At 38.5% G+C, this 60,948-nt stretch overlaps 1 protein-coding gene across 4 annotated transcripts; it reads right to left on the bottom strand.

Moving 5' to 3' along the window:
- Positions 1-629: 629 nt before the first annotated feature.
- On the bottom strand, positions 630-39,535 carry trdn (triadin). 4 transcript variants are annotated; one of them, XM_088934969.1, is made up of 7 exons: positions 39,094-39,505; positions 21,549-21,761; positions 17,314-17,355; positions 11,380-11,433; positions 8,923-9,060; positions 5,225-5,254; positions 630-736 (listed from the first exon to the last, which is right to left on the bottom strand). In XM_088934969.1, the coding sequence occupies exons 1-7, from the start codon at positions 39,113-39,115 to the stop codon at positions 702-704; spliced, it is 534 nt and encodes a 177-aa protein (XP_088791095.1). In that variant the 5' UTR covers positions 39,116-39,505; the 3' UTR covers positions 630-701. The 4 variants fall into 4 exon arrangements, with proteins under 4 accessions (XP_088791095.1, XP_088791103.1, XP_088791121.1 ...); XM_088934977.1 differs by lacking the exon at positions 17,314-17,355 and having other exon boundaries at positions 39,094-39,256; XM_088934995.1 differs by lacking the exons at positions 11,380-11,433; positions 17,314-17,355 and having other exon boundaries at positions 645-736; positions 39,094-39,535.
- Between the last annotated feature and the right edge of the window lie 21,413 nt (positions 39,536-60,948).

Below are 60,948 nucleotides of genomic sequence, written 5' to 3'. Positions count from 1 at the left end.
TGTGGTCTCATTGAGTCATTCACTGCTTTGGGGTAGATTTTTTCCTACACACAGTTCATGCACTTAAATTTAGAGATCTTGGGCCTTGATCCACTGGTCGTAAGAATCAAACTTTGGTTCTGGGGTATGATTTATAACCTAAGGTATGTGTAACAGAATTTGTTACAAGAAGAATTTTTAAAGTTACACATTTCTTTTCATGATATTTTCTAATTTGCACAGACCACCTTCATTGCTGGTTTTTGGTTTCTTGAAAAAAAATGTAGTATAAGTGCAAGGAATTAAATTCCATTAATTTGTCAATGATGAAAGTACATAACTTATAGCAACTTATACTGCCAACGTGAACAGTTTAGTTATTGTGTTTTTATACAGTACAATTAGCTTTGAATAAATATATATATTAAAATATATATATTATATATTATAGTTTTCTTGTTATACAATAACGGTGATGGCAGAATTTCAAGCAAATCAACAAATAAATGTTAATATATCATGGCATTAATTTAACTGAAGTATGTCATTATTTTTAATTCTTAATAAATATACTGTACCACTATTTAATTCTTTGACACAGATTGAAGAAAACACTTGCATGCAAATAATGCTTAAATCTGTTGTCAATGAAAGAACATTACCAATCATCCTTTACAAGTATCAGTGATAAGGGTATTTCATGAAAGTTAAAACACTGTACTTCACCCACCTTTTCTTTTCAATGGATGAACTTCACCTATGATTTAAAAAAAAATTATAGAAATTATTATCGGTAATAAGCCAAGCACTATTGATGTAAGAAAAACACTTAGCAAAACTGTTACACCTGATCACCCCACATTCCAGAACATTTACATTCAAAGAAACAAAGTGCTTTTAATAACAAAAACCTACATTAAATGGAAATTATCAAACATTGTAAAACACAAAACAACCATAAGAAAATTGTCTTTTAATATTGAGTTGTTTACAACATACTGAATCTTCTGTTAATATTAACTGTTGACACTGCGCAGGTGCCATATACAGTATAATAAATCAAAACACAATGTTTAATTTAGAATAAGAGTTTATGTGAAGGGCCTACTGCCCAAAACATTTAATTGTATTATTAATATAAATTTTACTTAATATTAAACATTAACATCACATTGTCTTTATAATAATCAATCCCTTTCTTGCCAGAACTAAGACATTAAGGTCTGTCTAAGGTGTCATTTTTAAAAACAAAATGTCTATTTGTCCTGTTTCCCAGAAAGGGAAAATACCATGCCAAAGAAGAAGGACAATATTCCTCTGGAAATATTGAAGATTTCACACTTTAAATATACTGTAATTTGTTAAAGTACCATTAATTACTCTTATAAAAAACAAAAACATTTACAAAGCAGAATTAAACTATTCTGTTAAAAGCATCAAGCCAAGCCTAGTTTGAGACAAAACGTTAAAAGATAAAAAAGAAAGCACACCCAAAAATCGTGGAAATGCCGTCCAGAAAAAATGCTATATACTGTAGATAGTAGAGTCAACTGATTTCTTATGTTTGACATGGAAAGATAAAAGAAGTATGAATTACAGTCACTGTTTATATTCATCAGTTTGTTTTACCATGATTACAATTTGACTCAACAACTGAATGATAATTTTCTTTTAAAGGAAGGAGTCTTTTTGGATTTCTTATTTAAATACATTATCACTATAAGGACTGAACTCAGCTCTTGACCCCGTTCTGGATAAAGCAGTTTAGCAAATGGATGGAGAGTGTGATGCCAGGGGGCTGACCTTCACCTAAAGGGCGTGATCCAGGCAAATTCACAGTGACTGATGCGGTTTTTCCCCCGCCACTCCTGGAGTGGTGCTTTCATGCACCCACTCGTCAGGGTTGCTAAGACACAAGGAGTAATATCTTGGCTGCTTTTGCTCACTCTGTCAGAGCTATTTCACTCACTAAGTTCCTCTTAGCCCTCATCTTGCAGACTTTCAGGCTCAGAGGCCTATACTCATGCTCGTGACACATAGCCCTACACGTCATCACATATCCTCACATATCCTGTTCTCATGCACACACCTCGGCCCTTCAGTAACCTCCTCCGAGGTCAGACTCGAGGACTAGTCTAATCTCTGCTGATGTTGCTTACCCTCACTTGTGGACTCAGGAGGCTCATCTCACATCTCATAACTTCCCAACACCTCCTCCCCGCATCCTTGGCCAAGTACTTGCAGCTGCCAGTGCACCTCTCTCTCATAATGGTCACCACTGCCCTTACTCACGACTCAAACTTTGTCAGAGGCCTGCAGCCAGGTAGGCACATCGCCGACTCTCTGCTTCTTACCACAGCTTTCACAGCTCACAGCTTTCTGTGCACAACTCTCTCTCTCGTGCACAGTCTGCGCTGTCTTCCCACTTACCTGCCACACTAGACACCTAAAGAGCTGTAACACTCTCTCACACCCTCCCTAGGTTGGTGCTACCAACTTGAAGTCAGACTAGAGGACAGCAGCCAGATAAACTCTACTCTGCTACCTGATAACTCATATTGCCAGGGTGAAGGACCCTCTACTCCACCCTGGAATCTTCATATACTACCTCATGATTGCTGCTGTAAACATAAAGTACACTCCCTCAGCAGACAATCGGAGACAGCCCTGATCTCTCCCACTCTAATAACAGGCCAACTTTTAAATACTCTGGAACCCCTTCGGGTCCCTCAAACTCACTCACTGCCCCTTCCGGGGGAGAAGATCTTTTACATTGTTACCATTTTCCTAAATCCCCTGTTCCCCTCTGGAACCATTGCGGGACCTCTTCCCCTTACGGGACAGTAAAGCTGCAGACTGCTAGCTCCTCTTTTAACACAACTCATATCCTGTATTCAGCTGTGAGCCTTCTACTGAGTCTGCAGCCGCTGAGCATGGGGTTGTCTGCACTCGCGCAATGTAGCCTCACTCCCTCGCAACACAGAGAGCAGCAGTGTCTCACACCCGCTGCTCACATGCAGATACAGAGTGACCTGTTTTCTCTCACTCATGGCTTCAGCCTGGCTGCCGTGCCTCAGTCGGAGTTAGGCAGACACAGCCTACAGGGACCAGCACCTCACTCATTCTGATGTGCTCACTTCTGTGAATATAAAACATGAGACCTGTTCTTGTGTCTTCTCTGCCCTGGCACTAGCCCAAGACTGACAGTCTGGATTGTTCTTCTCACAGGGTAATATTCATCCTGCTCTTATAGGTATGCCCGTAGCTGTGTCTCGTTAGTTTACAGACTTCCTTCAGCTGTGGTTGCAAAGCATTGAACATGGGTTGAGATTTTAACCACTTTTTGGTATAATCGGGAGTTGATTAGTAAAAAAAATGGAAATAGGCTTGTCTGTTGAAACATTGACAATTATTAAATCAAATTTGTTTTGAAGCATAGTGTCCCTCTAGCTGACTCTAATATTTATACGAGACAAAACATCCCCATGTATTTAAAAACAAAACTTGATTCATGTCAATTGTGTGCAATGGAATACTTATGTAATTAAAAATGCATCAGTGAAAAGTAAGAAGTACCTTCCTCGATCCCCAACCTCTCATCTTTATCCTCTTCTTCTTGTACATCCTTCTGAGACCTTTTTTCAGTTCCTACTGAACCAGTACAGTCGTCATTGTCTTCAAGCTCACTGCCATCGTAAGTACTGTCTGTTCCATTGCCTATTTGTTCTTCCCCTTCATCAACAACAATGTTTGGTTTTATAGAAACGCTATTTAGAAATGAATGCATATGTTTGCCTGGTTACGAGATCAAAGAAAACCTGAAATAAATTATCTAAAACAATCAAACATATTGCCCGGCCTTCATTTTCATTCTCTTGTGATGACAATAAATGAAGTATTACTGCATTTTCTCACTGCATCACCTATTTACCTAATTTTATTTACCTAATTTTACATTCTGCCATTACTGGATGTCACCTGTCTGCATCTTGTAATGCAAAGTGCAATATGAGCACTTTGCCAAAGGTTTTTCAATAGAAATTAAGACCTCCTAAATGACCTGAGGCCTGTTTATATCTCCATTTATCCATTACCAAGATAGATCTGATTTTGACAGTGCAATTAATATTCAATTATGAAAAAATAACATATTTAATTATATCTAATTATATTTAAATATAATCTAAATTATGCAAATAATATACACCAGGTATAGTAGGTATTAACCTTTAATATATAAAAGCAGGCTGAAATAGACTCCAGTTGAGCAATGAACAACGTTTTGTACACCTGACATTTTGAAATACGTCTTGAAACTAATGTATGTATCTCAGATTATCTTCTTTATTCTCTGATTTTGAATCAAAACATTGGTGAATCTGACATACACCTGCGTACAATTTCTTAATTTGTGCTTCAAAAATAGCACCTACTATGGATTTCACACAGTTCTTCATCATTCCAAGGAAACAAAAGGGTACATGGTAAATAATCCAGTAAAATACTGTATGTCTGTGAAAGAAGAAAATATTGAGGGCAAAACTAATGGAGATGTGCTGTGCTGTTTTGAGGATGAGTTGTTTTGAAAGACTGCGGAGATGAGTCAGTCTGTGCTGCCCAATTTAAACTGGCATCCTTTTCTTTTTCTCTGAGCACTAGAGCTCTTTGCAGCTCAGATAGGATATTAAGAAATACTAGTGGGGAAAAAAAGGTGGCAGTGGGTTATAGAAAGTCACTGATGCATTTCTGACACATGGTTGGCCTTGTGTCCAAACTTTGTTGAAACAGCCTGTGTAATGTTGCTATCACCTGAAAGTGACAATTGCTTTATTCGTGTTAGTTTACTGAAGGCAAACAGGAAGACAGCCAGCTCTTGTGCAAGATGATGCAATTACAGTGCTTATTAAAAACAACACAGCCTTAATTGATTAGTAAGACACATTAGTGTATTGTAGTTTTATTAAGGAAAGGAAAATGCAACAAAAAGTAAAGTCCTGCAAATACATATTTTAAAGTAAAATATATATTTTAATTTAAGGAAAACTTGTATTACTAGGATTTTCTAAAATTTAGAATCCTTAATTTACAAATACTGTACATATCTTTTTATGATTTGAAGCCAAGTAATGCATTTGGTCAGGACCTTTAATCCCTATATATAATTCTCTCCCTTCTAAATTAAATTAATTTCTATTTTAATCTTAAATTAGCTGACCAACAGCACAATAAAAAAGAAAAGACAAACCTTTCCTCTTCAGTGGATGTTCCGTGTCACCTAAATTATAAGAAAAACAAGTCAGTGCAAGAAAGGGACCCACAAAATAGATGTTCTGAAATATTTATAAACACATAATAAATTATATATGTGAAACAGAACAGAGAAAAAAAGACTTGTCCCTAGATAAAAGCAGTTTATTTTCCTCTGGATTCATTTAATATCCTGAATCCTGTAATTAAATGCAATATCTATCGGATTCAACTGCTGTAGCTACTATAATAGTAAAATTTAATATGAGCTTATTCATGAGGATCATTACTCTTGAAATATAGTATAGGAAATTAATGTCATCTTACTTACTAGAAGGTTCTCTAGGAAAGTTATATTCAGATTCTGTGCATCAGCTAATCATTAAGAAATTTGCTGTATTTGTTGAAAGAAAGATACATGTATTTTAGTTTGAAGTACATGCCACCTGTTTTGCAAACATGCAAACAAAATAATCGTTGTGCAAACATTAATATTTCCAAAAGCATGTTAGTCTTATGTTTACGCACTTGCAGGCACTGGGTTCAGTAAATCTGTCTCATCATTTTAGTTTTTGTATTGCAAGGAGAGAGAATTACTGTAAATGTCTGATTAAAAAATATTCCTCTGTGTGTAATAGAAACTCTTCAAACAGTCATTTTAGTAATATATTTTTTCCATGGTATTTTGTGAACACTGAAAATACTAATCATTGGAGAGACATATTCCTATACTGTGGGCTGGATGCAAAGGGAATTTCTTTCAAAGATGATGAAATCAGCCAGTGGGAAAGTAAACACTAGTATGTTAAACAAACTAGAACTGAAAATAAGGTGTATAGAGACTCCTGGATGCATCTGATTGATTTCATATTACGTTTTCCCTCCCAGCTCCCTTAACACCTTAACCTGGTGTGCTTCCAATACTGCTGTAGATTGATTATAAAAAGATGTTTTTCTAAGAAAGTTGTGAATTCTTTAGGTAATTAACCAAAGCATACAGAGCACGATATTCCGACAAAGTGGAAAGAGTCTTTGAGACTCTTGGAATGTACTTTCTCTGTATATACAGTCAATTCAGGCTGATAAGTCATCTGTAGTTACACTGCTAGGGATTATTTACTCACCCCAGCTGAATAGTTTTTGAATCAGTCAGTGTGAAAGATGTGTGATACTTGCCGCAGTTTTGACAGGGAAAGAGTTCCCTTGCATCATACTTTTCAAATTGATTTCTGTTAAAATCTTATGAACAAATAATCAAAATAGGCAAAATATCTTAGTCACCAAAACACTCTGTCAGTTGTCTGTAATTTTAAAGGAGCATGAAAATCATCATTTCTAAAGTTCTGTTCAGCTGTAAACTGTGGGTTTGTGTTGCTCTTGGGTATTTTGCATTAAAAGCTATTCTACCTGTTTACAGCATAATGAAGTGTTACACACAAACTTATTAACTTATTAATTAAAATGCAAGAAGCAAAAACACTTATACTGAGGAACAAAAGAAACAATGTTATGTGTTGGATGTGTATATGAAGAAAAATACAGTATACCGATTTTGGATATTGATTAAATGTTGTGATGTCATTTTAAATTGCTCATTCATAATTAACCATGATACACTTGAGAAAGACAATTACTGTATGACCTGGTACAGTAATATATTATAGCTATCTGTCAATATTATGGTGTATTATAATCAATGATATTGTAGGTTGTGGCCTGGGAGTTTACAAATAATGGCACCTTGTCGCAACTGATTGACTGTCAGCTATCATCAGCCTTTGTTGGTTCCACTGCATTATTAACTGCAGGAGCAACACACTGCTGCACACCAACAGTTTAAGTGTGAGGAGGTAAATAATCAGTCATCGTTTCCAGGCCAGGTGAAGACACCAAGTACCTTGTTGTTCATCAACACACAAAAACAAGGTGGTCATCTCAGCAGCATCAAGTACCAAGTGCTCTTTACAGTGATAATTCAAGATTTTGTCTGGAGCGCCATGATGAATGTCAGAGAATGTGATGCAGATGTGCACAATAACACACTGATTGTTGTTGTGTATAACAGGGCTGTCAATGGGAAGGTCCCCACGTGATGCTCTGTGCAGGATTGCGTAGTTGCTACAGATCTCTGTTCATAGCAATTGTTGGCAGCCTGACTGCATGGCACTACATTATTTGATGAAGGACCAGGACCTTGCCTGCAGCCCTCCCTGTGAGAAGTTACAACATTGCACAAGACACACGTACTGTATGTCCTTTTGCTGCTTGTGTGATGACTTTCTTGCAAGACGAGAAAGTGATGGTTCTAATGTGGATATCCTACTCACTTGAACTCCACTGAACATTTACTGGATGAGCTGGAAAGACCTACAACTTGGAGACCGGTGAACAGAGGAGTGGGACAAAATCCCACCAGACAGCAGTGTTTTTGCAACCTGCTGCAAAGCATGCATCATGGATGTGCAGCTTGTATTGTTTCCACCAACAGCCACACACGCTACAACCCTGTTACTTTTAGGGTAGGCAGCCCTGTTGATTATATATCTGTTCAATAAAATGTCAGTGTGTCTACTAACAAAAATATTTTCATTTTCCTGATAATAGCTGCAAATATACTGCAAGTGATAGGATTCTTTTGGTGCACTATGTTGACAGTTTTATAAAAAATGACGACCTATACAAATATAAGGGTGGATACAATAGCAGTCCACTCCTCAGCATTAGAATGTGATGTAGGATCATTCTTGAAATAAAAATGTGATGCCACCCAATAATAATGTTGTTGATTTTTAGAAATGGAAAAAACAAGGTTTTCAAGGTTTTTTAGGATCCTTATTTTTCACAGTAAAGAATAACTTTGTATGCCACATAAGGTGGAAGATACCACCAGTTCAGTTAGTAAAGTAAAACTCTAAATAATGTACTTGTTAAATGGAGCCATTGGCTGAATTTTGGTAAAAAAAACTTTCTTCTTTTTTCATCTTTGCCTCTTTGCCTCTCAGAGACATATCTCTGTTAACCTCATTCATGGGCTTATCTAGTGCACATTTAAGCTACACCAGGACTCGTATTTTTGTGTTCCACATCACCTGGCAATAGCAGAGGAAATGGGATGTTAAAACTACATTTTAATGTTGCATGTCTGTAGTTAATGTTTGACCTCTCAGGTTCTAATACAGTATGTAGTGTTAAACTTAATTTAACTCCTGTTACAATCTTATCATTTATCTTTTTATCTTAACATTTTGGTTCTGGAAATAGGATCTTGGAAGCTGAACATATTGGCTCTGGAATTTGATTTTTGTAAAAATGCAAGTGTAAATTCAGTATTTTTCAAATACATTTATTTTAAAATAAATAAAAAGACGAATGTTTTGAACTTCATATATTTATAAAAAAAAGTTGTTACTATGGGCAGATGTATTTTTATAATACAAATACTTGGAGTCTTACGATGTTTCCTGTTCACATTACATACTGTACAGTACATGACAAATCATATACTGAATGAGCACTTTATTACAATGGTATGACTAATTTGGAATGACTGTATTTCAACATTGAAATTATTTTTTAAAAGTGGGTTGTGTTAGAACGCCACCATATTTTAGCACTACTTTATAAGTGTGTTGTTTTTTTTAAGGAATGGTTAAAAACAGCTATTAAAGAGTGGAATGCTTTTTAAAAAATGGATACCTTCTTCATCATCATCATCATCGTCTGGTGAAATCATGTCAGAAAGCATGGACACAACCCCGTGAATCCAGTCAGTGGACTCTTCCACCACTTCGTCTATGACTTTCATGGGATCGGAGCTGAACTCATGTATGCCTCCTGAGCGCATAGTTGAAAGAAAGCAGCACAATGTGAATGAGCATTTTATTGGAAGAAATATGCTTCCTTAAAAATCAGAATGATAAAACACACAAGTAGCTTCTTGCATATTGGGACAAAGAACCAATTAACAGCTTGGATTTAGTACACAGTTATCTCGATTTAAATGAATGTCACTGTGAAAAATGAAATGCATTGCATTATGCATCAGCTGCATACCCTTTAAGCATCAGGTATATAGTAAATTGTATTTATTTAATGGAATGATAAAACTGAATCGTGGCAAAACTATAGTTCCACAGTATGTGTATTAAGGCATAGGGTGTACAGTATGTGGCACAATGTGTCTACCTTTACCTGTTACGTTCTAAAAGCAAAGTGAAAAAACACGAGCATGATATATTTGGACAATCACAAAATGACTGAAGTAGTTTTAGTGATGAAGTAAGACACAAGATGTAAAAAGGGTTAACTTAAGTCAGTTCTGCCTGAAAATTAGACTTCTAAGCAACAGGGGTTTATGGCAAGAAAGGGGGTTAACTGATAAGGATTCCAGATGCGAGTTAGGAACCCTCTGGGGGCGTAATCTTAAACTGACCATTTGGCCAGGGTCTCTTAACTGGCCAAATACCATGACCCCCCCCCCTTACCATAACACTGAATGACGTCCGAAGCAGCAAGGAAGGACTATATAACCTAAAAGTTTGTACCGGCACATCGAACAATACTTCGGTTTTGATGTTTCTTGCGGGAAACAAGACTTTGGCTTTATTGTTCCTTGCATGCAATAAACTAATCTGTTTAACTTCATCTCGGGATTCAGAACCGTATTCTTTCTATTACAACAGTGATAACTGATCTAAAACAGGAAATGTAGACACCGAGAACATCACAATTTATGAAATAGTTTTACCACCTTTCTGGCTGCAGTGCTTTGCAGACAAGTAGCATCAGCAATATACTGTACACAGTTTGTACAGTTCCACCTCATTAGCAAAGCAGCATGCCATTTCAAAATACATGCAGAATCGTCATTTATGCATGTGTCAATAGTTTTCACATTCAGAATTCTGACACAATTATAAGATACTGTACACATACTTAAATATTTCCAAACCTCAAAAGTAGTGTTTTGATTCAAAGAACAATGCAGAGGAAGACATTGCCTTGTTAAAATTTGAGCTGCTGATACTCTGAGTTTTTGACCCATGTAAAGAAAACATTTGATGTCCGTTCTACGTTTGCATTTGAACTTGAAACTTGAACTTTATTGCCATATGTAACCAGTACACGTACTGGTACAATGGAATTCTTACTTAAAGAAAGTCTCTTGATTCTAAGAAGTGTAAAACATTTTTTTTTCATTCATTCATTCATTTGTTGTGTGAATTTAGCATGTCAATTAAGTTGTTCATTTTAACTGTGACCCATCTTTCCAAATGATAATTTTAAGAGTTCTTAAAAGATGACTAAGTGTTTATTTTAATTTTCACTTGACTTTTTTTTCTTAAAAACATTTGGGAATTAGCTTGGTGAATAAGGCCATCAGTCAAACAGCTTTCACAGTGTGGCAGCATCACTGTTCATTCTTGTCTTTTCAGTCCTCAGCATCTTCTTCAGCATTGTCTACTCATGTTTTAATTCGCTGTCTGCAGTTTTTCGTTATTCCTCTGTTAAGATAATCTCATATGAATTCACGTCAAGGGACTTGATATTAAAACTTCCTTATTCTGTTGACTTTCAGAAAAGTAGTTTGTATAAACACGTTTATACTTATTCAAAATTCTTCAAAACCCAAAACATCTTCCTGAAGATACTGTTATTTAAGAACAGAACAGTATTATTTTTGTTTTGAAACTTATCCACTAATTTCCCGACTATGTTGGTGATGGATAAGCTAAGGGATATACCTGAAAGCAGAGTGAAACTCAAGACTGAAGCCAGCATAAAATGATGTCAAAGATTATAAGGACTAACAAGAGCACAGGATTTGGGTTATAAGTCTGTAAATATCTGAACTATATACATGTGTATTATATACAATGTATATGTCTATTTATGTATTGTAAATTAGAGTTGTTTTTAGAAAGACTGCAAAAATATTTAAAAATGCTGTTTAGTCTTGTTAAGAAAATTCACTTTACAAAGCATAAACAGTCAAGCAAAACAGCACTGTGTTAATGAATTACAATACTTCTAGCCCTTTGCAATCTTATAAAATAAAGATATATGATTAGTTGATTATGCATCCAGACTGTATTAAGCACTGTTATGGAATCACCATCACTGCACAAGTAAATGCTCTATACGAATCCTTGCCTCTAGGGCTCTCTGCTCCCTGCAATGTTTTGCTGAAACCATGATGATGTGACCCTGTTAGAGTAAAGATATGGAAGGTAAGAATTGGGAAGGGTTTGTTTTTGGACTCTTATTCATGATAACATGCAAAACTGTAAAAAAAAAATGGCATTAGTGTACTTTAAGGCAAAGAAGTTGTATTAAGTCAGAAAATGACAAATTGTCAGAAACTGGATTAAAAGCCACTACAACTATATAAAAGTGCAATTCTAAACATTTAAACCACACTACCTAAAAGCTCTAGTGCAAAAAACAAGCAAGTCCAAATTTCTGTATATGAAAAATTCTAACATATATATATACAGTATATCTGTAGTAGTTCAGGTGGGTAGCTGCGTCAGCATGCGTAGGCTGCAAAGGAAAAAGTAATAGGTTTATTCCATGCTGAAAAGAAAAGAAAGAAAACACAACGTTTCTGTCACGATCGCAAACCCCTCCTCTTAAGGGCGCTCCAGCCCTTCCTTGTTTGTTGTTCATCTCCCGCACCTGCTCCCTGTTCCAGCCCCTTTTCAGTTCCCCCTTAAAAGCCAGACCCTGACGCCAATCCGGGCTCTGCATTGGTTTCCGCATCACGCGAGCCCGGGACTTGGATGCGCCTGGCTCCGTTATGCTTTTAGTTTATGTTTCTTGTTCCCGTTCCCGCGCCCCCTGCCTCCTGCCAGTTCTGACCCGGTTCCCGTTTTTAAATCATCTGTCTCGGATGGATCGCCTGGTTTTGGACTTTTGCCTTGTTTTTGGATTTCCCGTTAGTCTCATCCCTGGATCGTGTGCCTCGGCCACACCTCCTCCGACCACAGGCCCCCCTGTTTTCATTCCCGTATCCTGCATGACTTTTCCCCCCGTGTTTTCCCCACTCTACCCCAGATCGTGTCATCTGCACAGGGCCCGGAAAGAACGCTTTGTTACAGTTTCGGCCTAGAGCCTTCTTCAGGTGTGAGAAAGACAGGGCCATAAGCAAAGGTAATGTAGCAGGAAAACAAAAGCTACAAGCTTCCTCAAACCTGAAGAAGGCTCCACTTCCTAAATGTTGTGTTTTCTTCTCTTTTCAGCATGGAATAAACGTATTACTTGTTCCTATACAGTATATCTGTCTATTTAACCCTTATACCAGATTTTTGTTTGTAAGGATATTTTTAATGACTATAAAGATCCTAACTCTTAATTCTCCATCTTGTTCAGTTTTATATGCTAAAATGTCCATATAAGCATATATCAGATCAATATGCATTGTTTTTTTTAAGTCAAACCACATATTTTGTTACTTTAAAAACCAAAAACAATAGTTTTCCTGGTGAAGCAAGTTTATCAAAAATAAAATGAGATCAAATAAGACTGCCAAAGAAATACACAGGATTCAATTTACATAACACCAGGACATTTATTTGAAAAATGGCCGATGCTCCTATTGACCCATCAAGCAAAGTGCATTCCAAATAAAATTCAATGGCATTTGACTAAAGTCCAAAACATACTGTATTCTTTGACAGCAGTGTCAAGCATGTTGCACTAGAGTCTAGAGTACCATAGTTTCTTATCTGTAAAATACCTCATGGAAAGTCAGGCCACAGAGATGTAAAATGCACTCAGTGGTAAATGGATGAAGGTATAAGGATTAAGGTTAAAGGAAATGGAATTATAATTTAAGTTAATAAAAATTCAAAACATGACATGCGGATGCAGACAGAACATTCATGGACAACATACAAAATACATTGGAGTGCTTCCTATTCTAGACATAAAAAGTCAACTCTGGTAAGCAGTATCCATGAAATATAATACGAGAACAGGTCATCCAAGAAGCGAAATGGGGAAAAAGAATCATTCTGATTTTAAGAGCAGAGGTTTTTAAGACTGGTTTACAACTTCATTTACAACTCAATAGCAGTTAAATTAATGAGAATGCAGTATGCCTCAAAGGACTTCACAGAAACTTGACACTGAAAATGGCTTCAACCAATTGATCAACTGTTTAGAAAAACTCTTTACTTTAAAATCTAGGATAATAAATTTTAACAATTAGTATTCATTGTCCTATCTCTGGCAATCAAGGTGTACTCTAACATACTATGAACTCTGGAATAAAAGCAGTTCTTTCCTTATGCAGATACCGTACTACAATATTTTTATTACATATACAGACATGTTAATAGCATGACATACTTAAAAAAACAAATCGGGAATTTTTCTATAGATGGAGATGTTCAATGTTGATTTTTTAAGAGTCAAATTTTGATTTCAGTCTCTTCATTTCCAAGGATGGCTGAGACAATTTTGTATGTAATGGTCTGAATGGTCATTCAGAACCCTAAAACATTCTTTAAATCTCTTTCCATTGTATTTACATGAAACCTTTGCCTAAATGAAAAAGGTTCTGAATACTTTGGTATTATGCTCAACAAGTTCTTCATGCAGTTCAAAGGGTTTGAGGTAAATAGTAATATATACTGGGAGGTATTAAAATAGAACATAATTAATTGATTCCAATACACTGTCTTTAGAACTATTTGAGATGTTCTCCCCTCTTTCTTCAGATCTACAGACATGCTTTCTCTTGTACTGAACATGCAGTATGGTGGTGGAAAGGGCCAAGTATGAGTTATCAGTTCACAAAGAAGAGAAACGTGTTTCATGTTCTTCAAAAAATGCCATACACACTGGTACTGTTGCTAAGAAACCCCCTGGATGTTAAGATGGTGGCTTGTATACAGTACATACAGTAACCTTGTTCAGGAGGTAATGTAATCTCAGCTACTTAAGGCATAAGTGCAGAGAAATGAAAACAATTAAATCTATAGGAGATACAGTATAGTAGGTAAAAAAGATATTTTGTATTCTGAATGACCATGAAATGTTATTAAGTCACATGTGAGAAATGAATGAATTATAAATGTCTGTAAAGGAACACATGATCCTATACAGAAGACAGTCATTGTGTTGACTTTATTAACCAACTGTTGTACTGCAAACTGTTTAAATTACTTTGTTATTTCACTTGTATTACAAAAGTGCTCATTTAGCATTTTTAATAAAGCAATTTTATTCATAATTACATAAAACATACTTTAATATTTTGTTTAATACAAATCATTATTGTTGTTATGACAGTAGTGAGAAAACAATACACAAAAGAGATTACATGGACACTTTAAAATTAATTAGCTTTTTATAAGTGAATTTCCTACAATTGTCACATCTAGGCTGTTTATAATGATATCCACATATTAAAGTGTAACTATGGGAACAAGATAAAATTAGTTATAATTGAATTGTGTCATGTATGTTTATAGAAATATGATAACTAGAACTTAGACTTTAACGATGCAATATATTATATATATTTTCATAACTTCTTATTGATATTCTAAATTAATTAATATGACTTATTAACTATAGCATACATTTCATATTTTAAATAAAAGATACATTTGAAGTTTTCTGTTTTTTTCCAAATTGAAGGCCTTTCATTCAGAAATCAAAATCATTATTGCATTTGCAATGTTTTTTAATTTACTGTACATGATTATTATATCAAAATATCTCTTTTAACAATACAATACGCTATTGATTCACAGACATGCATAAATATAGAACAGCACAGAATCATAATTCTCCAAAATATTCAGAAATTCTGTTTTTAACTATTGTGTAAGGATAACATAAAAGTTACTTAATTTCATTAAATTCATTACACAGAATATTTCTGCAGTTATAAATTGTGCAAAGCTGATGCAAGAGAGGCCTAAAAATATAGCCCAGATTGTTGTATTTTATTATACTAAAGAAACTTTAAAATTAAATACCAACTTGGAAGTTTATGTAAAGTCTGATTATTTCAAGTGAATAAACAGTACTTGGCACTGATGACATTTTTCAGATTATGTATTATCATACAGTAAATCCAAACAGAGGAGCAGGTTCCCTGAAATTGAATTGTTGACATTAATCTGTAGGCTCTGGCTCTTCATGTCATGTCATACCCAAAGACACGTACTAGTCTCCAGCAGGAGTAAGCCAGGCTTAACTTGAAAGGGCATTTAATTAATCGTGTCATTAAAAGTGAGACCAGTAAATCCTACAAATACTGTACCTTTGATATTACATTTCTGCTAGTTAATATAAAGGTTAGCTTTTTAATAATTGCTTAATAATAATAATTTGGCTTTAATGCCCAAATGAATCCATTAGTGTATAAATAAATCTTGTCCATACAGTATATATAATCTGATAATCCACATAGTGCATATTATTTATAAAGAAAAGATCTCATATTCCTGAAGAAAGTACAGGTTTTACTACTTCTTTATGAAGTAATATTGATTATACAGGTATAAGTATTCAATGCAAACATACATACTGTAACAATAATTTAGCAATTCAGCACAGAAAATCTAAACCTTAAAACGTACCCTACACTGTAAAAGCATTTTACACCAGTTTACATATTATTTAAAATAAAGAGTTTCATCTGGGCTGTTTTCTTCTGATTCTAGTTGTAAGCCACAGCTGAAAATCACCCTCATTTCAAGGGCAGAAGCAGGGGTTAGTAACGTACAGGAATGTCACACCCGGACCGTGCTGGGGAACCCGAGTGGTCCATTTTGACTGGCTGACTCGGCAGCCTCCGGGGCCTGAGAACATGAACAACCCTGACTGGCGGAGAGTTGCTTGAGAGGCGCTGCCTCATGACTGGGAGCTGGGCCCTCAGGGGTGGTGAAGGAAGAGGAAGACTCTCCTGACTCGCGGAGGGTCACCTGAGAGGCGCTGCCTCACGACTGGGAGCTGGGCCCTCAGGGGTAGAGAAGGAAGAGAAAGACTCTCCTGACTCGCGGAGGGTCACCTGAGAGGCACTGCCTCACGACTGGACTTAGCCCTCAGGGGATAGAAAGGATGAGATGGACTCCTCCTTCACTGAGAGTCGCATGAGAGGCGCTGGCTCATGACTGGGAACAAAGAACCCCTGACTGGAGGAATCACTTTGAGAGGCGCTGCCCCAGGGGTGGAGAATGAAGACAAAGCTTCTTGAGAAGGAAGAGGAAGACTCCCCTGACTCGCAGTGAGTCACTTAAGAGAAGCTGCCTCACGACTGGGAGCCGAGCCCTCGGGGGACCGAGAGGAGGAGAATCAGTAGGGGGATCCCCCTCTGGCCTCACGCTGAGAGAACCCCCCCAGGAAGGGTCAAGGTGGCACTGCCATCATGAGGCCAGGGCAGTGAGCTTCACTGACCCCCCAGAGGGAACCGGGGTGCAAAGGCAACATGAAAGAAAGAGGAGGAGGGAGGAGGGAATTCACAACTTTACACACATGTGTTAGCGGGGTTAGGGTTTAAATGGGAAGGAGAAAACTGAATGATAGAGGAAGGGGTGTAGTGCTCACAGCTTCTCCCCTCAAATCTTCACCTGTCGGTTTACATTTGAAATATCAGATGTGCAATGGTAACTTAGATGGCTTATATCTCAGCACAGTAATTGCTCAAAAATGTGTGTTTAATGAGCTGATGAGCTGGATCTGATATTTCCACAGTATGCAATACTTCACCATTTTAAGATAAAGTACTGACTACATAAATAGATAAAGGAAACTCTTGTCTGCATTTTTAGACCTGAAAGGCTTTGCGTCTTGAATTTTTAAGAAATTCAACATTTTGAAAGTGAAATAATACTCTACATGCAAAACCTTAATTATTCATGACATGGATGAAATGTCATTGTTCAGCATACACTGATTCTGTTAGAGCTCGTAGCAGTATGAAAATCATTTTAACAAAATCACGGAAATGCAAACACATTGTACAGGTATTTAGGTTGCATGTGCTTTCATGCAGAAATTACACATAACACCTATGTGCAGGCACACATACAGTAAATCAGCACTACACTGCAGGCAGAAAGTCTTTACCAGGTGGTAAACAGGGGTCATCACAGTATTGTGTATTGGAGGCTTTTAATTGGATGGCAACAGGATGAAACATGGAATGAATGGTGAAAAAGGAGGGAAAGATATTAGCAATGAAAGAATGCGTATCCCCTAGTATGAACGTTTACTGAAAGAATATTAATGTGAATTCTGTTCTCAACTCCCAGACAAACAAAATTGTCTCATCAAATTTTAACAGATCTATTGGTGCAGGAAATACTTTCCTATTTGAGGTTCCAGTAATAGTGATAAAAATTACATTTCCATCAATCAACAAATTTCTGGGAAGTATCCTTGTGTATTATCGTGTCTTACCAAGGGTTCAAAATGTGTTTAGGCTGATTTTGAAAAAATGAAACGTTTCTTTGCTTAGCTTAAAAATTAAACTAGAACAAGCTCAAAAAGCTTGGTTCAGAACACCAAAATTAAAATAGAGAAAGATAAGTTAAAACTACACAGTTGAATAATCAATAGAATTTCTGTTTGCTCCTGAATGTTCTTCAAATAAAAACATTCTGTACTTTCAGCATGATCAGTTCATTTAAAACAGTATGATCATTACACTGTCATTACACACATTAAGCAGTTTGAACATAAAACCCCCATATTTAAAGCATTTAAATACACTTGGGAATTAATCAATATATGTATTTAAATATATCGAACACTGTATGTAATATGTATGTATATAATGTACAGTGCCTTGTAAAAGTATTCACCCCATTCCAATGATGCCCCAGTTTGTTCAATTACAAATAGTGTTTACAAATTGCATTGAATGTTTAGTCATTTTAATGTCTGAATTAAACATCTGGTGATTAAAGTTAAATGTCAGAAGAAACTGTACAGAAGAATAAAAAAACTAAACTATGTTTATTGTGTAAATATTCACTCCCAAAATCAATACTTGGCAGGAGCCCCTTACAGCTGGGGCTCTCTATGACCTTCGCACAACAGAATAACATCATTTCCTCCCACCCATCTTTGTAAACATGTGCAAACTCATTCACATTGGTAAGGACCCTTGGGTGAACAGCACTTTTTAACCCTTGCTGCAGATCAATTTTACAGTTAGTCAAAACCTTGACTTGGACATTTAGTGACATTAAACGCAATGTATAGATCATTTGCAATGCAGCAAAATGAGTCATCCCCGGAAGGAGGGAAGTCTTGCAAGGCACTTTAATATTCTGTTTAATGCATACAATCCATAAAATGTCTGTTCAGTTTTATGATACAGTTACACCTGATGCTTGCCAGGTTTTATTGTGCTGGTACAAGATTCAAAATCCAAACATTTAGACATGAAATGCTACGTAACATCTGAGTAAAACCTAAAAAGGGCAAAATCTAAAACCAAAGTTGTCCCTGGTAAACGTAAAAACAGGGACAGAAAGATCTATACTCTTTTTAAATGAGATGATAGACAGTTCATTTTCACTGATTGGCACTATATTCCTGTATTTTATGATGCTGTGCAAAAATGAAAACAAACATTATTGGTGCCCACTTTTTTTTTGCTGTCTTTAACAAAGTAATACAGGAAAACAAATAAAACCTTCCTATGTAAGAAAGATTATTATTGTTGTTGATGTTGTTGTTGTTATTATTGAGCTTACAAATTGCTGTCCAACCCCATTTGTCATTACATATCCAAAGGGAAAGGGAACTACAGAGAGAGCTCCCAGTGAAGCTATCACTTAAGGCATTTACTAATTTGTTTACATAATGCCATATGCTCCTAAACACATTATGATTGTCAATAGATTTTCTTCTTTAATAACATATTTATATGGATTGGTCTCTTTCCAAATACCTTAAGGTACGGTACATGTTTAGAGGTAAAAAGAGAAATATTGATTTATAAAAGGTCAACAGTTTATAAAAAACATCCCTGGCTGAACATCTGTTTATGATCACACTTGATTATAACCGATCATGTTGGAATGTTTTTCGCTAAACCTGATTTTTGTTTATTGCTTTCACTTCAAAAAACCTGCTTCAAAAAACACACTGAAATGATAATGTTTTTACAATAATTGACAATAACTGTTGCTTAACTCTCTATGTGGCTGTGCCATCATATCCACCAGCCCCACTTTCTAGCCATGAATTTATCAACTTTCAGGTATATATATAGAGAGATGAACTCTACACTGTCCTCCCCTGCCAGTGGTGCACATACTCTCCCTTGTCACCCCAGAACTCTCAGGGGTGCACAGACACTCCCCTGTGACCTCGAAACTCTCAGAGCTGCACACACTCTCCCATGTCACCCCAGAACTCACAGGGCTGCACACACTCTCCCTTGTCACCCCAGAACTCTCAGGGGTGCACACACTCTCCCCTGTCACCCCAGAACTCTCAGGGCTGCACACACTCTCTCCTGTCACCCCAGAACTCTCAGGGCTGCACACACTCTACCTTTTGACCCCAGAACCCTCAGGTGTGCATATACACACACTCCCATGTGACCCCAGAACCCTCAGGGGTGCATATACACACTCCCATGTGACCTCAGAGCTCTCAGTGTTGTACAGATCCTCCAGGACACAGGACATAATACATGTGCTGCATGTGGAAGTGACAATAATATTGTTCTGCCTTAGAAGACTATGCTTGGCATCAACTGCTTGTGATTTGCTCAGATGTATTTTAACAAAAGGACATGACTTTGCAATGTAAATAAAAGTAAGAAGGAAATCTTTGGCAAATTATGTTAATATACAATACGGTATATATTAATGAATATAAAAGTTTTAATTAAATTTTAGATCTTTAGGAATTCGGTCAAATAATGGCAGATGAGTTTTATTATTATTATTGTTCTTCTTATTATCTAAACTCATCTTTTTTAATTTAATGGCAGTGAAACGAATAACAATTAAAGATTGAATTGAATAATTACATCCATTGGATCTTCTGTCTTCAAACTGCAATAATTACAAAGTGTGTTTCTATTATTTACCTACCTATAGTCTTACCGTGTAATCATTTTAAAGGGCAAATAGGATGCTAATGCATAATGAAGTACACAATAAAATGTGGAGTTCACTAGATTATTGAACTATTGTGTTTACTATACATGTCAAATAATCTAGTAATTCAGAGATACTGTCCTCCTATCAAGAATACAATACTAATTATCTACAAGACAATATGGATTAGTATTCATTTTGCTACTCGAATTAACCCTCTTTATCAAGCTCTTTATCATCAAATTGCTCCATGATTGTTTCTATCAAATAAGATTTGAATGTAAATGATTGATTTTGTCACATTGCTTCGAAATAACTGAATTGTTTATAATGGAAAAGGGTAAATAAGGCAAAACAATGAGTGACTGTTCCTTCCATGTGCTGTGAAGTGTTAATCTGAGAAATGGAAATATATCATTATCTTCAGAAACACTGTATCACTGTACCACTCAGCTCCAATGGGAAATGGTAAAGTCTTGAGCAAACTTCCTCATGTATTAAGGTTAGTGTGGTGTGGGGATTATATTTTTGTTTCTTTCAAATACAGGTGAACAGAGTATTCAAATTTCAGAGCAATATCCTAGAACACGTCTAGAGGCCAACAGGATTCATTAAAACAGATACAAAGGTGAGGGAATAGTGCAGAAACTTTGTTTACCACCACTTATTTGTTCTTCATGAATCCATGACAATCCATATACACTGTTTGAAAAAATATCGCACTTAAAACCCTTGTACAGTATCTTTTCACTCTTGTGTAATGTATCTTCCACATTTCTTTTTACACAAATACCATATTCAACAAACAACAAGAACAACAATAATAATTTCAATGTATTGAATCCCATTAAGATTTAATAAATCAAGCTCTCGAACACTTTCACCAACTAAGAATTGTAACTGTTTGGAAGACCTGAAGGGTCTTAAAAATTAATTTTTACCCATGGTGTTTTTAACATGCTATCTGTTTGTCCCCAGTGATTTTAAATTACTTACTGTTACCTTTGAAAAATAACATACAAAAATAATTAAATCCATCACTGCAGACCATGAAATAAAACTTTGGTAAACTTGAAGTGTAATATACAGTGTAATATGTATCACTCTATAAATAAATATAACGGTTTTAATTACAATTTAAAATATTCACATCCATGGAGGAAAGATAACACCAGGTAATAGAAACTATTAAAAAAGAGAAAAGCAACAATTAAAAGAAAATAAGAATAATGAACTTACCAATGTATCCCCTGTAATCCACCAAGTCAAACATGACAACAGCAACAGCTGACCAGGTGACAATCAAAGCAATGACCAGAATCCACGCTGTTGGGGAGCTGAATGTCGATACCAAGTCTTCCGTCATGGACTTCCTGGGCACCTTGGCAGATGAATGTAGGACGCTTCCATTTTTATTGTCCATCACAGTGGTGGTGGTTGCAGAGGGCCGGACTGAAGTGGGATAAAATCAAGAACCGTCATGTTCCAAAAATGTACAGTATGAATGTTACAGTATTCAATATGCATATAGCCACCATATAAATAACAAAACAAAGTCCTTCATTTACAGATTATTTCATGCATACTTACAGTATCTATGCATTAAACAGAACACTATCTGTATCTATTGTAAATCAAATTATTATTTTTATTGTTGTTATTGTAACAAACTACTGTCAATTTACAGTATGTGGCCAATTTCCCTTAGAACCCAGCAAAGGATCTAAAAAACCAAACAGAAAATCATAAGCAAAAATACAAAATATAATACGGGTGTTGTTAATTTATATACTGTACTGTATATAGATATTGCTTATTCTGTATCTTATTCCAAATCTATTCTAACTTTAATGGGGCATTGGTCAGTTATAATAACTAAATTGAACATTAATAATTGTAATCAGTGAACATATTTGCTTAATTATATGGGTTTGGGAGTGATTAATGTACATGTAGATACAGTATACTTTAGAGTAGTACAATGAAAATGTATTTTGTAGGTGATATTGATTTGACCTAACAATGATGGATAATGTTGGATCATATGTGTCTACTTTTATTGTTTGTACTGTATATACAGTACAATAGACTTTGTGCTACTGCAGCATCTGCCATATCAACCATGTAACATTACGGAAATAACTGTACTGTACGAAAGGCTGTATTTATTGCTCTATATGTTAGGTATGTGTGTCTAGGGCTGGGGAGATGACTACTTTGTTAAAACAAAACATTTTTGCAGCACTTTATACATTATTAACAAAAGGGTAGAATTTGTGTACAACAGACATTTATTTCTAATATTACCAAAAAATTGTACATATGACATGCATGCATACCTTTATATTACAGAATGTTGTATTTAAAACTTTGTCAAAAGTACAATATTTAATTAATAACATACTGCAAAGATTTAGTAATAAATTAGGAAAAACCTTTAGAAAGTGTTATCAAGAGAGGTAGCATCATAACAAGTGTTTCTGAAAGGAATTTCTGTTAAATATTTGTTGAAAGCTAAAAAATACTAACTCTGATGCATGTTTGATGAGAAAAGAAACTCATGGATGCCACAGTAAGTGAGAAAAGAGAAGTGGAACCTGTCAGGAACCAAATACTTTCTTTGGTAAAAAAAAATATTGACTTTACACAGAGTGGTGAATCAAGGTCATCTGCTGAACGTTGTAACTGCAGTACTGAAAGCGCTCTGCATATTCTAAGTCTAAATTGATGAAGGATGAAATCTCAGGATGTGGATACAAGTGTATGATTACCTTTGTCTCTATTTCAAGTTGAAAGAAGAAATTCTTCCTTAACTGCTGTATGTAAAATTCTATTAGTCACCAATAGTCAGAGCTGTAAAAGTGTCGATTCCCCAACACAATGCTGCCAAATTACTTTAGTTTTAAAAATTCAAAAACTCTGGTACGCCTCCATACAATGTCTATTCAAACTATTTTAAGCTTGTGTGTTATATATACAGTACATTGAAATACAGTAAATTGCTTTTAAACTTCAGAATGTCAGGGGACTTACTTAGATGTAATATGATACAGTGAGGTGCTGTCAACACATTATCAACACTGAGAACATATTGTTGTGGGAAAAGATTGAGTTGGATTATTTTTGTAAGATAAATCAAAAAAATGGGTTGCAGAACAGATGAGCCTCCCCTCCTTCACAGCCTTTCCTTCTGAACGATCTACTCTCCACATGCCCACCTCCATGGGGTTTCATGATTAAATACAGAATGTGAAATCATTCTAATCCATTTTGATTACCCAGCGATTTAAAAATAGTGATGTTTCAATAAATACAATTCTGCACAATGTTAGTTACTTTATAGTTGACACTTCACATAGCAAAATACATAAGAATTGTTACAAATGAAGATAAACTGTTTGGCCCATCTAGTCTTTTTTGTAGGGTCTTAGCTTCAACAACATAACCAGGAGGCTTGTTTCATACTGCAAGAAGACTTTATGTAAAGAAGTGCACCAGGTTCTCCATTTTTGATGCATCTCATTTTTAATTCCTACATATGTCTTGTTTCTCGGATGATTCGAAAGAGCTCCATAGTACTGCCTCTGTTAAGGTTTTTGAATCTGGTGTCATTGTAGTTTCTTCTTTTCAAAAGTAAAATTGACAGAGGTTCAATTAACAGAGTTGATAACAGTACTTCGGGAGGAAGGTTAGATCCTAATCTTGAACACATCAGCTGGCCTATGTTCAGTATACACTGTAAGTCTCGTTCCCAGGACTGCAACACATGCCCCCTTCCCCTTTGCACACCCAAGGTCACTCCTCGCAATAGTGAGGGGTGTTGCTTTAGCTAGGCAGGCCTTGCCAAATACTTTATACGTATTTTGTCCCTCTATCACATTCATTAGGATCTAACTGAGCAATTGAATTTCATTCTGTCAGAGCAGGACATACTGCTGAGCCCAAGAATGTATCACTCTTATCGCTCTTGTCTGAATTCCAGAGCAACATTATCTTTCTTGTGTCTCAGAGACTAAAATTATACATAATATTCTAAATGAGATCTTATTAATGCATTGTACAATAAAAAGTCTCTTCAAATATACTGTATAACCTGACATTTTGTTTGCCTTTTTTTACATCCCAACTTCGACTACTGAGCTACATCTGTGTGGCAGCATAAAACATCAAGTGTTCAGTGCTTTTAAACCTGAGTTTGAAATTGACAAAATGAGTTGATTATTAATACACATCCATAGCCATTCGAAAAGACAAGATTTTAATCACGGCAAGAACTGCAAAAGATATGACCGTGCCCTGCTCAAAGATTGCTCCGCTGCTATCAGCATGAATAGAGGCAGCCTGCCTGCGAGAGATGTTCTGCTTCACTAGTCAGCAGATTGGTCCAGAGAAACAGAAGAGGCCAGCCACTGCCTGGAAGGCAGAGGGTGAGCACACCACCCCAGGAAGAAATGACCCGCACATCCACAGAACGACTGTAGATCGCTGCCTGCATGAAAATGATCCGCATGTTCAGAGGTCATACAGGGGTAACATTGACAGCTGAGGGACAAAACTGCCATTTATGGGCCAGAGGATATCTGAGGTGGCAGCAGAGAGAGCGGTAGAATGTTTTATTCACCAATCAGTGACATTTTGCCGCTGACAGACCTGAAGGGAGACGTGTGGAGACGTCATGGTGAGCATCATGCTGATCCTGGTGTTGTTCATGCCAGCTGAAGGGGTGGCGAAAGTGCGACGATGTGAGGAGAAATGTCCTTTAACATAGAAATGCCTGGGGTGCAGAAGGAGGGCTCAGAGCACAGTGAGTCATTGAGAAAGCCCTGGAGCCAACAGCTATTACGTTCCTGCAAGCCACATTGGAAGTGTCCAATGTCTTGAAGAGACAAGTGCACTGGCACCCTCCTGTCACTTTGCACTCTCAGGACACATAAGAACAGCGTTAAATACCTCCTGTCCTTGTGTTACTTTCGCACAATCTGTAATTGTATTGTAAATACAGTAGCAATCGTGTAATTTATTGTATCCTAATGTTAACCTAATCCCTATAAATGTCTGTCCTTCTACTCTTCTACCCCTCTTAAACAGATCACGGATAAAGCATTTCATTGCCAACAACACCGCTGCACGCTGTACTGTTCATGCATTGATAAATAAACCTTGATTGATTGATTGATTGGTTGGTTGATTGATTGATTTGTTGATTGATAGGTTGATTGGTTGGTTGATTGGTTGATTGATTGATTGTAGTGTCCACTCTCCAGCAGGACCATGCTGAGCTGAGGTTACAATGGCACGTGTTCAAGGAAACAATGCTGGGGTCTTCAAATGGATTTTTTCCTGACCCGTGTCCAACAGAACACCCTGCCAATGCCCTCCACAGGAGACAACTGTGACCAGCCAGCTGCAGCAGCACAGGAAGAGTGCCAGTGCACCGTTATAGTATATTCCAGTGCTTCAAGTCCAGAGGTCATACATTCCCAGTGCTAACTCTGCTTTTCTCATTTCTATAGTGTCACTTTTCCGACTGAAAATGTATCGTAATTCCTTCATCATTTTTGTTTGCATTTTCTATTACTTTATTTAAAACGTATGTATAAAATTTTTGAATTACATACATTAGCTTTGAATGCTCTGTCTCTTTCGAGCATTATGACAAAAAAGCTTCTAATGTGCTGTTTGTTCTGCTGTCATGTCTGCAATCCAACAGTAAACCACATGTCTAGGTCCTTACGACACTCATCTAATGGGTTTGAAATTATAATTACATTGATTGAAAGTGCATGGACAATCAAACACAGATTCTGTGCTTCGAGGTGCTGCCAAGACATGCCTTATGCTTAGTTCAGAGCATCTCTATCTTTTTATAAATTTGTTTGCAGCAGTTTTAGTAGATTTATTAGATGGGTATTTAAATTATACATAAATGCAAATATATTTGATGGACTTCTAATAAGATTCTGCTTCGACTTCAGAGTTTCAGAAACTCCTACACCTGTTTCTGAAATGTCAGCAACCGAAACTGGTCATTCCACAGCTGTTAATTAATCAAGACATCCCCCTGGATTGTTAATATAAACATTTGTAATGTGACATTTTCTTCACATTACAATTACAATCTTTTCATTGAACTTGAAGTGATTAAGCAGGTGTCACAAAAAACAAAAATGTGTATTTAAAATTAAATTGTATATATTTTGTATCATTAGTAGTTTAGTGGAGTGCATGGATACAGAGTAATTGCTTTGTTCAAAGTAAAAAATACTTTGTTCAGGAAAGGAATAAGCAAATAGTATGCATGATATTTGTTTTTAACTGCTGAATGTTTTATTCAAAACATTGTTTTCACTTCGCTTGCATACATCACAGGCATACTGAAGCTGTTCTAGAAATGTATAGAAGCTGAAGAACATTTAAATCAAACGGGGTCATAGTCCAGATGTCAAGAGACAGAAAGAAGGAATTTCAGTCACAGGAAGATAGTTTTCAGCTTTTAAGAGTATCGCCAGAGCTACCATAAATCTTTTTAAAGTACTGTTCCACGCAAATCTGTATTTCCAAAATCCTTTCGTCAAGTGTGAAAGGAGTCCAGTGTCTGTTGTACAGTAAAAAGCAACAGGTCAACATATTAAGGCAAATTTATATTTTTCCTTTGCCTTGTTTTACAGTCACACCTGTTATTGATGTACTGTATTTTCACATTTGAAAGGCCTCAGTACAACAGTATGAAAGATGTTATTGACTTTAGTATAATGCATATTGAACAATTTATGTTATAACAATGCATTTTCTGAATAATCTTTTTTGTTATACAGTATGTTTTACTGTGATGAGGTGTTTGAAAAAGTAAACCTATTTGGCAATATACAGTATGTGTTTTCACAGTCATAATTAATTAGAATTTAAACCTTTGTTATCATATAAGAATGCAAATTAGTTTAGTCTGATTAATTGTTTTACCTAGAGATAATATGAATAAGACAACCTACAGTACATGTTTATTAATGTAAGGTCATATGGGAAATTCACTAAAACTGACGAGTCCAAAAACCAAAGAAAGTAAGTAGCATTTCACTGCTTCAAGTCTATTTTTAATAAATGGCTTTAATTTAATTTAATTAGTTTTCCATATTGAATAACTGTTAGGGATTCGGTACGAGGGACCGAACCAGTGAGTGAACCCACTTGCAGGAGCGAACAAAGCCAAGCCGTAATCCGAAAGCAAGCCGCAATCGTAGGAACGAGCCGAGAGTCCAGGGGAAGCCAGATATCCGAAAGGGAACGAGTACCGAAGCCGAAGCGTGATCCGAAGTCGTAGTGAGTAGAGCAATCCGATAATCCAGGGGTAGCCAGTGATCCGAAACAGAGCGAAAGTAACCAAGCCAAACTGAGATCCGAAAAGCCGAAGTCCAAAGGGAAAAACCGCAAACCGAAAGCCAAGACGAACACAGAGTAGAAGTAGCGCAACCAGGAAGCTCGAACGGAAAAACCAATACTGAGCAACGAGGTAGGGAAGGACAGGTGTTTAAGTAGGATGAGACGGGGGTGTGGTGGTGAATGGGAAAACTAATAGGTGAACTGATGGATAGGGGCTACGCCTACTTCTGCCTCCTCCGTTGCCGGGAGGCAGGGATCGTAACATTACCCCCCCCTCTACGGGCGGCTCCTGACGCCCTAACGGGACGATCCGGGAAGTTAAGGTGGAAGTCTTGGATGAGGTTGGGGTCCAGAATATCCTTCTCCGAAACCCATGAGCGTTCCTCCGGACCGTAGCCTTCCCAATCGACGAGATATTGTAGGGATCCACGAGACCATTGGGAATCCAGGATTTTATTGACCGTGTAAGCAGGGAGTCCATCAATTACTCGAGGCGGTGGGGGTTTTTGTTGCGGTTTAGACAGGGTGGATCTGTGAAAGGGTTTAAGGAGGGAAACATGGAAAGTAGGGTGGATCCGAAGGGTAGGAGGCAAGGCCAGCCGGTAAGTTACTGGGGTAATCTGGGTGTGGACACGAAAAGGACCAATGTACCTGGGAGCAAGCTTGCCAGAAGGTTGCTTAAGAGGAAGGTTACGAGTAGATAACCAAACAAACTGACCACGTCGAAGTCTGGGTGGGATACGACGGCGCCGATCAGTTACCTTCTTCTGCTGAGCTGAGGTGCGAAGAAGGGTGGCTTTGGCCTTCCTCCAGAAGGTCTTCAGGTTAGAGATGTAGTCCTGAACCGAAGGTACCTCTGTGTTGGGGTGGGAGTCAGGGATCAGAGGAGGCTGATAACCTAAGGCACACTTAAAGGGAGACATGCCAGTAGATGTGGTATACAATGAGTTGTGTGCATACTCTGCCCATGGGAGCAAGGACACCCAATTATCATGGGTAGAGGAGATATAAGTCCGTAAATAGGTCAGCAGTTCCTGATTCATGCGTTCTGTCTGACCGTTGGCCTGAGGGTGGTAAGCTGAGGTAAGTGAGACTGAGGCGCCCAGTGACTTACAGAAGGCCCTCCAAAATCGGGAGACAAACTGAGGGCCCCCATCTGAAACAATATCCTTAGGGATGCCATGCAGTCGGAAGATATGCTGTACAAACAATTCTGCTAGTTCTCGAGCTGTAGGTAAAGATGGTAGGGGAATAAAATGAGCAGATTTGGAGAAACGGTCTACCACTACCATAATAGTCGTGTGTCCATGGCTGGGTGGAAGGTCAGTAACAAAATCTACTGATAGGTGGGTCCAAGGACGATCCGGGATGGGTAAGGGTTGAAGTAGGCCCGCTGCCCTCATCCGGGAAGACTTCATTTGGGAACAGATAGAGCAGGCCTGGACATACTCCTTGATATCCTTAGCCATAGTTGGCCACCAGAAGTCTCTGGAGATGAAATCCAAGGTACGGTGGACTCCAGGGTGTCCAGCGAAGCGGGAGTCATGACCCCATTGTAAAACTGCCGATCAGACGGGATGAGAGACAAATAACTTGTCCTGAGGACACTGAGGAGGTACCGTCTGCCCAACCAAGGCTCGTCGGACAATCACCTCAATGTCCCATCTTACCGCAGCCAGGAACTTACCAGACGGAATGATGGGTTCTGGAATCAATTCGGCCTCAGGGGGGTCATGGATCCGTGAGAGGGCGTCTGCTTTGACATTCTTAGAACCTGGAGTGTAGGTGATCAAGAAATTAAACCTGGAAAAAAAAAGGGACCACCTAGCCTGGCGATGACAAAGACGTTTGGCCGACTGCAGGTACTCCAGGTTTTTGTGATCTGTGTAAATCAAAAAAGGGTGATGAGCACCCTCTAACCAGTGCCTCCATTCCTCCAATGCCAGCTTAATGGCCAAGAGCTCACGGTTACCCACGTCATAGTTCATTTGGGCAGGAGATAACTTCTTAGAGAAGAAGGCACAGGGATGAAGAATCTGTTTTTCTCCATGACGTTGAGAGAGAACAGCCCCCACACCATGGCCAGAAGCATCCACTTCGACTACAAAAGGCAAAGTCGGATCAGGGTGTTTTAGGATGGGGGCTGTTGTGAACAGGTGTTTCAGACGCTGAAATGCTTCTTCGGCTTGAGGGGTCCATTTGCCTTGTCTTGGTCCTTTACGGGTCAAGGAGGTTATGGGAGTGACCACCGAGCTGAAGTTTCGAATAAACTTCCTGTAAAAATTAGCAAAGCCGAGAAATCGTTGAATGTGTTTGAGGTTCTTGGGTGTGGGCCAATCAGTAATCGCCGAGACTTTACTCGAATCCATTTCCACACCCTCTGGAGAGATGACGTAACCTAAAAAATGAATCCTCGAAGCATGGAAGGTACACTTCTCCAGTTTGACATATAGTTTATTCTTGATGAGCCGGGAGAGTACTTCTCTGACATGGAGAACATGATCCTGGAAGGAATCAGAAAAAATTAGAATGTCATCTAGATAGACCAAGACAAATCTTTGTAGGAGATCACGAAAGATGTCATTAATAAAAGACTGAAACACCGCTGGGGCATTAACCAAACCAAAGGGCATGACCAAATATTCGTAATGTCCATGGGTTGTCATGAAGGCCGTCTTCCACTCGTCCCCTTCCCGAATGCGGATTAGATTATAGGCCAATCGTAAATCCAGTTTGGTGAAGACTTTGGCTCCATGCACCGACTCAAGTGCTGCTGGAATTAGAGGCAAAGGGTACCGATTCTTGATTGTGATCTCATTGAGGCCACGATAGTCGATGCAGGGATGAAGCCCACCATCCTTCTTTTCCACAAAAAAAAAACTGGCACATGCTGGTGAAGTGGATGGACGTATAAGTCCAGCCTTCAGAGAATCCTGTATGTAGACTTTCAGGGCCTCAGACTCAGAATTGGAGAGCGGAAAAATACGACCTTTAGGAGGGATAGTACCTGGCAAAAGGTCAATGGCACAATCATAAGGTCGATGAGGTGGGAGGGCCAAGGCCTCCTGCTCATTAAAGGCTTCCTGTAGATTGGAATATTGAGGGGGTATGGTAGGAACCCCAGAAGGGGACGTCGCCGTGAGTGCAATTCGTACTGGTAGACGACAGCAATCTTTAATACATCTGGGTCCCCAAGCTAAAATTTATTTTCGGGACCAAGAAATGTTAGGGTCATGCTGTTGTAGCCAAGGAAAGCCTAGCACCAGAGGATGTGTTGGGGTCACAAGGAGATAAAACCAGATGTCTTCCACATGGGTGGCGCCAATCTGCAAGCTTATAATTTCAGTTTGCCATCTAATAAGTCCTGGAGATACGGGGGAGCCGTCGATCGATTGAACACGAAGTGGTGTAGTCACCGGGATCAAGGGTAATTTCCAAGTTCGAGCGATGGAGGCGTCAATAAAGTTTCCTGCCGCCCCTGAGTCTATAAAAGCTAGAAGAGGTCTCCTTTCATTACCCCAGAATAGTGTAGAACGAATAAAAAATCCAGAGGAAAACTGAGGGGATTGAGAAATCTCACTCACCTTAGGAACTTGAGAAGGTGAGCTGCGTCTCAAGGATGAGTATGAGGCAGAGCAGGCCGCTTTAAAGTGTCCTAATTTCCCACAGTACATGCAGCGACCCTCTCGTTGGCGCCTCTCTCGTTCTTCAGGGGTTAACTGGGTGCGGGCTACTTCCATAGGTTGATCTGAGTCGAAAGATCTGATAGGAGATAGCCGAGGAGCCTTTAATATTGGGGTCCGAGATCTTTCAGCACTCCTTTGACGAATTCTGATATCCAATTCCAGCACTTGTGAAATTACTTCCTCCAAGGTACTGCCCAATTGCGGCATATTTACCAGACGGTCCTTTATTTCTTCACTGAGTCCCTGATGGAAAAGAAAAATAAGGACCTCGTCGTTCCAGTGAGTCTCCACTGCTGCTACTTGAAAATCTATAGCATAGTCTTGTACAGACCGGCGGCCCTGGTGGATGGAGGAGAGGTGGAAGGCAGAGTCTTGACCAACTACGGGATGACAAAAAACCCCCTTAAATTTTCCTAAAAAGAGATCATAATCCTGAATTTCAGGAGCCCCGCGATCAAGCAGAGCAGTAGCCCATTCCAAAGCGCGGCCGGTTAGCAGTGAAACTATGAAGGTGATCTTGTCCTGAGGAGAAAAAAAAAAAAGTTTCCGGATGGAGCCTGAAAACCAGCTCACACTGTGCTAAGAAGCCCCGGCATTTCGTAGGGTTGCCGTCAAACCTGTCAGGTGGAGTTAGAGGAAGAGGCCGAGGGGCAGGTGTAGGAGCTGGCGGGGGCGGAGCCGAGGCGGCAGCTCCAGCGTTGCTTCCTTGATTGCCGATGGGCGGCATTGCAGACAGGTGCGCAGAGATCTGTTGGACAGAAGCCTGGAGCTGGAGTAAGGCTTGTCCGTGCTGATCCAGAGCCGAGCGAATCTCCTCTTGCTCCGCTGGGTCCATGTTAAATGGCTCAGTATTCTGTTAGGGATTCGGTACGAGGGACCGAACCAGTGAGTGAACCCACTTGCAGGAGCGAACAAAGCCAAGCCGTAATCCAAAAGCAAGCCGCAATCGTAGGAACGAGCCGAGAGTCCAGGGGAAGCCAGATATCCGAAAGGGAACGAGTACCGAAGCCGAAGCGTGATCCAAAGTCGTAGTCAGTAGAGCAATCCGATAATCCAGGGGTAGCCAGTGATCCGAAACAGAGCGAAAGTAACCAAGCCAAACCGAGATCCGAAAAGCCGAAGTCCAAAGGGAAAAACCGCAAACCGAAAGCCAAGACGAACACAGAGTAGAAGTAGCGCAACCAGGAAGCTCGAACGGAAAAACCAATACTGAGCAACGAGGTAGGGAAGGACAGGTGTTTAAGTAGGATGAGACAGGGGTGTGGTGGTGAATGGGAAAACTAATAGGTGAACTGATGGATAGGGGCTACGCCTACTTCTGCCTCCTCCGTTGCCGGGAGGCAGGGATCGTAACAATAACACCTAAAACTACTTTCTAATGTAATTGCAATTACAGATAATACTGTAAGTAGTACAGTATACCTGCTGTTACAAAATTAAACGCTTCTTAGAGTTAAAGCCTCCTAAACGTCAATAATAATATCAACAAAAAAACTGGCATATGAAACATTTTTGCTGACATATCCATAAAAGAAAAGGATATTACTGATAAGAAAACTGTACACTTCTACCAGAAAACAAGTCCAGTACTTGACTCTTTGCCTTTTCTTTTCACCTTGTCAGTATTTCTTCTCATAACAGGAAGATGCTTTGTTTCATTCTATTCTCTTTGCTCATATTATAAATCAGTTCAGGTGAACTAGGCAACTGCCTAGGGCCCTAATTCCACTAGTGGCCCCACTTAATGTGCAACACAACATATTTTTAATCCACACATTCAAATTCAAGCCATAAATTCCTACTATGACTCTTTCTGCTGCTGCTGCTTTGGATTATCCAAATGGAAACCGGTCCAAAAATGACCAATTATAATCGAGTATGTAATGTTTCTGAAGTGTTGAAAACAAGAGTGGACTAAGAGATCTGACAACAGAGGGACACGAAATCGAATCACCATAATAATGCATGATATGGATAATAAAATATCATTTATTGGGTTTGGAGCCCGTCAGATCTAGCGATCGGTAGGCATGTCACATTTTCAAGCTAGACACGTACTGTAGACACCTTGAGGTGTTTTAACTTGAAGTTAACCAATTCATGTTTCCCACAATTGTACACACGCTGTGTGGCTAAATAAGTGCCGCCTGGCTAAAATTCGTTACTGCCCGGCCCAACAAAAGTGTGAAAGCAAATGTACAGTACAAAGACTGTTCAGCCTTCATATGTAATCAGCATTTAAACACATTGGTCTCCTTGTGGCTTCTCCTGTATTTCATTAAACGGGGGTATTGTAAACCCAACCTGCAGCCCTTTGGACTGCAGTCTCTCTCCCAGTGACAGCGGCAGGAGCAGAGAGGAGCTGGTTTAAAACACGCCTGAGGTCAGCCACAACACAACAGTTTCGCAGTGGACTGGCCATCGGGAACAGCTATCGTGCAGTGGGGCGAAAACTATCATATGAAGATGTACTATAATTGGTGATTTTGCCTCCTGAAAATCTAGGTGAATGTACAGTATTTATGGAATGTTTTTTTTATAAAACTATAAAACACAGCTTTAATGATCTTACCTCCCTTGTTGTTGAGATTACATGTTTTAACTTCTTACTTAATTTCATATGTATTTCTACAATTCCTTTCTTTAAAGATTTTAGTGTAGTGGTTTGTACTGTAAGTTATGATTTGCTAGAAGTTTGAAGTAACAAGGGTCTTCTTTATTGTTATTTTATTGTTATTAATTTTCCTATTTATCATTTTCAAGGATAAAATGTTATCTTTGTAAAATGTTTCATTTCTTGTTTACAAGTTGTTTAATATGTGTTCTTCAAAGCTGGTTAAAAGTTTTCTAGTTACAGTATATAATTAATTTAATTGTTCTAAATAGTAAAATAAGATTGTGATGGGAGCTGATAATAGTAATGTCTGTGCAAATCATGATCTGGAGGGTCCCCATTCCAAGGTCTTTCCTAGAGCCCACAAAAACCTCGGACCAGCCCTGGTTGCACCTGCCAATTAGAAGACTGTGTGAGGTGTCTGATTGAGCAGCCTGAGAACATAAAAAGCCTTTGCCTCTCTAGCTGGTTGCATATCCCATTAAAAACAAATTGACATCAGTAAGCCTTTAATGCAACGTACAGTGGTTTACAAAACGTATTCACATGCTCCTGATATTTTCACATTTTATGATGCAAACATGACATTTTGTAGTAGCAATTATTATTTGTTCTATATACAACTTACTCTAATCCTTTAAAGCAACAAAGAAGTAAATAGATAATATGAAACAAAAATGATAATGTCATGATTACATAAGTGTTCAAACCCCTAGCTGTAGCAAACCTAAATTAATTCAGGAGCACAAAAGTTACCTTTACAAACCACACTATTAGTTGAGTGGTGTCTGTCTGTGTTCAATAATAGTGGTATTTAAGGAAAAATAAATCTGTTTCTGTAAGGTCCCTTAAGTCAGATAGTGAATCTCAAGGAAAGATTCAACCATGAAGACCGATGATCTTTCAAAACAGCTCAGAAATAAAGAACTATAAAGGCAAAGATCAGGAGAAGGATATAAAAACATGTTAAAGATCCTTATGGTGCAGCTGATCATTAGGCAGTGGAAGGCACTCAACACTGTCCAGATAAGGCAGCCGGGAGAGGAGGAGACTGGTGAGGGAGGCCACTGTGAGGCCAATAGCAACTTTGAAAAAAGCTACAGAGCTCATTCGCTGAGATGGGAAAAAATGTCCATGTATCTAAACTGGCCTGTACGTCAAAGGAGGAAGGCAGGAAGCCATTACTAAAAGAAATGTCTCACATCCTGCATGGAGCTTGAAACAAAGCATTTTCAGTGATACTACAAACATATACTGTAGCAAAGAGTTTTATAGTCAGACAAAACAAAACATTTTGGTCTAAATGTACAGCATTACAGTAATTCTGATCCAAATCCAACTTTGTACATCTCTTGGTCAATACCGTCCTTACTGTCAGCTTGGTGTAGGCAACCTATCAAAACATAGATGAAGCACAGTAACGGTAAATATTTGAGGGAAACCAGCTTCAGACATAAGACTGGGGAAAAAAAATCATCTTTCAGCAGAAAAGGTATCCAAAACACAAGACCACGGCTACACTGGAGTCATGTAAGAGTAAGAGAGGGAAAGTCCTAGTCCCAACCTCGCAGCCATCGTTCATCTACCTGGTCTCCTGTCCTTCCCTCAACACTCTATGGGTGACAGGGCCTTCTCTTACCCCAGAGCTCTGGAACTCTATCTCCAAGGATACCAGAGAGTCACCTTCCCAGAGTGCTTTCACATCCAGTCTCTAAACTTTCTTCAGACATTAATTAATGTCTGCCTGCCCCTTTGCATCTTCTGTTACAATATAGTCTCTAGTCTCTGTGGCGCAATCGGTTAGCGCGTTTGGCTGTTATCTAAAAGGTTGGTGGTTTAAGTCTACTGAGGGACGGGTTTCTTTCATCAATTTCCCTACGGGATTAATAAAGTATTATCTATCTAATATAAAGCCTTCTATTTCTTTGTTCTAATTTTATCTCCTGTCTTTGTTTCTGTTTCCATTTTTTTAACTTTTTTATACTTTTCTGTACAGCACTTTGAGAAGTTGCTATTAAAGGTATTATTTAAAATAAACTATTAACTCAAATTTAACTATTTCAGTTTTTCTCTTTAGTGTGGCATGTAACATTTAGTTTAACTTATCTAAGACTCTAAGAAGTCCTCAGTCAGAACATCCAGGTTTTGAAGAAGTAAAATATGCATATACATTTTTCTTAAAAGTTTTGTATGGCACTTTATATTCAAATGTGAGCTAAAATTAAGTAGTTTGTTGATAGTTTAAATGAATGATTTGTTGCTAGAATATTATGTAGAATATGTATTACAGTAAGCCAGCAGCTATATCACCCTGCAGCTCTGAGTACTGTAAGCCTGGTTAGTACCTGGATGGGAGACTCTTGGGAAGCTATGGTTGCTGCTGGAAGTGGTGTTAGTGGGACCAGCGGCGGGCTCCCACCCTGCAGTCTGTGTGGGTCCTAATGCCCCAATATAGTGGCACTGTAGTAGGCGCCGTCTTTTGGATGAGATGTTAAACCGAGGTCCCGACTCTCAGTGGTCATTAAAGATGCCCAGACATTTTCCAATAAGAGTAGAGAGGTATCCTGGTGTCCAGGCCAACTTTCCCCCCTCGGCCTTTACAGTGGCCTCCAAATTGTCCCCATGTATGATGGGCTTGCACTTGTCCTGAGATGGACTGGCGTCCTGTCCAGGGTGTACCCTGCCTTGCGCTCGTTGCTTGCTGGGTAGCCTCTGGCTTCCCGCGACACTGTATGGTATAAAGCAGTTTGGCAAATGACATTACATGTATTACAGTACATATTAGTGCAATATTAGCAGGCTATTGTATACTTCAATTGCTTTGCTGACTGAAAGAGTTGCAAATCAAAAAAATATTGTGATTGAACATTTGGTTGTGAAAGCCATGAAATACAAATGTGCTGTTTTGGTAAATCTTCCTTTGAAAACTCATAAACAATACACTTCATCTGTGTTCTGAGCAGTTAGTTTGAGGGTGTTGTCCCAAGAAACAAAACCTGGAGCTTTAAAGCTGATCTTTTATGTTGTTTGATATTGTATTTGGAAGAATAAATAAGAGTCGCATTATTTCTACACCATTTTCTTAACTAAAAATGACTGAAGTTAGACTCATGTTCCCATCCTATTATAATATCCTTCACAGTAATGAGATAAATTTAGCAGAAGTTGAAAAGGTCAGCATTTTTTTTTCTTGGTGGGAACAGACTTGAGGAAATAGATATCAGGTCACCAGTAAGATTACCCCTTGCAACTGGTGCTGTGTAAGGCTTATGCAACTAATAAACTAAGCTGAACATGCATGGATTATATTGATACTCCACAAGATGATTATTGTTCATTGTGAAGTCCCTCTCTATGTACTGTACATTTATTTATCCCCTTTTTTAAATTATTATTATGTTTCGTCTGTTATGTACAGTGCCACCTTTAATTTGGGCAACTCATTGGAACGTTTGGATTCAAAACACAACTTTCAATTAATCATCTAAAATAATTACTGGTTGGGGTTGGTTAGTTTGCACCAAACAAAAGCAAATTGACAGAAACTAACGAATATTTCACTTTCAATGTGGACTGTGAATTCTTATTGTAAGCTCAGACGCTCAGATTGAATTGTAACAAAGAGAATTAGTCTAAATACAGATTTGATACTAATGTCTGGCAACACCCCACAGAACGAGTGTCCACTTCTGTACATTAGAAACTGTCAGCTCCAGCCACCTGTTAAAGCACTTTACAGTGCTCCCTGTTGTCAGACAAGAAATTATAGATTGCATCCAACTGCTGACTAAAGGAACTCTCTGCACACAAACACCATATGCTGTTTCCACTCAATTTATTTAGTCCAGAACAATATACTTTTAACACTTCAACAGTGTTTTTGCTGAAGGAAAAGTGTGTTACATGTTCTGTCCTGCTGCAATGCATTTGGAGTCCCTCATGAAGCAGAGAAAGCATTTCTATTTAGAAATGTACAAGGATGAGCTGTGAGGTGTCTCCAAAGAAACACCTCAAATGAAAAACCAGCGAGTCTGGTAGCTAAAACATATAACAAAGTCTAGAGCAATTTCATAAAATAAATTGATGTCTGGTATGTACTGTAAATTAAAAATAAAATGAATTAGAGAAAATGAAATTGAATGACAGTCACATTGAACGCTACTAAAGTAACAGAAAAAGAGCTATTGAAAAGACAGGTTTCATCTGTCCAATGACTTTTAACTTCTTGTAACTTTGTGTGTTCCTAATTTCTGCTCATTATCCCTGAGCGTTGACAGATTAAACATTTCAAAATTAATTTGTATAGTTTAGCAAACAGTGGCATAGACTAGGCCTATTTAATCTCAATCTTACTTTAAGGACTTATTCTTTAGGTAGGTAGCACAAATGTTCCCTAAATCACAAAATAATTGCAACACTATTCTTCTAAATTCCAAGTACTTCACAACAGTGAAGAAACATAAATTATTTAAATAATTTAACAATAAAATATAGACCTTAAAATCACACTACAAATTATTCTTCAGTTTAATTATCTTTTTGTGTGGTTCTTTCAAAATATATTTTGGAGATGATTGTATGGGTCAATAATAACTTACCAAATAGCTTTATATTTTGACTTTAAAATTATGTTTTACAATCTTTCATGTCTAATTTGATTTCTGGATAGTAATTTCATATCCTTTTTAATTGGAGGCTAAAATCAGAAATTTAATTTTGGAAAAAATCTACTTCAAACTGAAAAAAAGTAATCCAAGCAACAAAATTCTAAAACCAAAGCCTCCCCTTCTGTTTGGATGTGGACGTAGAAACTAAAACTGAAGAATTTCTGTTGCGATTGTGTATTATCTTCAGCTGCTTGATTTTAGAAGGTATTCACAATGTGACTGCATTGCAAGGGGCAAATTCCTTCCCAGGCTATGTGATCTGCAATATTTTTAGAAGACTGAAGACTGAAATGATTACATTCTCCCACAATATAGCTCCAAAAAGCTTCTTATAGTTTATACTTTTTATTATTTTTACCATTTCACACAATTACATAAACTAGCAAAAGAATTGAAGCCTAAGTGACAACAATTTAGAAAAAAAAGATCTGTTACAGTACCTTCAGCAGTGATTTCAGTCATGGTGTTGTAAGGTGTTTATTTGAAGTGAATTTCCTTTGGTGGTAAAATATCTTTAGGGAGAAAAAAAATTAGGTTCCTCTTATCTATACTAATCCTCTTTGCGTCATGTAATAAGCGATGTTCTGGGCCTGCAGGAATCCGTCCACTGCAAAAGATCAGTCCTGTTTTTTTACTATAATAGACACTTGTCTCCAGTACTTGAGGTTCAATTTCTTTAAAGCAGAAATGTATCATGCAACATTCACAGCATTCTGTCTTTTAACACCTGAAATTGGGTTTGAAGTCATGTACTGTAGTTCCAAATGGGACAGCAAACCACAAAAAGAAAGCAAAAAGTCCAGGCAGTGGAAAAAGCACTTGCAGCTTGAAAATTTTGCCCAATTTGTTTGTGGCCTTTCAGGGGTAGAGGTCAGGAAGCATGAAACTAGGGCTTCAAGGTAACCTTATCCATTTCTGCTGTAGTTTATTCTTAGTGCACTTAATACCAGCTGCATTCTGTCTTGCCTTCTTTGGTAGGGGGTGTGACCTGATAAAGGGTCTCTGCTGTCACCCAGAGGGAAGATGATTGGATACTCACTTTCATTCTCTGGTAACATGTATTTCTCTTACAGAAAATGGACCCAGCTGGCTCATGACTCCATGGATATTGTTTGCAAAAGAAACAGCGCTTAATCATTTCCAATGACTTTGGTCATATTCAGCTTCTCATTTGGTATCGCATCAGTATAAGGGGTTTACATTCGTGTACAAAGCCCTTTAAAGCCATAATATGTGAAGACAACATTAATAATGTCAATAACCCAACAGTAGATAATAAGGAGAATGATTAAAGAAGTCATATACAGTATTTGCCATTCCTCTTCAATAAACATCTACTTAAGTGTTAACAACTGTTATTTTATCCATTTATAAAGCATAATTTACACACTCTATCATAAAGTGTCACTTTTCCCTAAGAGAAACTTGCTAAAAAATCACTCCATTGTGATAGATGTGAAAGGTCACATGATTTTAGATTGGGTCAGTTTCAGCTGAAACCTTAGTGTACACAAGTCTCACAGCTGTTCTTTTCAACCTTCGATTGTGGCTTCCTGATTAAATAGAAAAAATATAGAAATGTAGTCTTCATACTACAGTATACAGTACCATTAAGGAGGTACAGCATTTCAAAAGTGATTTAAAAGAAAAGAATACATTGTATATACTGTACCTTGTATGGAGGCATTACTGATGGAAATCAGCTTCCAACAGTGTGAAAGGGACTTTTAATAAAAAGAAGTTGCAAGAAGTATTTTATTTTATTTTGTAGCTGAGTTATTGTCTTGTTATTTTCTTTTAAAATTAGAATAAAACTGAGAGATAAACATGGATCTTATGCCATATGACTACACTACACTTCCCATAGTTTGCCCAAATCATAATTATCACAATGTAGGGACAAAATGGATTGACAGTTAGGAAAGTATTAAAGGTTTATTTGGTACAGCTCACCTGGCTGAGGGAATGAGGATGATGCTGGCAGGATGAGCTCATTTATACAGCTGGATGAACTGGTTAAATCAGGGTCAAGTGTCCGGATGGAGAATACCTGTTGTTTGAATGAATCCACAACCCTTATTCTGAAAAGGATAATGGATTTTATCTGAATTGATGGAGTATCTTCTGCTGACCACTCCACTCCTCAACAACATTCATGTTATCCATGAATGTCAAATGCAAAAACGTCTCTCCATAGAAGCAGATTTTGTTAACAATGGAATGCCTAGAACATAAACTTCAGATTTCTACAGTACAACATCACATTACAATGCACTTTTTTACAAGTCCAATATTGGACTTTTTTTTTAAACTGTAACACTCTAGATTTTACACTTTTACACTAAATTTTAATTTTAGTAGAAGTTTAGATAGAAGTTTACAACTTCTGAATTCCACAGTAGCTGAATCACTGTAACATATTGTTACAAATGGGGGGTTATGAAAGTGGTGAAAATAAGAGTTTGACAAAGCTGTTTAGTTAATAAGTAAAATAATTATTCATAACCCCCAACTTCTAAGTGATTTTTCCAGAATATATCCGAGCAGCTGGTATAATTAGAGGCACGCGAATTCTTTATTTTCTGGCACAGTTTTGTTGAGAGGAGTAATAACAACAGTACAGTATAGCGAACTAGTCCAGGGGAGTCCAAAGGGAAATCCAGGGCAAAGTCCAAAAGTCCAGAACCGGGTGATCCATCCAAGACAAAAACAAGACAAGGTTAAAAACCGGAATGGGATCCGGTGCAGGGATGGGGAATAAAAACGGGGTGACGGGGCCAGGCGCTCCGAGCCCCGGACTCAGCTGGGTCAGGATGCCGTGGTGAAGCCTATTCCATTGGTAGGCGGGCTTCCGGGCGTCAATCTCCCAATGCTGAGCCGAGTATAGTGAGCTTCTGGCTTAAATAGAGCGGCTGGATAGGAGACAGGTGCACATAAGAGGAGGGATTACAATCGTGACAATAATATGCAATCAGGTGCTGTCAGGATAAGAACTTTCTCAGGCTGTAAGGAACGCTGGTTCCTATGGACACATTCCATGCAAGCGTTTTTCAGTGTTTATGTCCTAGGGGTCCCTTTTGATCGTGGTTTTGAACTGGAGATGAGTATGAGTGTTTTATGCCATTCCCAGAATATACCTGTCATGAGGTCTACTGACGAGGACATCATCTTCACTTTTTTGGCACTCTAAAGCATATGTGCTGATCTCTAGGTCCTTTACAATGTCCTTATCATAAATGTATCTTCATTCATAAATGACCTTGTCAGATATTTCTATGGTTGAAGTATTCAGCCTCCCAGACTGTGAAGCACCATGAATTCCAATTAGTGCTACTTTAAACCTCTTCACCGTCTCATAAACACTGTACTACATCACACTCTCATCCATGTAAAATATTTGTAGACTTCTATTTTCTGGGCCTACTTGCATTCTTTTGTGAAGAACTGAAACCCCACTATTTGCTCAAACATACCTTCCACATCGATCCCCATTTGAGCTGGGAAACAAAGGACATCTTTTCAATCTTCTTGCAGACATCTAAAAATCAGCAGTCAGTGTTCAGATAGAAATGTACTGCTCTATGGATGACTACAAACACTAACACTGTGATCTTGAACTCAGGTCAGTCTCAGGGTGGGGCTTAGGGCACATGAACTTCCTAAATTTACTTACACATAATCCTATAGAGCACAAGCAATAAGTACTGAAGTTGGCTTAATAGGTAATATGACCGAAAAAGTTAAATTTCAAAGGATATGATGGTTCAAGTGTTGTTTTTTGCCTATGCTTAAGTGGCCCCCAATGCTGTCTACTGGTTCTTATTCTGCAGTGCAATGAGGTGGGGGTGTTTAAAGGTACTTTTGCCCTCTCACCTTAGTCATAGGTGGAACTATTATTTTATTATTAGCAACTACTAACTCATGATGGCACAGTCCTCATGTACATGAGCCTTATGGTCACACAGTCTGCGGTCAACCAAAGCAGACAACATTTAACTCATTAAAACTACGTGGGCAGGCCAGTACCAAAGTTCTCTAGTTAACACTTGTTGACTTATTCCATGCTGAAAAGAGAAGAAAGAAAACACAATGTTTTGGCTGTGGAGCCTTCTTCGGGTGTCTGTGAAGGCTCCACAGCTGAAACGTTATGTTTTCTTTTTTCTCTTTTCAGCATGGAATAAATCTATTACTTGTTCCTTTGCAACCTATGCATGCTGACACAGCTACCCACCTGAGCTAATTGTTGACTTATATTTGAAGCCGTCTGCTTGAACTAAGCCCTATTCTACCAGGTTGTAATGTTCGCCTGCCCAGTACAAAAACTACTCATCAGAAGAACTAGAGTATTTTCTCGAGTTATAAATCCTTCTGTGGTGTCTTGACATTGTGATCTCATTTTGAGACTGAGTTGAATAACTGTTTTGCAGAAACACCAAAGAGATCAGGAAAGGTGCTTGTTAACTGACCCTGCTGAATCAATAAGCAGTACGTGGTTAGGGGTACTACCTGTAGTTCAGACAAAAGATTGTGTGATTTTCAAATACATTTTGGAAGTATGTATTCACAGGATTTATGAGCCAAAACAGTTCATCTTAAAAGGATGCATTTCTATTGTTGGTAATATATAAAATACAGTATATATTTTTTGTATCTTTGGTTTTTTTATTGCACTCCTGTACTGTACATGTGTTGCATACATTTGTTTATTTTAGGACACAGTCAATTTTAAGATAATTGTTTCTGCATTGTGGGTGTATCACTCAGATATACAGACAAGCGGTGCTTCAGATGGAAAAATGTTCCCGCAGAGGAACACTGTAATGCCACACTATATCTGAATATCACCCAGCCACTGAGAATAACGGGTGTTCTGCCAGTATCAACTGCTACAGCAGAGTGATCATTTGGCATTCTCCAGAGCAAATTAAGAGCTATAAATAAAAAAGAGACTGGCAGTGCATCTCAGTAGGCGCATCTTAATAGAGACTATGATTGACACGGCTGCACTCTCATCCCGCTGCCTTGATTTTCTACTTCAGTATTATCTGAACCCTTACTGCTTGGCAGGAGACCTGACCACCCCCAAACACAAAAAAAATGGTCACGCTCGTGTTCACTCTGCTTTATTTAGTTAAATGTATAGTATGTTCACTGGAAATGACAAAAGCCAAGAATGAGGCATATCAAAAGTTTTTTTTTGAGTATTTTAAATTGCAATAACTTTGCTTAACGCTTAACCTGCTTGGCTGAGTGCTTACAGTGCCTCCTGCCTCCTGGCCAGAGGACGAGGATGCTGGGACCCCCTGCAGAGTGAGGAGTGACCAAGGGGCAGCTGCAGAGGGGGAGATGGGGTGGAGTTGGGATGCAAAAGATATATGCGAGGGAGAGAAGAGGATCACATACAGTATTTATAGTGTTTAAATTAGCAAATGACATCAGGGTTGATTACAAATTACAGACAGCTGAGGCTGATTGAACTTGGCTGCTGTCATCCCTCCCAAACATTCATTATAAACTCCATTAAATGCAAGAAACAGAGGTCAATCACTAAGTTAATTAAACAAACCAAATTTGATTTATGTGTGATTGTCTACAAAAGGTAAGGTGGAGGTACTGTAAAAGACATGTGAGCAGGAGAGGTCAATTCCACACTGAATAGTAGGAAGAGTGTAAGAGACTGATGTTCTGGCTGTGGAGCTTCTCCAGGTGTGTAAAGAAGGAATAGGAGCAGGAATAAGAGGGAGAAACAGAATGGCTGGAGGTTAAAGTAAAGAAACATCAAAGCATCAATTAGCAAATTAAAAGGATTTAACAGATTTAAGTTATTTGTTTTACGTGCTGGGAGATAGTGTGAGCTTTGGAATCTGATAGCTTAAAGTAGTTCAAGCAGGTACTGTAGCTGCATCAGCATGCATAGGCCACAAAGGAACAAGTAAAGGTTTATTCCATGCTGAAAAGAGAAGAAAAGAAACACAACATTTCTGCTATGGAGCTTCTTCAGGTGTGAAAAAAGCTATGCAGTCAAAATTCTGTTTTTTTTTTCTTCTCTTTTCAGCATGAAATAAACCTTTACTTGATCCTATGATATCTTATGTACAGGTAGGTGTCTTTTAATTCCAGTGAGAGCATCACTGAGTGACAAAAGGGGGTGTAGGGCAGTGACATGGGGGTTATGTTGACTTAACAGTTAGTATGCATGTAACATCTAGTGTTTTTGTTAGTCTTTTTTCTGTTTGTGTATCTGTCTTCTGCCTTTAACCATGGTCTCCTAGCCTTCCTGCTATGAACGGCTGGGCAGGTGTCAATCAACAAAGATCAATTGGCACGCTATTTGTCCACACGCCACTCAGTTACCGCACAGTTATTGGTGACACGTTAGACTGTCTGGAGCTGCCGAGCAGGCTGGGCCAGACCTGAGACTGAGTGGAAGTACTGTACAAAGAACACAGGAAGGAGGGACAAAGCACTGTTACACCTGTTCAACTGCACACAGGCAATTCATAAACTAGCCCCCCAATCATCAGAAGACCCCTCATTTCAGTCCTGGAGCTCGGCCCAGGAAGGGGGTTTATAAGCTTCAGCCAGGGGGGCTCAGGAGGCAGAGGATTTGGTCTCAACACTGGACATAGGAGAGGACTCGGAAATGAAAAGGAACTCAACAGAGAGCAGGGGAGGGAATAACCTGTACTTATTGTGGGGAGACATGCTAGGGAGGAGCATAATAGCACATGCTTTCCGAGACTGTCGGGATGCTTAGGACCATCACAGGACTTTGCGTAGTTTTCTTTCTTTAGTGCAGCGGATGGAGGCGTGCCAGGATTCCGGACATGAGCTGATTCTGGAGAACCGTTTTGTTTTTCTTAGTAATACTGGATTTGGGTTACTGGGTTCCTTTGTCTTTGTGTGTACAGTATGTGTGTCCCTTACGGATACTTTGCTTGTCTTGTTCTTCTCTTTAAATGGATAAAGATATGAAATGTCTAGGGATTAAACTAGTAGGTAGGAGAACATTAATATTCTCGTTCTTGATTTTAGGGGCACTGATTTTTCTGGGGGGTACAACAAGCCTGTTGCAGGGAGAAGGGTCTCAGCACTCTTAAAACTGCTAGGTGGCGGAGTTGGCTACTGCTCCTGCAAGAGTGACAAAAGGACACAGAGGGCTCAACATGATCATGAGAAGGGGAGGTAAAAAGGTGAACTATTAAATTGAAGAGGTCTTTGACATTCTGTTTTTCTTTGAAACAATTGGCCAGGCTTCTTCCTGTTTCCTGAGAAATCACAGGACACCTTTTGTAAGAAGAATTGATGCCCTCCGGATTACAATGAAGCAGCCAGGGACAACACATATCTTTGCTGCTGGAAGACTATGTGTAGGTGATTCAGAGGATTTGGCAGGAGAAGCTGTAAAGGAGATGACTGTGGAATTAGCATATTTTTTAATACAAAAATGTTTTCAGTCCTGGGAAAGGTTAGAGGGTTCGGAGATAGCAAGGTTCCTGTTGAAAGAAGCAGATGCGAAAGTTCTCTGAATAACAACTTTGGTTTTATTTGTCATTTTAGGCACTGAGAAACAGGTAAGCCTGGAATCTAGTGATCTGATGAGAATGAAAAGGAATGTGTTGTTCACCTCTTAGCTGTAAAAAAAAAATAGTCCATCCAAAAACTAGCGCAAAATATATTAAATTTAAGACAGAATCCTCTGGGATGGTGTTGTGCTGAAGGCACCTGTGGAGAAATTAAAGGTGTTTGAAAGTCGAGTGTTGGAGCAAATGCTGTAAAGGGAGCAAATGAGATTCTATTTAGAGGAAAGGACAGTGGTATGATGATCAGTTTTATTTTGTAAATAAAATAAAAGGGATAGGTTTTAGATAGACAGTCATCTCTTTCCAAATAAGCACGTTTTGGTTGTGTACAGTATCTCCCTTTCCTCACCTGTCTTTCCTTCTGCTCGGTTCTGGTTATGTGTGTCAGTTGTTCCACCAGCAGCTCAGAATAGTGGCCGACCGACACCTGTGCTGTGGCAGGCGTGGGATTCGAACAGCCTGGGTCTTGACAGTGTTAACAGAGTGATCCCTACAGAAAACCTTGAAGCAGCCTAATGCAGAGTGGTGCAGGAGAGCCAGGAGTGAAGTGCTGCTGAGGCTTTTAGTATTGTTGTATAAGAAGAGTATTTACAGAGCCAAGGCAGAGGCACTATTGCCTTAATGTTGGATTTGATTCCATGCTGGCGTGTCTGCCTAGGTTTTCGTGTCCTCCTTGTGAGGAGAAGGGTGAGAGCAAAGGAGTTAAGTTATCTCCTATTGATTCAGCTGCCCCTTTGTGAGGCCATTGACTGTATTCTGCAGTAGGAGGGCTGCTCTGGGGCTGTCTCAGAGTGTGGAGATGACTGGACCAAGGCTTGCTAACTTAAGGAAAGGGCACCACACAGGTACAGAGAAGAGGGGAGTGTTGTCTTTATTGTGCAGTTCTGGTTTCTCTGACATCCTTGTCTCTTTCAACCTCCAACTCTTAGTTGATAGATCTGTTGTGTGCCCTCTATCAATTGCTGTTGTCTCTAATTGAAGACGATACTGTACATATAGGACTTCCTCTGAGATCTCTAGAGAGGGAACCTTGTCAGAAAACAGATGATCACAGAATTGTTTTTGAGAATCACCGATGAGTTGGGTTATAATATTGATAACTGAACTTTTATCAATGAGGCAATTGATACTTTGCCTTAAGGAACCGGGTGTCAGGCTATTTGTGTGGTCGCCCCCTGTTTAGGAGCTATTTATTTTTTTGTCTATTTCTTGACAGTTGGAAAAATAACTCTGGTTACTACAATGTTTTTTGTAGGAGAGACCAGTGATAGCATAACCAATCAAATGGAAAACAATGGTGGGGTTTACACTTCATGAACTGAAAATTCATGGTAAAAATGTACACATATCATGTACATTGCAGTTGTTAAGGGAGAAGCCTTCTGTTTACACAGAGTTGCTTTAAAATGCTGGGTCAGTTGTTTGCTCATTCTAAAATTTGTTTGAAGGTAATATGTAAGGTAAAGGTGGGAATGAGCTGTAGTATCCTATTTGACTGACCTAAACTCATGTTACAACAGCTGTACCAGTGTCACGACTGTAGTCCCTCCCCCCTTAAGGGCACTCCGGCCCTTTCACTTTGGACTTGATTTTGTGCACCTGTCTCCTGTTCCCAGTCCACCTTAAAAGCCAGGCGCTAACGTTAATCCCGGCTCTGCATCTGATCTCCATATCGGGACCTGGAAACACCTGTTCCCGTTCCCATTCCGCTGGTTCCGACTCGGTTCTAGTTTTTATCTTGTCTGTTTTTGGAAGGACCTCCCGGTTTTGGACTTTGGCTTTTGTGTTTGGATTTCCCCTTTGGATTTCTACTGGATTGTTTGCCCCGGACTCACCCCCCTGATCACCAGCGCACCAAGGACACGCCCCCCTGTTTTGATCCCCATTTCCTGCATGGCTTTTCCCCCAGTGTTTCCTCACTATTTCGGATGGTGCCATCTGCATAGGGTCTGGAAAGAACGGTTCGTTACAACCAGGGGACAAATCTGAGAAAGAAAAACATGATGTAAAAGCAGATCCAATCTCTTATTTAAAATGAGCACAAATTTGTATTTATTGTGCATAGAGCTATGTGTATGTTGTTATAGTTGACTCCCCGAGATGCACTGCCCAGAAGAGCAGAGCTACAGGAGCAGCTGATTTTATTCTTAAATCATCAGAATCACCACAACTGAACACAGGTGGAGGCTAATTGGCTTGCTGTGTGATTTGGAAAACAATTCATCACCACTTTACATCTGCTTTTACTAAAGGGTGTAAACTGTATCCTTACCCAAACCTTTTTTCTAGGTTTTTATTTTTGTTATTAATTTTCAGAATGTTTGAGCATTTTGTTTTACATACATAACTTCTGAATTAATGTGTCTTGCTTTCAGACTGTTAAGCCGCAAAATGTGTTACTTTGGAAGGGACATGTATACTTCCCATAAGCACTGTACATATGACCAGAAACTTGTGTACAATTTTTAAGTATCTAATATGGAAAACAGAATGTTGTGAGGAAGGGAACATTATATTTACTTAGTGCTACATTATTCCACATTATTATGTGACTATATTTGTGTTTTACACTTTGAGTTTTGTATAATGATAAATTCATGTTGTTTAGGAATGTAAGCAGACTACTTAAATATCATGTGAAGGAACAGGTTCATCTGAAGAAGGCTCCACAGCCAAAACATTGTGTTCCTTTTCTTTACTTTTCAGCAAGGAATGGACCTTTACCTGGTCCTGTGCAGCCAATGCATTCTGATACAGCTGGTACTCAAATGCAGTTAATTACTGTGACAGGAATGAAGCACTCCTGATGATAATGTCAGTCACAGGTTATATAATATCCCTTCCAGTATGTTAATATTAATTAGGTAACGTACATTCAGCGAACGAAATGACTTGAACATACAGTATAAAACTCATCAAGCTCAAGGCTTTGTATATTTGACAGCCATTCCAAGTCCCATATTCTTTGTATATTTTTTACTGTTAAGTCCTTAAGAAACAGTATTTTAGTACACCATTTTTGAAGGGAGTTCATAGTTCCCTCAAAATCTTCAAATGGGGTATGAACAAATTCTCATTCCTACATCAGTGCACAGCTAAAGCTCATGCAAAATCTCCAGAATGACATTCACTGCAGCAGTGCAGGACAGTGCAACGGTTCTATATCTTTTGATTGTACACCACACTTAACTATTGTTCTTGATATACAATACTTTATTTGCATTTACATTAGCATATAAAAACTTGCATTGAAGTTGCGAGTAGCTGTAGTTATTAAATGTTTCCTTAATTTTGTTGTTTACCTTTAATATTAGATTTGAGTTCATGCTGGAATGTGCTCAGATCAGAAAGGACTATGCAGCTTTGTTAGCTTACCAAAGGCTTAACAAACCTTTTGTTAGCTCAACACAGTTTAACAAAGGTACACCTTGTTAGTTTACCTATATGCCCACACCCTATATTAACACTCTAGTATACACCTCAAAATTAAATTATTGAATTGGCCTGAATTGACTGTGAATTTCATAGTATCCTTATTTTCTACTTTAGTATTTTATGTATTTTAAAGAAGGACCTTAGTGGATACCTTATTCAAATTGAATCTCAAAGATGTAAATTTGAAATCCACCACTTTGTCCTCTTGTAAGTGTAATTTCAACTTGTTAAAAATGTAACTAATGCTGCCATACTCTTATGTGAGTTTTCTTTTTACCATATACTGTACATTCCAACTAAAAGCATGACATTTTAAGTGTTTATAATATGACTAAAGTACCAACAGAAAATCTTTTTTAAGGCAGGATTTCTCTTTGTAAGGGCTATAATGGCTAAATAGATATACTGTATGTACTGTAGACTAGTGCTGGTAGATTCCCAGCCAGAAAACATTCTAGAACTAGAACTCAAGAACAAAAGGATCAGCTGACATCATTGACCTGAAGAGAGTCTAAATCACAGGCATTATAAAGCCAAAAAGACACTTCCACTAAGCTGAGTAACATATTTCATTCTGATGCTCTGCACAAGCTTCTTAGTTGTGCTTGTGTTCCATTAATTATGATTCTGCCTCTTTCTACAGCATGTCCCCTTTCATTTATTTTCAAAGCAGACAGTTCAAAAGAGCCAGAAAGGGTACAGAAATGAAAATGCAGCTGACTGTGATTCTGCCTCTCTGGTACATTTGAATGAGAACTAAAAAGGTCCCTAAAGGGAAGAAACACCATATTAAATGATAAGTATACCATATTGTATGTTTATAAAAAAAATAGGACAGATGTTAAGTGCAACAGATTCAATATGTAACATGCACTGTTTTAATTATAATATACTTTTTCTATCCATCCATTTTCTACTGCTTTATCCAATTTATAGTTGTGGGAGAGTCAGAGTCTAATCCAGCAAACAACTGGTGCAAGGCAGGGTGTACCCTGGACAGGACCCCAGTCCATCACAGGACACACACAGACCCAAACACAGACGTGCACCGCTTACACCAGGGCCACATTTCCTAGGAGCCAATTAACCTAAGAATACTGTATCTCTGGGCTGTGGAAGGACACCGGACCACCCAGAGGATATCCATGCCAACATGGGAAGAACATACAAACTCCATGCAGATAACACTCCAGGAACTGAACCCATGGCCCGAGGCCTGTGAGACCGCAATGCTAACCACCGCTTATTTTTTCCCTTAAACAAATACCAATGAGTGAAAGTACATTTGCATCTGAGTCAATTCATTCCAAAAAGTTAATACATTCTGTTCAAAATTAAAACTTGTTGTATACACAGAAAAAAGTTGTACTGTGTATTTCAGCTTTGCTCCGCTTACTAAAGCACAGTTTTGGACCCTCTCAAAGAAAAGACAGGGCAATGAAGAAATAACAAAGAAAGTCACACATTTACAAAGCTGAGTTTATGTGAAAGTGTACTGTATATATTAAATCCATTTTCACATCTTGAACAAAGTAATATATTAAACATGGGTATTACAATTAACCACTGAGCCAAATTAAAAGCCACATATTAACATGTACAGTATGTAAATGTAGTCACCACACTACCTATTTATTTATCCATTTATTTATGTATTACATAGTGTTTAGTGATTTAATGTCCCTTTTTATTTATGTGACTTTTATATTTTGCTTGTGTGTTTTGTACTTTTATGGGAGAAGCCAAAGACAGATTTCCACCGTAGAGGACAATAAAGTATCTACAATACCTATTGTACTCCTGCTAAAATACTGTGTGCCCTTTTCAATCCAGCACCACCTGAAGCAACTCATGGTACTTAAAGTCACCCTAAAATCAAGGAGACAGTTGTTAACAGCAAGCATATCCATTTCTTAATGAAGTACAACCACACTTGGAACATACTGTATAATCACACACAATAATGGAGTTTGATGGCCATATTTCCCTATACGAATACAGCTTAGTTGATGAGGAAGGCCTCAACCTGATACAAAAAGAAGACACTCATGCAGACATAGTCGAAATATCATTGGATGCCATGGCACCGTGCCTGGGCAGCGTGGAGGTCATGTCACTACGAGTTCTGCCATCAGCTATATTGGAGCTATTTGCTGCAGTCCATTGCTTGGCACAAGAAACATAGAGCAACTGCTAATTTTCCTTGGGCAACTGCACAAAATCCATGAGCAGCCCGATGCAGTAATGGTGGTAGGATGAGAGACTACAACGCTTGTCATTACCTGCGACAATGCATATCCTCACTTTTCTGTACTGTGCTTTCCATCATTTCCTCTTTTTAGAATCATCTTGGGCTTTCTCTTCTGGAGGTACTGGAGGCAGAAAGTAGTATAAGATAAGATCACTTTATTAGCCATATACAATTTTTTGCATTAGGAATTTGTCTTTTTGCATACCCCAGCTTGATCTCCATGAGGCACAGAGAGAGGGAGAGAAAAGCTGGGGGTCAGAGCACAGGGTCAGCCATTGTACAGCACCCCTGGAGCAGCTGGGGTTAAGGGCCTTGCTCAGGGGCCCAAGGGAGTAGGATTCCTCTGCCGGCTGCGGGATTTGAGCTGACAGCCTTCCAGCCACAGGTGCAGGTCCTTAGCCACAGTGCCACCACTCCGCCCCAAATCAGTTAATGTGGTGCTAGACTTAATGAGCCCCAACGGTGTAAAATACACATATGCCTTTAATGCCTTAAATAAGAGCTGGGGTTATTTTTATGATCACATACCAAAATGTCCCTTTCTATCCTTTAGATGAGATGTGAAACCAAAGACCTGACTCTCTGCGGTCATTAAAAATCCCAGGGCGTTTCTCGAAAAGAGTAGGGGTGTTACCCTGGCACCCTGGCTATCACGATCGCTACTCTCCCTCTTAAGGGCGCTCCAGCCCTTCCTTGTTTTCCCCCATTCCTTACACCTGTTCCTTTGCCCAGCCCCTCTTTAGTTCCACCTTTAAAGCCAGACGCAGGCGTTTGCCCGAGGCTTCTCATTGAATCCCGTTTCGTGAGAGCCCGGGGTCCTGCTGCGTCTGGCTCCGTCATGGTTTTAGTTTCCTGTTCCTGATTCCCTGCCCCGCCGGTTCCGACCCGGTTCGTGTTTTTAGTTCCTTTGGATGGATTCCCTGGTCTTGGACTCTGCCTCCCATTTTGGATCCCCCCTTTGGATATACCCTTGGATTGTTCGCCTTGGATTCACTCCTCCTGGACACCTGCACTCCTCGGACACGCCCCCCGTCTCCAGACCCTTCTCCTGCATGACTATTTTCCCTATTGTATCCTCACAATTCTGGATCGTGTCGTCCGCATAGGGCCCGGAAAGAACTGATCGTTACACTGGCCAAATTTCCCATTGGCCCTTATTAATCATGGCCTCCTAATAATCCCCATCTCTGAACTGGCTCCATCACTCTGCTCTCCTCCCCACTGAGAACTGGTGTGTGGTGAGCATACTGGTGCACTATGGCTGCTGTCGCATCATCCAGGTGGGGCTGCACAGTGGTGGTGGTGGAGGGGATCCCCATTACCTGTAAAGCAGTTTGAGTGGAGTGTCCAGAAAAGCGTTATATAAATGTTTATTATTATTATTATTATTATTATTATTAAAAACTCAAAATAAAGCTCTAAATACAGTGCCCTCCAGAATTATTGGCACCCTTGGTAAAGACGAGCAAAAAAGGCTGTGAATTAATGTTTGTTGTTCATCAGCTTGATCTTACACTGAAAATATGAGAGAAATGTAAGCTTTCAGTGAGGTAAAATTATTTAAAGAAAAAATAAATCCTTATAAAAAATAAACATTTTTTCTCAAAAACACATGCGTCACAATTATTGGCACCTCTGCATTTAGTACTTTGTGCCAATAATTCTGGAGGGCACTGTAGTCAATAGTGCAGTTATACACTCTGCCCCTATGTGTAATGTATGACTACAACTCCTACTGTGTGAACTCACCACTCTTCTCCAGGCCTGCAGTGACAGCCAAGCATGGATGGGTCACACCTGAGGATTGGTTCTATAGTGCACAGCAAGGTCATGTTTGCTGCAATATGGCATGAGATTCTGAAAGGAATGTGATTCGGTAACAATGAATAAATAATAGATGTGAATATTTTGTATATATAATGACATGATTATACAGTATATAATCATTCTTATAAATGATTGCATGGTTTTATACTTTGCATTAATGGATATGAGAAATATGTTAAGAATTGCCAAATACGTGTTTTAACAAATCAGAAAAAAACTGTGAAGAGGCTCTGTTTAATTAAAAATGACAATGAAAGAAATCTCATTAGATTAACACGAATGTTCACTGTGTGGAAAGTACAGTATAGACTGAGGCAATCTGAAACAACAGTACTAGTTCTCTAAGGTTGTTTACAATTGCCATGACACATTTCACAAATGACTATGCTAATGTGAAAATTTAACACAAAACCCCAAGCTACTCTCTCCATTATCAAAATCCTGCAACCAGTACAAGATTCTAGTTTTGGAGTGAAATGTGACTAACAATTTGTAAAAACAAACATAGCACCAAAATAATAATATCAAATATTTTAAAATGTTTATTTTAAGTTTTCATTTTCATTTAAACTTTAAGAAAATGATGTTAAAATCATTAGCAAATGTTATGAAATGTTATTTTACATTTAATGTATTATTTTACATTGTTATGCTATTATACATATTATTAAATATTAATAGTGTTCTATTATTATACAATAATGATTATATATTGTACATATTACATGTTTGTAAATTTATTTGTTAATACATTTATTAAATAAATTAAGTAAATACATCCGTGCTGAGAGTTTTGCAATTTGGTACACTCTATTAGTCTACTTACTGAAAAATGTCTTTTGAAAGGCATTTATTCACATTTTATTTAAAAAAAAATACAGGTTTCATTTGCTAATTGTTAGCTCCTCTTTCTCACTGATTCAATGACAACTTCAAAAACCCGAACCGGGGAGGTCTGGATCTGGATTGAATAAAATGTTCATGTGGCTGTATTAGTTTGCTCCTCTTTTTGTAAGCAAATTTGCAATATGATAAATCTCTTCATCTATAGCAATTTTTGACATCACTCAGTAACTTCATCAGGTCTGAATCACATCTCTCTGTGTGTCTCTGTGTTAGATTTAATCTAACTATCTACAGTATGTTATTACTGGCAATGTACTGTACCTATGAAAACAACGCTGCTGTGCTGTATCCACACACTGCTCCAGTCCTATGTGTTTTGTGACAGAAACCTATTATTGAGGACTATGCTCAACAATGAGCGTTAACATGCGTAAGCTATAGCTGTCATTGTTTTGAAGGCATTAGATTAATTGTCATTATTACTTCTGGTTGATGTTTAACAAATTAGATTGAATTCATGATCAAGATCATGTGACATACTGTAGTGGAACCAGTAAAGGCAATATCAAAATCAAGATAAAATAAAAACATTATACACTTAAAAAATTAAAAACTGCCGTAGTTACAGTATATCCCAGCACACCCTACATAAGACTGTACCAATCAGGTGAAAAACATGTTTCTATTAATTTAATTTACACTGTGTATTGTGCAATTTATATTTCTAGAAGTGGAAGAATGAAGGATTTACACATACAGTAGTATTTAAATATGATGTTTCATTAGTATACACTGTATTTGGTAAAACAATTATTGGGAGATATTTTCATCAATAGAAAATGCCTAAATACCAAAAATCATCCTCATGTAAATATTAGTTGACCTAATATAATTATGTAGCAGATGAAATGATTGTTCAAATGTGGTTAAAATTAAAAAAATTCCCAGCAGATGCCACAAGAGGGCACTGAGTCGCACGGCTGGATTAGTCTCTGTGAAATGTTAATTCTTTTCTAAGGCTTCTGTCTGTCAGGTGAATTGTTTCATTAAGAGTGTGTATATTATCACCACAGGTTAGGACGACATAGTTTATGGGCATCCTTCAGGAAAAAACACATTCAAAATCAGTTCATGCATTTTAAAAATGGGCTGTACACTTCTACTGTATATTGTGTTCTGATCTATTCTGGTTCCGGAGCGCGTTCTTTGGACTAACAAAAATAGATAAGAACCTACAATTTTCAGTACCTTTATAGGTAGGTAGGTCCCCTTTTCAGGCCATAAAGGCCCCTGGGGGAATGGGGGGCAAGGGGCACCATTTTGTTCTTGACCATCCGACACTGCAGGTGGAGGTGATGTGGTCATTATCACACTCCAGCTGGCCTATTACCCCCAGAAGGATTAACCCCTGGTACTGGTACTCATTTGGAAAGCAGGCTGAGTGGACCTGGGAGCTGTCTGGAAGGAATTAGAGCTACATCACTGTCCCCTACCTGGGACTGAACCTGGGACCTTCCAGTCAGGAGCTGGACGCCCTTGCCGTCTGAGCTACAGTACCAGAGCTGTATAGTACCTTCCTAATTATTGCTCTTTATTTTTTCTTCTTTTAAGGTCATGCGTATAGAGTTGAATTGGTTAATTACTCAATTATCTTTTGAATTAATTAGCTCAGGACAGAATAACTTACTGTATCTTTATCTGACTGCCTTTATCCTGTCTGTGGATTGCCAGTTTTATCTCTTCCCAGGACAGTAAACTATTTTATTGGCAATGGTTACCTAAGCCATACAAATTAATCTAAAATTGCTCATATCTACACTTTGAAAATCCCTTCTTTTGATTGATGTACAGTACTTATCACTGGGGCACCAGTGCATAACAGAGGTCAGGTCCTGCCAAACCTGAACCAAACAGATGCCAATTTATTTATGATACCAACGCTAAGAAATCTAACTTCATACCAAATAAATAATTTACAACTAATAAACATTTGTAATGTTAACACTTTTGGTTATATGCAATTCATATAAATTACCTCAATACATAGCGATGCATATGTTTGAGCATACTGATGTATATTGAGTAACTTCTCATGATGTCATGATGGTTGCTGATTTTTCTCTAACTTCACAGGATGCCAAGTACTGTAGGAGTGATGACAGATCTAGGCTTAAATCTGATGCTATGTTATATAATTATTTTTCAGATCCCCTGGAGAAGCTTGGAGGACCACCAGGGTTCTATGGACAACAGGATGGGAATCACTAATTTAGGTATATACTAAGTAATGAGAACATTTCCTTTTTTTAGTTCTGTAAAATATGACATAAATGGTATCTGAGGAATGCAATCTATCTGTACTTGAACAGGATTAAAATTCTCAAGTTTATTGACAGCCCATGGAAATGCTTTACATTCCACAACTCAGCATGGCCATGGAGGAAATCAGATGAGCCTTTACTGTCCAAATAATCCTGTTTTATGTTACGCGATTTCTGAATTACAGAGAAGTTATTTGAAAATAAATAATTTGTACTGTAGAATAATCAAAGTTCCGTTTGCTCTGTATTATATTCTGCATTACTGGTGATAAAATAACTTGCTTTTCATGCTGTTATGATACAGGGGTGGGGGTGTTGTATTAGTGTAAAAATAAAGCAGTCCCAACACCAAACTAAAAAACTAGATAAGACCACCCTTATGGTGAGGAATGAGAATTGACCATGCGGATTGTGAGGGTCATGCAATGAGAAGGCACTAAATCAAAAAAGACAAATAATGTACTGTTATCTGTTGACAGATGCTTTAACACACAAACAGACAATCTACTATTCACGTTATTATTTACAGAGATTGTCAGTCCCTGAGTCCAGGCCTTCTGTATTGCAAAACTACTTTAAACTCATCTCTTCCCATTTCGACCAGTTGTAGCACAAGCAAGATGAGACACAACAGTTCCAGGAGGCAATGCTGGCTTTGAAGCAAAAAAATCTGCTCACAAGACAGCCTGCTCTTAAAGCCAATGCTGAAGTATGAGAACTGTTTCTCTAAACCTGAAAGTGCATTCCAGAGATACCGTACAAGCTCTGCCTGTACTAAAAGAAGATAAGTATTCCCTCAGAAATAAAAACAACACAACCCTTTGTCCTTAAATTTACTTCCAGTTACTTCAGTGCTAAGACATTTTTTTATGGGAAGAGGTTATATGTGACACGGGAGTACCTACAGTGTGCCAGTTTCCTGTTCCTAGCTCTTTACAAACTGACCTCTTAGGTCATCCCATGTTCCAGTTGTGTCTAAACAGCAGTCTTTGTCCGGGTGAAACGTTGTAAAGAACAAACTGACCTGGGGCTCTGCCACCAGCACGACCCTCCAGATGTACTGGAGCCGATCAGCAGACATGTTTTATCCTGTCTGCTGGTCTGTACTGGCTGAATGATACAGAGTGCTCAAAGACTATTGTTCATATTGGTACAGTATAACTAGGATACTGCCAAGCATACAAAATTGTTCATCGTTGCCTTTTGAAGCTATGCAAGGCAAGCTCTTAAAAAAAAAAGCTCTATAAAATATTTCTGACCTTTTCATGCTGAGACCCCTGTAGTGCATTCTTCATGTGCATTTGTTCTCTGTACGGTTGTTCGGCTTTGGTTGACTGTTAAATTGTAAGTCTCACTCCCTGCAATGTACATTCCGTGCATGACACCTTTAGTTGGAAATTAATCAGGAGTTGGATGGCACAACACCATACTGTACCTACACTGCCATGATTGACATCTAATTAAGACTTCACTAATGAGATTGTTAAGATTGGGTCCCTAGTGGTACTTGATTACACTGACATTTACTGCCATATAAAAATACAAAGACAGTTTAATTTTAAACGAGAGGAGAACAATAAACTTTATGACTTTGTCTTTAATCCTAAAACTGTTTAACTTACTGAATACATAAAGATCTCTAAAGAGCTCTAGTTAAGGATTTCTTGTTATAGCAATTTTTAATCCATAGACAAGAGAAGCTTTTTATAAGCATCAAATATTTTGTTTTAACTTAATTAATTTTTACATAATATTATGTAGAATATAATCCCTGTGTCCAGGTATTTTACAGGATGTACAAAAACACAGCTGTTATTACTTTTTATATATTTCAGTAAGTCCTAACAATCTAATTGGGTAATAATTCAGATTTTTAGCTGCAATTATGAAATCACTGTGAAATGCTCAAACAATCATATCCCATGGAGTCTGCTGTCTACTGATTTATGATCTACTGACATTATCACATTTGTTGGAAAAACGTGAAATGTTGACCACTTGACAGAGAGTTCACTTACAGTGCTTTGAATCTCCCAGAGTAAAAGAACTATACTGTATATTTCTCCAACAATCATAAATCACATCAAAAGTGTATTTACGATAAATGATCTTCATATATATAATTTTAGCAGGTTAATTTAATTCCTAAACTACAAACATGACTACATGGAGTTTATAATGAAAGTAGTTCAAGTAGGAAGCTGCATCAGCATGCGTAGGCTACAAAGGAACAAGTAAAGTTTTATTCCATGCTGAAGAGAAGAAAGAGAAGAAAAGAAACACAACGTTTCTGCTGTGGAGCCTTCTTCAGGTGTGAAGGTTCTCTGGTTTCATTTATTCTCTTTTCAGCATGGAACAAACCTTTACTTGTCCCGCAAAGGAACAGGTAACGGGTTCTCACACCTGAAGAAGGCTCCACAGCCAAAATGTTGTGTTTCCTTTCTTTTCTTTCAGCATGGAATAAACCCATACCTGTTCCTTTGCAGCCTACGCATGCTGACGCAGCTCCCTACTTGAACTACTTTACTTGTTCTGTTTATAACAAAAGTTTGGGAGGGATGATAACAGCCATGTTCAATCATCCACAGCTGTCAGTGATTCGCAATAACTCCTGATATAATTTCCTCAACTAAAATACTATAAATACTATACATTATCTCCATCTCCCTCGCATACATCTTTGTATGGACCGTGTCTCTGCTGGGTCAGCTCAACTCTGCTTTTCCATACCATTTTCCTTTCTGCAGCTTTTTTTCACTGCTGCCGTTGCCCAGTCAACATGTTTACAAGAGCAATTCTACTTTCAATCTGTCGCATCTCTATTCAGTTCCTGCTCTGTTGCGTTATCCAGAAAAAACCTGCTGCTTCTTGCAACAAGTAATTCTTTCTCAGGGCAGGTAAGACTTTATTTCGATTTTGAAAAGTCACTCTTGATACCAAGGCAGCCAGTACAAACACATTACCAACATCATCATAACATTCCTATACTGCAATACCTGAAAAACTAAGAAAATAGCATCCTGCTCACCGCCATATATCCGCAGATAGTCCCTGTACCAATTTCACTTTGCTGTACCTATTCAGCTCAGCTACTCAGGCAGCTCCAAGCCGCTACTATTACACTATTACAGAATTACAATCCGAGTTCAGAACTGGTGCCCATACGCGATAAGAAACCTAGAGGCCTGGAGGGGGGCAGCAGAGAAGCATCTCCCCATGATCCAGTACAAGACCTAATAAGTCCTGTACAGTCTTGTCTTGTATCTGGTTTCTCTATATTCTGTAAGGAGTTCTCTTCGCTGTTGAGCAATTCTGGCTGTTCCTTCCGGATTGAAGCTGCCCCCTCATCTCATCACCACATTCCTGATTATCACATTAAGCAACTCAGCCGCTGGTCATTAAAGGCCTACCTCCCTCACATACAGTAAACCTATATAGAGCCCCTTAAACAAGCCCATCGCAGGACACTTCTCTCACCTGCTCTATGCTTTCCCTAGTTCTGCATTGGCCGTCTGAGGTGTTTCTTGGTTCTTTTGGGGGTCTTTATCCACATTGCGACGACAACACTCCATAATCTTTCAGTACACTGAATTCTTGGGCGTTGCTATGCGTAGTAAAATGGAGTTTATAATGAGTTTGAGATGGATGACAACAGCTCAATTCAATTCAAAGTTCAATCAGACTCAGCTGTCAGTAATTAGAGATCACCTCTGATGATCATTTCCACTCTTAAACACTATAAATAATATATGTCATCCCCCTCTTTCCCTCGCATATGTCTTTTTTCACCCCACCCGCACCCCATCTCCACCTGGCAGCTGGACCTGGGTCACTCCTCACTCTCCCAGCCTCCTGGTCCTGTGGCCTGAAAGTCAGCACTCATGTGTGTAAAACTGAATCGTGACAATAAAACAGTCCATTATCCTTTCAGTACACTTAATTCGTGGGTGCTATCCCCAGGAATGGTATTATGGTTTAATACATAAGAAACATTTTGTTGACTGAAAGCACAACTCATTTTTTAAGGGGATA

This window comes from Atractosteus spatula, chromosome 2 (assembly GCF_055471065.1).
Source record: "Atractosteus spatula isolate fAtrSpa1 chromosome 2, fAtrSpa1.hap1, whole genome shotgun sequence".
NCBI classification, from domain to species: Eukaryota; Metazoa; Chordata; class Actinopteri; order Semionotiformes; family Lepisosteidae; genus Atractosteus; species Atractosteus spatula.
The sequence above is the reverse complement of the archived record's forward strand: the minus strand, read 5'-3'. Positions and strand labels throughout refer to the sequence as shown.

Coding starts and splice junctions, on each gene's coding strand:
- trdn (XM_088934969.1), bottom strand. CDS start 39,115: ATGACTGAAATCACTGCTGAAG. Junction 11,434..17,313: donor TGACCCCTGTTTACCACCTG/GTAAAGACTTTC, acceptor TTACTCTAACAG/GGTCACATCATCATGGTTTC. Junction 5,255..8,922: donor TGATGATGATGATGAAGAAG/GTATCCATTTTT, acceptor CTTATAATTTAG/GTGACACGGAACATCCACTG.